Source organism: Zosterops lateralis, assembly GCF_965231275.1.
Source record: "Zosterops lateralis genome assembly, chromosome: 16".
NCBI lineage: Eukaryota > Metazoa > Chordata > Aves > Passeriformes > Zosteropidae > Zosterops > Zosterops lateralis.
Window position 1 is genome coordinate 13,433,568 of NC_139776.1, and position 72,089 is coordinate 13,505,656.

The window sequence follows — 72,089 nt, forward strand, 5'->3', positions numbered from 1 at the left end:
CCAGCAGAAAGCTGTTACTTGAACAGAAGCTAGGAGAAATAATACAGAGTATTCTTTGATGCTACTATCTACATTTCACAACTACTTTAAGAGGTTTTCCCATGTCCATGAGAAAGAATTTCTTTTTTCACAATTTGATTAAAAACAGGTCTTTAATAAAGATATTAGAAGACAGATGTTATTAAACTAACTAGAATTTTATTTACCCTGCTATTCTTATTTTTCCTGAAGTTCATTAAACTTACTTTAGAAGCTTTTTCATTTATTTTTTTACTAAAAACCTTTCTAATAAATTATTAGAAGCTTAATAACTTATTAAATTTCCAGTAAGTTATCAAACATCTCATAATTTATTAATATTATAAGCTCTTATTAAAAATAATAGGAATACTGCTGGCTAAATAAATAACCCAAATAAAAAATGAACTAAATAAACTTCCAGTGAGTTTAACTTATTAGAACTTTATTTATTTTCCCCCTGCCATTCTTATCATTTCTGAAGTTCAATTCCTTGAGTTCAGCCAGAATTTTCTACAGAAAACAACAGATTTTGTTTCACCAGAAATATAAATATATGACACATTTCTGTTCTTTTTTCTTTTTTGTGTATTATTTCAGTATTTCTTCACAGACAATTCTGCATAATAAATACTTAAAGAACAGATGCAATAAATGAAATTAGTGTTATTTCTAAATGGCAGTGTTTACTATTCTTAAATATACAGCTGGTTGTCCTATATTTAGGGAAACACTGCAACCTCTCAATTTGTCATTTTGAAAAGTTTTAATTGTGAATATTTAGGCGTAAACCCAAGTCATTATTTCATATAATCAAAGTTTTATTTATGCAAACAAGGAGAAGAAAATTCTGAAGGCTGCTGAGTCCCAACAGCCTCTTTGAATCAATCCAACATGGGGAAACATCTCCAGATATTTTTGATATTTTGCTGTCTCTCCTCTTGCTTTGGGAGCTGAAAAGAATTGGTTTTATGCAGTCTGAGAGAAGTCAAAGACAACTTCCTTCCAAAAAAAATTAATATTTGAAGTATTTACCAGATAAAAGGTGTTGCACTGAAACACACCCAGAGCAAGTCAAAGTGATTGCCCAGGAAATCATTACCTGTTTGTGGACCCTTTAGGAAAGGAGACGTTACTGACTGGACCAGGTCCTAAAAACAAATGTTGGCTTTTGTGTAGATGATCTCAAAATCCCATTTCTAGAATCTTTTAAAGATTCCAGAGCCCAGCTTTTAACTTTCTCTTCCCACCCTCAAGCCCATACAAAGACACACAGGCTTGAATCCCATGCCAGGGCTCAAGTGTTCTTTGGTGCCTTTTTTGCTCTGGACACTTTCATCTCTTTCCAAGCATCATTCTGGGATTTCTCTCCTGTGAGCACTGTCAGACTTCCCCTTGTACTGCTCATTCCCTGGAGGTCTGAGCAAAGTTGGTCAAGAGATCAGTTTTCCTCTCTGACATCCATCATGACAACTCGCAGTTATTCTTCCTAATTTCCAACTTTGTTATTGCGCTCACCTTGGAATGGAGAACACAGAGAGCAGGCAGGGGCAAAGCCTGGGCAGCCCTTGGAAAAGTTGTCCTGCTTGGATGTGTCCCAGTGGCATGATTTGAGCACAAAGGAGCTGTCAGAGAACACCTGAGGCCCAGGAGGAGGTGTCAGGTCCCTGTGGGCTTCACCCTGAGCAGGGTTGAGCAAGGGAGGATTTATTCCTCTGATTTCCTCTAAGGGTCTTTGGCACAGGTTGTTCTCCTTGATACTAAAGTTATGAACCACAACAACTTCAAAGGCATGAAGGCTGGGAAAACAGGAATGTAAATTAAATTCCATAATCAGAATAACTGTGACCAGAACAAACTGAAAACATATTTTAATCAGCTTTCTGCACTATTTTACAAGCAGCTCTATCTAGAGAGAGGAGTGAAAGAGAGAAATGCAAAACAAACCCACTGATTTAGAAACACAGACTTAGTTCTTCAGCTGCTGCTCTAATTTTGTTGACAATTTTTTAAGCTCCTTGAATTATTTTTCAGCCTGCACTGCATAGCAATCTTCCTTAGGTCTGTGCTGACAGCCTCTCTGGATGGCACTTCTGGCCTCCTTCTTTCTTGGTTTTCTTTTCCATTTCAAGTAAAGTTTTTGTGGCTGAAGAATATTTGCTCTTGCCAGATCAATACACTTAAGCTGGAACAGGAATTTGCAAGCCTCTTTCTCTCCCTGCATGAAGGCTACACTAGCAAATCATACCAAGGCCTGTATGTCAGTGATGCTCCTTCATCCAGCTGAACACTGAAAACAAAATTGGGTATTGGTCTATGGTCTTTAAATTCACATTTTTACAAAAGACAGAGGGAAAAGTCACAAACCTCCATATTTCTAACAAAAGCAGAAACATACAGAATCACAAAATCATAGAATCATAGAATGGTTTAGGTTGGAAGGACCTTAAATCCCATCCATGGGACCTTAAACCCCTGCCATGGGCAGGAACACCTTCCACTGTCCCAGGCTGCTCCAAGCCCTGTCCAGCCTGGCCTTGGACACTTCCAGGGATCCAGGGGCAGCCACAGCTTCTCTGGGCACCCTGTGCCAGGGCCTCCCCACCCTCACAGGGAGGATTTCATATTCCCCACTGAGGATGCCTTTAAATAGCCAGAGCTGACAGGAGCAGAAGGGACCTTACCTGGTCATTCAGTCTCGTTTTGACCTGCTGGTCAGGTCAGGGTAATATTATTATGCACTATTAATTTGGTTGAATTAATTTGAGGCAGCCACACACAAATAATTAATAGAGACTCAGGTGTGGGAAATAGGAATCAGGAAATTGATGTACGTGGGTAAGGGAAGAGCAGAGGACACTGACTGTCACAACATCCTTCTGTCCAGATGAGCACATGAGAGCACACGAGTGGTGCTGGGCCCCATGTGCTCTTTATTGTGAGTCAGGATTCCCCTCAGTTCATTGCCCTTCCTTTGGAAAACCTACACCCATTTGGAGCAAGAGACACAACCTACACAAAGCACTGCAGCATTGCACAAAACTGAGCCCTTATGGGAGGATAAATGAGAAAAAAAATGTGTCACTTATTAGAGAACAACAATAAAGCGTTGACCTCTGCTCTGCAAAAAATCAAGATACAAGAACAAAGAACATTCTTAATATGGGAATTATTTCTCCAGGACTTCCCAGACTTATGCCTTAAACCTTCCCTCAGCCCCAAAGACTATTATTTCAAACTGACTATTTCAAGGAGGTGCCGCCAACTGAAAGAAAAACCGTATGGAACATCTGGAGGGGAATGTGACCTTCCCACTGCAGGATTTCAAACACCAGAATTGATCTATCCTAGTTTTAAGAGGATATCAAGGCCAGATGCTGCTATGGATAGTCAGCCTTAAGTGGTGATAGTGTTTTCCTTCCATTGCCCTTTTCAAGCACTCAGATCTTTAACCTTGATAAATCAAGCCTTTCAAAACCTGATTCAAACAGATGAATATTGTTTTCATTTTAAGGATTAAAAAATGGGGCAAATCTTATTCTGAATCCTAGAAAACCTGCAGAATCAAGAAATGGCATGGTAATTACATGCTTGCTAAATGTGTTCCAACAAACCCACTGTTCTGTGCCTGGAGACTCAGCCTTTGAAGTTTTTCTTCAATTCACTCACTATCTACATTGTCAGATACTCAAAGTTTGAGTTTTTACAAGTTTTATGACTTTCACAGAAAGCCCATAAGCACAGATGCCCCCCTACACAATAGGTCATTTACTAGATGTTGTCCAAAAGAACCAGATTAAACAGTACAACTGCTTATTGCTCAATGTCTGCCTAACAGAAAATTCCTCCTAGTCTTGTTCATTGTTGCTTCATTAGTGAATACACTTCCACTTAGGCTTCCCAAAACGTTTAGTGGCAAAACACAACTTTGTGATTTGTTAATGCCTTCATCACTCACTAGTCTTGGAGGTTCCCAAGTTTCTTTGAGGAAAAGATAGTCTAAATGCACCATTTTCTGTCTTTGCACAATAAAAGTGGAATCCTTCCATTAGACCAAGCTGGTCCAAGCCCCATCCCTTGAACACTTTGTAGGATGGGGCAGCCACAGCTCCTCTGGGCAACAGAAAAATAGCACCAAGATATAAGTTATATCCCTAAGAAGTCATCTATATTTTAGCATTTTTTCACTGTTCTTTGTTCTTTAGCAGACACTTTGAATACAGTATAATGCTGAACATAATTGCTATAACTGAAAGTACAGTAAAATATGTCTATTCTCTGACTAGCATGAGGCAACTAAAATTACCTGAGTCTCTGGCACAGGTAAGTCACACTGCAGTATAGAAATGCCACAGCATTCTCTAGGCATGTGACAGATGGAGCATTGCAGCTGAGAGCAGCAAGTTTGTGCTTTAAAACTGCACTTGGAGCAAAACAAAACTTCTAGTGAAAATACCAGGTCCAGCGGAACTTCTGCTAAGTAATGTATTTTTTTCAGGTCTGTGGGGCTGCACACAACCTATTTTTCCACTGCAGGCTGAGTTCAGGTGGAAGATAAGGAAGAGATATTGAAAAAATTGGGTGTTTTCCATGGATTTCCCAGAGCTGGCCATCTCCTCAGCGCAGTAACTGTGCTCCCGTCTGCCCCCTCTGCAGCCAGGGAGATGCTGAGCCTGTGCCATCCATCGACAGCAAAATGAAGATGTTGTGTGCTGCTCAGGAATGTGTTTGTGGTGCAGCACTGGCAGGGACAGAATGTCTCAGGCACCAGCAGTTCAGCTGAAGCTGGAGCAGTGTCGCGGCTCAGATGCCAAAACCCGGCAGAGCCCTGCCCACGCTAGCTCTGCTCAAGCCTCCTACTCCCTCCGTGTTGCCCCTGGATTTCTGTCCAGGATTTATGGACAGGAATACAGATACCCTGTCCTAAACAAAAAGAGAAGTGTAGCTTTAGGCTGTCCACTCAGCAAAACTGAGAAACCTCCCTTCAATTAAATATTATTATTGTAGCATTTCTGTCCATTCACAGAAAGGCAAGCTGTGCTCCACAGCTGAGAGACATGTCCCAGCCTAGGTTGAAGCTTTTGCTCTTCCTAGTTGCCAGAAAAGCACCAAGGGGGGACCTGCCACCAGCCGTATAAGCATCATCTTAGCAATGATTAACAATTATTCCATAGGCACAAAAGAAGCCAAGCATCCCTTTCTCTTTATGTATAACCTTTTATTAAATGCAGTTTGACTTTATAGATGACAATGGTTATAAATAAGACGGGCAACCCTGGCAATGATATGGAGGTTTGGAGTAGTATATCCCACTCAGAGCACTTCTGGGAACATCTCTTACTCTGGAGTCGAAGAGGAGCATGTTTAGCTAAAGCCACACAACTCACTTCCTTAGAACTCTTCTTAGAAGAGTTGGATGGCAAATAGGAGAGATAAGTGTGGAAACACTTCAGGGAGATGTTTTGTGCCAGCTCTTTCTGGGAGATACATCTGTGTGAGTCCCACAGAGGTAAAGGGTGATCCCTCCTGTGTGCCAGCACCACCAGGTGATGCAGAATCAGCCAAGTTTCTTGTGCTCTGCAAGCACCACCATGGTCATCACTTCTGGGCTCCCCCAGCCTCACGGCCACACTGGAGTGCGGATTCCCCAAAATGTGGCTCTTCTGCTTCAGTCTTCACTGTCCCACCAGTTCCAGCCCTACACAGGGGTGGGGGACAGGCAGGACAGAGCTGTCACAGGCACCTCCATGGGTGTGGAGTTAACTAGGCCATGCTGAGAAAAGACATGATTTTCCTTGATTCAAAATTAGTTTTTTGTTGCAAAGTTGGTCCTTTGTGCCTATTTGCATAGGCTTCTCAAACTGGTATGACTGGGAGTTTCTACACTGGGTACACAGAACTATGAGTCAAGATTTACAGATGGTTTAAAATGACCAACCAAACTCCACTCGACCTGTTGACTTCAATCACCTCAAGATTTGGTTCTCATTCTGAAACATATTTACTCAGTGCTGAATTTTATTACCTCTATGTTGATGGAAAAAGTTACATGATAAAATTGTGTTGCTTGAAGGGGGATGGTAGAAATATATATAGATTGAGAGAGAAGAGACTGCATCCCATATAATATTATATTATTTTAGATCTTATTGCATCTTCATTTAGAATTATAACACTTTTAGGAAAAACCAGAAGATTTTTTAAAAATAGCTTCACTTTCTCAGCTAAATTTTCAACTACTATGCACCTGAAGTGGCATGTTTGATGAATATACAACCAAATTCCACGGGGGAAATTCCCTGTGTAATCACTGTCATAGGAACCTGAAAGAATCAGAACTTTTGTGTAGAAGGCTCCAGCTTTTTCTGGCAAGGCTATTTGCTAATCATATATAAAGCCAGACTCAGCCTGATGCAAATGAAAGAAATTTGAACAACAGAAAAATCTAGTGAAAATACTGAAAAGGAAATAAAATTATACAGTTTCTCCTTAAAAATTAAATACAGATTTTCTGTGGTTACATCTTGAAATGAAGTACCATTCAAGTTATGAAAGATTAACTGTTCTTGGTGTTCTGTCTTGACTGCATACAACAAAAGTCACTACAAAACAATTTCATAACCAGATAAGAGACAATATTTTCATGTACTGAAAGCCTCACTCTCAGCTATAGATCATCATTCATCCAAGGGCCTGCATTGCCCTAAAACTTGTGAAAAAGACCCTTGAGTCTTCTTCTCACTGAAATAATGCCTGAGACATTATTTCACCATCTTTTCTATGGTTCCAATATTTATGCTTTTATCTGCTTCAAGGGGTTCTGTGTTCTTATTGCCTTCTTGGAAAAACTGGAGGGAGTAGATTGCTTACATGTGTAGCTCCAGTGCCCATCCTCAGCGCTGACCAACACAGGCTCTCCCAGCCTGTGTGTGGCTCAGCTGGGGCTGTGACAAAGCACAGCTCTCCTTGTGCAATGCTTTCAGCCCAGCACTGCTGTCATGCCGCTAGCAAAAATAAATATTCACAAGAGTTGCCTGCAGTAAATAGAAGGAGAAGGTTTTTAAGGTTTCACAATGCTTATTCATGTGTATTTATTGCTTAATAAAAATTTCCATTCAAGTAAAATGCCCTTAGACTTCAGAAAGGCAAAGCTAAGAAAATGAAATTGAAAAGAATCCACTCCAGGCCCTGGTGGCAGAGGTGATGATGGTCAAGTAGGTCTTGCAGGAGCAGGACTCACTTCACCAAAGTGCCCTGCCCAGGCACCAGGGAAGCAGGAATTGGTTTGGATGCTGTAGCTCCAGATTTCTTCCTCTCCCTTTGTCCTGGTGTCATCCCCTTGAGTGTCACCAATTCAAGGCCCATTTGGTGGCTATGAAGAGCAGCCTCTCCTGCCAGTCCTTGACTCACACAAAGGAGGTGATGACCAAGGGCAAGACAGAGGTAGAGAAGAGTTCTGGTTGTCACGGTCAGTGTCCTCTCAACCTGCCTCGGCCAGCCCTGGCACTGGTGACAAGCAAGGTACAGCTCAGTGTGGGGACACACCTTGCTGATCCTGTGGATCCTTGGGTAAGTGGCTAAGCGTGATCACAATGAGGAAGAAAGGAGGACTCTGTTGAGGGGTCTGCCACAGAAGTTTACTGGTGCTCGGTAGGGAGCAACCTCCACCTCAGGGAGTCTGCCTCAGCAGAGCACAGGCTGCCTCTCAGGTTGGGTTCCTCACCCGAGATTCAGGTTGTTAAAAGTCCTTGGCCCTCTAAAAGCCCCGAGCCGCATCGCAAGAAAAAAGCGGAGTCCTCAAGGCCTTGTTTTCAGGTTTCTTGTGTTGTTTGTTATTTGGTATCTCAAAATTTTCTCAGCACCCAGCCGAGGTCCAGACAGCGGCTGAGACATGAGGCGACTGCCCATCGATGGGGTGTTGCTTTGCTTTTATACAGATAACTACATGTCTGTTATTTACAATTTCATACCAATGCCTAGTACCTATACTAGACGGGTCATTTCTACTTTGACCCAATTCTCTCAAACTACTTTGTGTCATCACCACCTCAGAAGATGGAGGATGATGAAAGAAAGGAACTCAAGGCACCACCCTAATTCCTCCATTTTTGTCCCCCACTTACCTCTATTCTATAAACCCCAAAACTACTGAATTTTTCATATTGTGCTGTGCTAAACTACTGTTTTCACACCTTTGTGGTTTGTAATTCCTCTCTCAGTGTTGGAAGGACTAAACTCAAACCCAGTGTCTTCCTGGGCTCTGTGCCAAGGTCTACAACCCCCCTGGACCGGCTCCACACCCCCCTGTCCAGGGTTCAAACTCTCTTCCTCGGGTCTCACGTCATCCAATAGGATGCCCTGGACTCCAACAACTGCCCTGTGACAACAGCTTTTATTGGGGGGAGGAATAAGGGGAAGGAGTAGGGAAAGGACCAATCAGGGATAACCAGGGAATGGTCTCAGGGATGAAGGACTCCCCAAGGGACCAGTCCTAGGGGGGAAGGAGGGAACTTCTTGAATCCTGAGCAACCACACGACGACCTCACTGGAACTTTCTAGACCCAGGGAGAGGCCTTGATGTGACTGGCAGGACCCAGGGGTTACATAACAAATGACTGACAAATAACTGCAACAGGGAACAAACAATATGGGGATAAACTTAGGGGGTACATAGAACAAACCATTTATAACATACATTAAACAAATGAAACTGAAAAACGCGCCACTACATCTGGTGTTATCTGCACCTTTCTCTTCTGTGAGTGTGGCTCATACAAGTGGAACATTTCATCGTTAGAGCACCTCTCCTATAAGGCAATACTGAGGGAATTGGGATTGTTCAACCTGGAGAAGGCTCTGGGGAGGTGTTATTGCAAGCTTCCAGTGCCTGAGTTGCTCTGAGAGAGCTGGAGAGAGACTTTGGACAAGGGCCTAAAGTGCCAGGACACAGGGAATGGCTTCCCACTGCCAGAGGGTAGGGATAGATGGGATATTGGGAAGGAATTGTTCCCTGGGAGGGTGGGGAGGCCCTGGCACAGGGTGCCCAGAGAAGCTGTGGCTGCCCCTGGATCCCTGGAAGTGTCCAAGGCCAGGCTGGACAAGGCTTGGAGCAGCCTGGGATAGTGGAAGGTGTCCCTGCCCATGACAGGATGAGATTTAAGGTTCTTCAAACACAAAGGGTTCCAAGGGTACATGAGTCAGGCTGTACAAAGTGCTGTGGACTCTTCCACGTGCTGCCCAACAGCCGAGGCTTTTGGTCACCTCCCTGAAGTCAGCAGTGCCCTGGCAGAGTCTTGACTCAGGTCACTGCTGTTGGACAGCATCCAACCCACACTCTCCCAATGTCATGATGGATGACACCAACACCACAGCACCAGCATTGCTGGCCATGCACTCCAACCCAAACACCTACAAATGTTCATTGTGGCAGCTTTATGCCTCAGCCTCCTGCCCTGTGTGGCCAAGTCAGACTCTGTTCTGCAATACTTGACCCCTGACTTGCTGTGTCCCTGCCCCATCTGGTGTCTCCAGGCCATGACAGTCCTACAGTGTGTCCCTTCTTTCCTCCAGGAGTGGGAAAAGAGGAGTCAGTGCCAGCCTGCACCTCCCCTTGGTGACCACTAGTCCTTCTCCATCTCCTGAGCAGGTTGCTGGAGCAGTGCTGTGGCATTCTGGGATCAGTGAGTGTCCTGAGGGTGGGAGAGAAGGAAATGCTCTTCTGTTGTGGAAGGAAGAGATTTCCCACTGGAGAAGGGGGAAAAAGAGCAGCAGCCCCAAGTCCTCATCTGCACACTGTTCTACAAACCAACATCTTCCTTGGCAGAAGAGGCCAGGGTCTAATCAGAACTTCTTGGCAAAGGATGAACAAGACAGCAAGACAAAGAACCCAACAAGCTTCTTTGCCTTCCCTACAGACTGAAAAACTCAGTGGCCTTTTCTAATTCCCCACAAATTATTCAGAAACTCAGCACTTAGTGGCTTGATTTTAGCATTGGATGCTCAAATGTTGCTGTTGCCCAGCATGACTGAGGTGGAAAGATGACTGGAGGCCATGAGACCTCATGCCCATGGAGCAGGTGAAAGTGCCTGGTAGGCAAAGCCTAATTTTTTTTTGGGGGGGGGAGGGGTGGGGGTGGGTTTTTTTCTTAAAACCCCATTAGACCATTCTGCTTCTCTGAGGAAGAAAGTAGCTTCTTTGAGAAGAGACACTTCAGGATGACCTAACTGTGGCCTTCCAGTACCTGAAGAAGCTGACAAGAAAGATGGAGAGATACTATTTACAAAAGCCTGGAGTGACAGGACAAAGGAAATGGCTTCCCACTGATGGGAGCAGGGTGAATGCTAGGATATTGGGAAGGAATTGTTCCCTGGGAGGGTGGGCAGGCCCTGGCACAGGGTGCCCAGAGAAGCTGTGGCTGCCCCTGGATCCCTGGCAGTGTCTCAGGCCAGGTTGGACAGGGCTTGGAGCAGCCTGGGAAAATGGAAGGTGTCCCTGCCCACAGAATGTGGTCCCTTTCAACCCAGGCCATTTATCACTTTGTAATTCATGGAAGGAGGGTGCCAAACCAATAGACTTCTTTTTATGATGGGGCTTTGCCTTCAACCTGTGATAGCTGCCAACACCAAAGGCACAAAACAAGCAGCACAACCCACAAAGCAGAACAAAGTCAGAAGTTTCTTGCTTCTCCAGAAGTGCCCGTGGGTGGGTGTCCTGCGCCCTACATACCTGATGTACAAACCTCTATTGTGTAAATAAAGGATGGGATGAGCTTACAGCAGAATTCCCAACTGACATCGGGTTGGAGAGGGAGGAAAGAAATTATAAACCTCCCAAATTACAGCCCCGCCAACGCATTTCGGATTTTCATTATAAGCAAGACCACTCACATCCTTCCTTCACTTCACATCTGATTCACCAAACCAGGAAGCCAGACTAAGATGTTCTAGCTGCAGCCAGAGGAAGGCCCATGAGAAAGGTATGTGATAAATCCACTTGGAGGTTCATCTCTAATGCAGCTAAACAAGATGTACTGAGCATATCCTGCTGTGCCTCTCTCCCCTGCGCTGACACCGCAGTGCCAGGAGCCCTCACGCTCCCAGAGCTCTTCCCTTCCCTCCTTTGCTCCGGTGGCTCCTTTCCAGGAAAAATAAACCTAGACAGAGGCCTTAAAAGCTGAGTTACCCAAGAAGCTCTAGATAAATCAAAGGATTTATTAGGATTAGTTTCACCTGACTTGCAGTGGAATTTCTTGTCATGAGAAAAGCCAGAACTGCCAGTCAATGTACAGCACTTTTATGACATTCCAGTCTGGCTGGAAGTAGTTTCCTCAGCTACATTCCCGAGGTGAGTAAATTCTTTATGGTGTAAGTGGATGTTTTGCTTTTATTTATAAGTTATTAATGATTTTATACTTTTTGTTATTGTTTTAAATTACAACAAAATATTTTCAGAACATACAGCTCCAGCAAGAAGTCTAGATGTGATATGGATTGTTTAACAAGCTGAAGCAAAAATACGGGGACCAGAAAAATCTATATTTTAAATAATCTGCTTATATGTAGGCATAAATAGATACATATGTTTTACTTTTAAAATAGCTGCACACTTTGGTTGAAGCTTGAAGATTACAACTACTCACCATTTTTTGTGAAATATAAACTGAATGTATTAAAAATGGAGACAAGTTTTCATTAAATTAAAATATTAATTTCTTCAATTGTCATTTATGGGCAAGACAGTGTTTACTTTCTGCTTTTTAAATTATAAGCTTGCCTTTAGATATTGGACAGCTAAAGTTTATGAACATCTTTTCGTATGAAACATAGTTTTACTTCTTACAGAGTTTTGTCACACACCAGCCTCAAATTCCTTATATTATGGGGGTAGAATAAGTAGGTTCTTCCTTGTTGAGGGTTTAGTTTTCTGTTTAAGGAGAGATTTCATTGAATGTTGAGCTGAGTTGTTTTAAACCACTTCCAAAATTTTGTTACTGTACCAGCAACTCTTAATAAATCCATTAAGATGCTGCAGCATCATATATGTTCAGATTTATACAAGATGTTTTTATAATCTACAAAGAATTCTGAAACCTCTAAACACACTAATAGCATTAACAAGGATCAGATGTCCACTGCTTTTCTGATATAGAAAATAAAAAGGTGGAAGTTGTGAATATTTGAAGAATTCAGTACCTCGGTCTCTAAATCCGCTAACAGGTTTCGCGTCCACGCCATTTGTGGCTCTTGCACGAGCGCTGAGCAAGTTTTGCACTTACAGATTAATTCTAGCAAGTTTCTGAGACCTTTTTCTCCTTTGGTGAGGGAGGATGGCAAGCCCAGATAATTTTTTTGTAGGGTAATTAGAGCACAGATCTTCGTTTCCAGTATCTTAATTTTTAAATGGTAGGAAAGTAAAAACCAAAATAATTGTTAAAATAAAAATGGGTTGCAATGCTGGTTTTGTAGTGGATTTTTCCCCCCTCCATTTCAAACTCCATTGCAACAAAAAAAATTGTAGTGGTTTATCTCAAAACACACAGCAGTACTACTGAGAAATTTTTGATGCTGAAGAAATGGCAATCATTACTGAATATTACAGGATACTTAAAATCCTTTTCTGTGATTAGTTAGAATACGGCTGTAGCAGAACAATTAAATTTGATTTAGGATATTCCAAGATCCCAACAGTACTGCCTGATTTAGTGTTCAGATACATCCTTTACAGCACAGTAACTCACTAAGATATGAAAAAGGTTATGAACATAACATGAATTAACAGAGCTATGTATGCTGGATGTAAATTAGCTATTTAATGGAAATGTTGGGATTTTTTAATTGAGTTGGTCATGACAACCATTACAGCCTGCTCATTAGAGCAAAGAATAGAAGAATTTCACATAAAATACTGAAGCACTTAGCAAACCTCATTTTCTATCTATAGAATATACATACATAGTGAAGACATTTGACATTTTGAGCCAGAGTGATGCACTAGGTTTTGCAGTAATCAGAAATACAGCAGGTACTTCACAGAGTAATAGAAATTCCTTCCCTAAAAACATTTACAATTTAAAGTCCTGAAAACATTACTGACAATAAAAAGTACATTTTCCACCTTTCAGTTCACTTTTCCATTGCCCCTCTCTTCCCTTCATTGTTCCTAATGCTCTACTCTTGCTGCCTTTATTCTTCAGGCAAGTGAATAAACTTTGAACTAAGAACACATCCTCTACAGTTTTTCCTTTTTTTTTTTTTTTCCTGAAAGCAGGATCAAGCCAGACAAGTTTATAACACAAATTTGAAACATTCAGCCTTCTGCTAAAACTCTTACTGATCAAGTATGAAAGTGAAAGGGAAGGTTAGGATTAACTGTTCATGGGCAGTTGTCATTATTAAATTACTTCCATTGTCAAATAATGAAAGGCATTATGGATAAAGCTTTTCAATAAATACTTTACCTATAATTGTTCCAACCCAAAAGCTCTGAAATTTTCAATATTTCCATCATCAATACACTCTCTCTATTTCTTTTCTTAAGGATTTAAAGTATTTTAATTGCAAAACAAAATCTTATCTCATATTGATCATAAGGTTCTAAAAATGAGGGTGACGGGGTAAAGAAATTAAGCCAAATCTGGTTGAAATATTTTAGATCATCATGAGACTGAAAGACAATTTACATTGAAAAGGAATGGAAGAAGATGGGGAAAGAGTAACCAGAAAATATCAACAGGGAGTGGGAGGTTGGGAGGTTTTATGTGCATAAACCCAGCAGTAAATCCAGTACCAACCTGTAGCCATGTGGATTTCAGACCTTTTAACTGCTTCTAGTGAAACAGCATCCTTTGATTTCACAGACTTTCAGAGCAACCATTGGACACCAGACCTCTTGAGCCTAAAGGTAAGACATTCTCCTGAATTACACCAAAATGCAATGCAACAATTCACAATATTTCACTCAAAAGCATAAATCGGTTTGGTTTCACTTTCACTTCATGTGTCACTTCTCCCACTGCCAACATTGAGGTTTCTCTAAATGGTCTCCAAACATGCCCATCTTCTCTGTTACTTATCACAGGGAAAAAATAAAAATTATAGCAGTGCAACTCTGCAGAACCAGCAGCAAGAGATGTGCCACTGGAATAACAAAGGTCTTAAACTGCTTTTTGCTGACCCTTGCAAAGACAGATGTACATAATCAAATATCCCAAATTTCTGGGATATTTGTTACATCTACTCCCATGCAAAAGTAAGAACCAATCAGATATAACCTGTTTAACTAAGTTGGCTTCTTTCAAGAGGGATGAGGAGCTCAGATGTAAGAGGATGGGAGACCTCACTGAGTGCTGGTAGCCCTTCTGCAAAGGAACTCTCATGACTCATTGTATTGTGCAAACCTCATCCTGTCATGATGCTTCAGACCCTTCATTCCACTATTTTTGGTTGTTGTTATCAATTTTCACACTTACGGATAAGGATTTTCTTGACAGTGATAATTTGCTCTCTTTAAAATATTAGGTGTAAAATCTGCAAATTTCTATTCTGATGTTCCTTCAACTGAAATGCTTTTGCTGTTTGGTAGCTATTTCACATTTGCCTTCCCAAGTCTCTAATGAATGTCTGATTTGACACAGCACTGGCTTCAGCTGATTCTCAGGGCACTAGGACCCCCTTGGTCAGTCATTCTTGTTGAAGGTGGAGGCAAAGAATGGATGATGGACTAGGGGGTCTCAGGGTCCTCTGCTGGAGGACCATGATTGTGAGAGTGATCAAATCCCAGTTGATCCTGAAATTGTGCGGAGCTGCTGTCCCAGCTTGGTCCCTAAAAATCAACATGGCCTGATGGGATTTGTCAAAAAATCTTCAAAGAGCTGTTAATGTCATTGTAAAGCCTCTCTTGATGATTTTTGAGTGATTTTGGGAATCCAGAGAGGTCCTGGCCAACTGGAAGTTGGCAGATGTTGTCCTGATTTTCAAGAAGGGCAAGAAGGTGGACCCTGGAAACTTTGGGCCTGCCAGTGTGCCCTCAATGCCAAGTACAATCATGGGAAAAGGTTATTCTGGGAAGTATTAAAAAACAGCTGGAGAACAATGCAGCCATTGGTCACAGCCAGCATGGCTTCATGAAGGGAAAGTCCTGCTTGTCCAACCTGATTTACTTCTATGCAAGTATGGAACAACACCCAGTTAATCTAGGGAAGCCAGTAGATGTAATTCTTTAGGACTTCAGCAAAGCTTTCCATACTGTCTCTCATAGGATTCTTTTGGGCAAAATGTCCATCCCACCACTGGACAAACACATCACAGGGGGGGGGGCGGGGGGCGGTGAGCAATTGGTTCATGGGTTGGGCACAAAGGGTGACAGTGACTGGGGTGACATCAGCCTGGCACAGGTCACTTGTGAGGTTCCAGAGGGCTCCATCCTCATCCCTGTGCTCTTCAACACCTTCATAAATGACCTGGATGCACGGCTGGAAGGGAAACTGAGCAAGATAACAGATGATGAAAACTGGAAGGAGCTGTTGACTCCTTTAAAGAAAAGGGAGGCCCTTCAGGGAGACCTCAACAAGTGAGAGAACACGTAAAGCTCAACAAGGGGAAGTGGCCAGTTCTGCACCTGGCATGGGGTAACCCTGGGTGTGTGCACAAACTGGGCAATGAGATGCTGGAAAAATCAGCTGCAGGAAGAACTCCTGGTCAATGGCAAATTGGATGTGAGTCAGCAGTGCCCTGACAGCCAGGAGAGACACCCCTGTCCTGGAGGGCATCAGGCCCAGCATCTCCAGCCAGGCAAAGGACGGGATTGTCTTGCTCTGCTCTGCAGAGGCTTCATCTCCAGTCCTGAGGTCAGTTTGCACACCACAATATAAAAAAAGACATTAAGCCCTTAGAGAGCATCCAAAGGAGATCATAAAGATGGGGAAGGGTCTGGAGGAGTTGTATGAGAAGTGGCTGAGGGTACTTGTTCTGTTCAGCTGGAGAAGAAGAGCCTGATTGGGGTTTTCAACATCCTCATGAGATGCAGCCGAGGGGCAGCTCTGATCTCTGCTCTGTGTCAGTGAGAGGACCCAGGGAATGCTTGGAGCTGTGTCAGGGGCATTCAGGCTGGATTTCAGGGAAAGGCTCTTCCCCCAGAGGGTGCTGGCACTGCCCAGGCTCCCCAGGGAATGGGCACGGCCCCGAGGCTGCCGGAGCTCCAGGAGGGTTTGGACAGCTCTTCCAGGGATGCCCAGGGTGGGGTTGTTGGGTTGTCTGTGCAGGGACAGGAGCTGGGCTGGATGATCCTTGTGAGTCCTTTCCCAGCTCTGGATATTCTGTGATTCTGTTCTATGGCTCTATACACAAATATTTTAAGTGGAGGACTTGCATCGCACCTGGGTCTAGAGCACAGCGCTCTATGTGTTCTTATATAGATTTTATCTTTGTCTAGAAACCTTGTGTAAAATAAGATAATAATCCCTGGCCTGCTTATTTTCTTCTACTATGTGATCCCTGGCTTAGACTGAACTGTTTCAGAGATGTGTTTGATCTCCATTACAGTGGTTGAGAATCTTGAAAGCCACCAGCACAAAATCATCTCTTAAATTACTCACAGGTCTTGTTGCTTCTGTCCTGCTTTGACTAGCAAGCCCTTCTCAGATGGGGCTGATTGAGAAAATAGGAAGCAGCTTCACAGCACGAATTATTAATTGTCTCAAGAAGCATAGGTGATCTTTGGGGGTGCTGAACCAAATTATCCATACCTTCTTTGGATAATATTTCAAGCCAATTACCCAGAGTTTTCACCAATCTGGGTATCAATTTCATCTAGTTCTAATCAATTAGAACTTTTGCTCTTTGGCTTTGTTTATTTCAACTGTAGTGAATTTCATATCTGAGTTAGTGCTGGGTTTATTTACATCACAGCAGGCTCACTGGATGACCAGGACAAAATGCTTCGTAACTTGATATTGCACATTATTAATGCTGTCATTCGATATTAGAGGATGAAAGAAAGTGGTTACTAAGTATAGAGGTTTGAGAGCTTGTTTTTCTATGAGAAGATTTCAGCTTAGATTTAAAAAAACACACAAAACCAAATCTCAAAGCATGAAAATGCTGAAATTTGACTTTGCTCTGCCAGGGTTTCCCATCCTTGCACTGTTCTGCTGCCCAAAGACTTACATTCTTTTTCCTCTTAGGACTGAGCAGCAAATCATGTGAAATCTGTAACTGTCCCTTCAGATGGTCCTTCCATTAAATACTTTTAGATCATCTGCTGATATTGGCATGTCACAGAAGCAGAGAACCTTCTGCCTACTGAAACCTGTAGCAGACTTATAAACAACAGTATTTTTAACTTTCTTATTTATATATTAGAAAAAAACACCTTTTAAGCCAAGATGGGAAAGTTTTCAGAATAGCAATGTTTTCCCAATTAAAGCATTTACAACTGAGATTAAAGTTTAAAAATTATTAATAAATTAGATTCTTGCACTGTATACAAATGCAGCAAAGGACGGCCCAGCTGCTTTCTGTCACAGGAACATGATTCCAAAAATCAGAGAGGTTGCTGAAAGAAGTCAGATCTCATATATCCATGAAAAACATTAAATCCTTCTACAAGACAGTACAAGGTCATTAAACACATGATCTATAACAATGTGCCGACTATTCAAAGGGCTTTGCAGATGAAGGGTGCACACTCACTCTGGTGTGACTCAAACACACCCTATATGTACCCAGATCCTTGTGGGGACTCTTCTTTCTCAACCCATTCCCAATGCCAATAACTGCATCTGCAGGGAGGAGGTGGCACGAAGGAGTCAGAGAACAAAGAGTGGTGGGAGGGCGTGGTGAGGGAGCCACAAGAAACTATGAGAAGATGGAGAGGTTGACAAAATGGGGGGAATTGAGAGAGATCAAAAAGCATGGATATCAGGAAAAATGAGGTGGATAAAGGAAGGACAGATAAAGACAGGTGGATAAAAGAGAGTGTAAAAACACATCAGAGATGAAAGGAGACTTGGATGGAAAAATGGGGGAAAACAAATACCACAAAGGAAAATATTCATGTACTGAAGAGGAGGAAGAAAAGCCCAGATGTGCTAACTATGGAATAAGGGGAATAAGAAAAAGCAAAATACATTGATTTTGTTGTCATGCAAAAAAATGGAAAATAAAAAGAACCAAATAGGGAGAAAATTAAACACTGACTGAGATAAAGCCAAGAAAAGAGGCCCAAATGTGCTCACACCCCAAATTTTTACAAGACTGGTAGAGTAAATGCAAACCAGGTGTTGTGCATCATGTATGACCCAAAACACAGTCTACTGTGACAGTGGAGTTTCTTTACAAAGCAGCACAGAACAAATCCCTGGGATTTCTTTCTCTTTTAAATGAAAAAATTAATTGCATCCCATAAACTGCAATATAATGAGATGTAAATTCAGGGCCTCAAAGCTGGAAGGTAAGCTAAGAACAGAATTTGGCCCTAATTTAGATAGCAGCAATGTCTGAAAAGTAGGGAGTTTTTAATGGGAAATTTAGACTAAGCTTTTAACTGGTATTAAAAAACCCCAAACATTTTCAACATGAACTGTGAAATTGCACTTTCAAAAGGAAGGCTGCTAATGCTGTAAATTCCCCTGCAGGTATCAGCAGGTAATTCTGTACTTGAAATGCTTTCAGATGAAGGATTTGGTTGCTGTTAAAGCTTTTCATGTGATAAATGCCAGTTTCAGAAACTAACATCCCAAGCCTCTGAAATTCAGCTAGTCCTACCAACGTACCCCATTTCAAACCCATCACCCTACAAAAGTGTAGCAGAGAACAAGGGAAAATCATCTCTCAAGAACCTCAGAAATTCCGTATGTTCATGCAGGTCTGTGTCCCCCTGCTGTTCCAGGTGTCTTCACACAGCTCCTCTGAGAAGCTGCTCCCAGCACCACTCAGGTATTTTTCCTCATCAGCTTCGTCTCCACCTGGTCTCTCAAACGTTGCTTCTCAAGCACTCACAGAAGTCCCCTTTTGTCCCCAGTATTTCTGGTGGCTGCACACATCTTTCCTTCATGCAGGAACTCCATTGGTGGGTAATCCCTAAGTAACACAGGATCCAGGTTAACATTGTGGATGCTTTTTAGAAAAAAACACTGTGTATCTCCTTTAGCAGATGTTCTGCACTCTAAAACATTGCAACATCGTAAACTGCTATTACCTTCAATCAGAAGTAGTAAAAAAGAAAATAAACAACTTTAGATATTTACAGAACTATCCAGTCTGGGGGATTGTAAGAACTGGTTCCTGCTCCAAGGCAGCAATTCCCATGGCCCTATGTTTCTTTGCAAATTTTTCAAGTCTTGTAAAGTCAGCTCGTGTTACCTTTCTATCACCTTTCTCACCTAAACTGCCGCAGTGTGGGAGGCTGAATGAGAGAAACAAAAAAAGTAATAAAAAGACCTTCCAAAGAGGCATTTTTCCTACCCCAGAATACTCTCAACGAGATCCTCAGCACTAAAAAATACAGACTTGCTAATAAGACAGAGAAATGCAAGGGGGCTGCAGTTTTATTTCATATCAGAGCTTCAACCCTTCAATCAACTTTTATTATACAACCACTCTTGTGTTACCCCTTTACTTAGAGAGGCTGTTATGTTGCAACGTGGGTGTGGACTCTCACAGAGGACAAGCAGGCAGCAGCAGGGTCAAACATGGAAAGCTTCTTTATTTTTCTGATTTTATTACTTATATACACTTTTTACAGAGGGCCAGAATTGGCCCAAGGAGGTTACAACCTCCTGACTCCATTGGTCACTGTGACCATCAGTCAAATTCTCCTCTCAGAGAACAACTATGCAAAACACAAGATAAATTCTAAAAATACATATTGTTTACATTAAAGCAGTGTGAGAATCAGGCTGCAAAGATTCAAACACTTGAAAGCAAGAAAATCAGGGGCGACACTCTTGAGGCTGTTAAATCAAACTTAATCATTCATCATCATTCCTCTTCCAAAAAACCCCATTGCTGTTTTGTCATTCCTTCCAGTCTGAAGCTCTTGGTGCCGCAGGCTGCAAACACGAGCAGTGCTGTCAGCAGCTAAAGGAGCTCAACCCTTCCTTGTTTCTATCTCTCCCCTCACAGAGAACTCACCCAAAGTAGGCATAAAAAGCCCCAAAAGCTCGACCCTCATGGCACACATGACATGCACATGGCTGCAAAATGGCCAACAAAAAGTATTAATATACTATGGAGATGTATAATGTAACCCTTGAAATTATAGAGGGACATTCGATTGGGTTTGAACAGCTGCGCCCACATTCGGGTAAACTCATCTGGTCTTTGTACATGCCTTTATCAAGCTTGAGGAAAAAAACAAAAAAGCTTTTCCTCCGTGGCATTTTGACATTTAGACTCCACAGAACTGTCTCAGTGGAGTGGAGTTATTCAGTGAAAAGCTCCCCTCTCTCTGGCCCGGGAATGGCTGAGGAGCTGTTGGCGCCCAGCGCTTACAGAGCCTCAGGGGCGAGCGGGCCAGGCAGGGAATCCCGCAGCGAGGAGCACAGCAGATGGGCTTTTATCAGCAGGCCTTTCCCTTCCCCTGCTATCTGTCCTTTTCTACCTGAGTACACAGGAAAACCTCAGCTGGAATCGCCTCCGCCTGGAGATGGCGGGACCGAGTCTGTCCTGGTGGGTTTCAAATGGGAGGAAAAAGGAGGGGCTGAGGGTCAACTTTCCACTAGATTTCTTTTTATTTTTTTCCATGAGACAGCAAAGAGAGAAGGAGGGAGGGGGAAAAGGGGGGGGGTGGGCGAGGGGGAACTGAGAAAAAGCAGAAATTGAGGCAGGATAGAGTGACCATCGGCGCTGCCGGGCCGGGCGGGAGCGGCGCGGGGCAGCGGAACTGCCGGGGCGGCCCCGAGGAGCCGCGGGACGGGGACAGCAGCACCTGCCCGGGCCGGGCCCATGAACGGGACACCTCCTGCTTCGGTAGGAACAAACCCCCGTGGCTCCGACACGGGGCACTTTCCTGGCCCTCCGCTCCCCGGGCTGAGGCGGTCCCATTTCCCTGCCGCACGGCGCCGGAGAGATTTGCCTTCCCTCACCTCACACCAGTCCTGCAGATCTCCCTCACGGGCCTGGCAAGCTGTAAAGTTTTAAATCTCTCTTAACTCTGTTATTTTGCCATTTTGCTCTTCTGCGTTTATTTGCTCGACTTTTCTGTTCTACTCCAAAACCTTCTTTTCCAGGCAGTGCCTGCGATTTGGATTATTTGGATTCTGTTTGATGTTTCTGCCTCTTCATTTTTTTTTTTTTTTTTTTTTTTAATTTTGCTTTCTCGTTTAAGCTACTTCTTTTCTTCCTGAAATTATTTTAGATGTTATGTCTCTTCACTCTTTTATTACATGATTTTAAAATTAACAATGTACATTTCCTAAGCTCTATTTTTACACTCTTCTGATCAATTAGTGACATTATTTTATTCCCCTAAATGCAGTAAATAAAATTATGATATAATGTTAAAATAAATATTTTTTCCCCTGAAGCTTTCATAACTCTAGAAAGATAAAGGATTGGATTTTATCTATTTTAGGAGTGATACTATTTTTCTTTGAGCATCAGACTGTAATTATTTTTCTGACTTGCCCTGTCAGCTTTCTGTGTAGCACCTCACAAAAACTAATCTTACACTACACATATCCCATTGTTCAGTCTTCCATTAGTATTCTTAATATTCTTTAATTTTGTGTGAGTTCAGCAAGCAGTGATTGCTTTACACAGTTAACAAGATACAAAATGGAGAGGTCATTTCTGATTGTTGTTGGCAGCACCAGAATTTTTCTTTCAACATCAATTTCTATACAATTTTATAGTCCCTATCAATCCTATCTATTCTATCAATTTTATAGTCCTTGCAATCACAGGAAAATGAACAATTTAATGGTAATTTTATTACAGTTGTTATCTTCCAAAAAGGATTAATTTCTTTCTGTTGTCCAGATTTTTGTCTACTTTTTCCTGCTTTATTTCTCCATCTATACTTTACAGCTCTCTCTTTCTGCTGCCTTTCAGCCACAGCACGAAGGCAAAGGAGCACTCACTGCGTTCTAAAGTGCCTTTGGTGCTGTGCCTGGAAATTTGGGAGGTTCTGGGCATCTTCTTAATGTGAGAAATGCTCTGACCAAGCCAGGGAGAGCCCTGCAGAGGCAATACTGGAGTGTCCCCCCTGCCTGCCCCTTTAAAATTCCAGGCATTTTCCTCGGATAGTCTGAACTCTCTCATTTTAGACAGTTTAATCAATGTCTCTCAGAAGGATCTTTTGATGCTTCTTAGGGCTTAAGGGGGATTTTTGTAGCTTGGTTTTGGTGGTGGTTTGGAGCCTTTTTTGTTGTTGTCTTTAGTAGGGTTTAGTTTTTCTTTCATTATTTGTTCCTGTTTGGGTTTTTTTCCCCCAAGAACATCCCACGTTTACTTTACAAATATCAGTTTCACTTCCCAATGCATTTCTCACTTCACAGAATAATTATATTTTTCCCCACTGAAGCAGGCTCAGAAAGCTTTCACAGCATTCTATTCCAAATGCAGAAACACACAAATAATAGTATTTTCCCTAATTATCATCTCTTTTTCTTGTACATAAAAAGCCCCCAATTCACTGAAAACTGAAGGATTTTGCCAGCTTAAAAATAGGCTTTTTCTTTATTATTCCTTTCAATGTGTTACACACAGACAGAAGCCGAGATACACATGAATCACTCCTCAGTATTTTCCAGACTGAACACCTACTAAAAGCCTTGGCTAAATAATTAATATCTTCTTCATTAAGTGCTCCTAGAGGATATTTGCTTAGAAAAAATATTAACTTTATTTTTTTTTAATATTAATAACATTCCTTTAAAAAGCAAATTGAATGGAAAAAACCCCACCCAACCTAAGTGGAATAGTAATCTTATTTTTTTTCTTTCAAATCAGACAACTTCTTTTAAAATTTCTTTGCTCATATGGATAAACTTTTATTTAATTTACAATCGGTATATTGAATTTGAGTGATTAGGAAACAGAAGGCAGCACTCTCTGCAGGGAACACTCACTACACCTTTTCCATTTGCTTCTCTCTGCATCTTGAAATGCTCATGCCATTACAAAAACAACCTGGGATAATGAGAAAAACATTACAGCACAAATAGTATTGAATTGAGTATTTTGAATCTGTTCAACATAATAACTTTAATTGTTTAGCAAAACACAAAGTATGGGTTTTGTCCTGACAATAGAAATATCTCAGTTAAAAATGTCTGGGTGTGCACATCAGCCTCTTATCTCCCTGCAGAGCAAAATTTGACATTAATTTTGCAATGAATTTTCAGAAGTTCCCATAACTGAGGCATTTCCTGTGCCAGTGGAAAGCAACCCTGGAAGGGGAGCTGTGCTCGGGGCAGCTGCAGGTCCCAGATCTAACTGCTGATGGCAGCAGGGACGTTCTTTTGGGGGAACCCTCTGGGGAGGCACAACTGACAGAGGCATCCATGCTTTTTGTGGGTGGAAATGTATTTGCTTAAAAGAAAAATTCAGAAAATGGGCAGAAAAATTCAGAAAATGGTTCCTGGTGTGGAACCATCCAGTGGCCCATAGTGAATCATCAGATGTAACATATGTTACCACATATCAGATATATATATAAATAATGTCTATGTATCTATTATTTAAGATTCACTCTGAGCTTTACAATAATTTATCTGTTGAATTTCAAAGCTTGTTCTTTCAGAATATTCCTAAGGTTTTGAAATGGGCTGCTTCAATGGGTCTGATTCAATACCTGACACTCCAGAGGTAACTTTTATTTTCCATGACCTAAAGTGGTTTCAGAGATATCAAAATGTAAGAAAAAAAAATTAAAATAAACTCCAAAGCAAATCAAACAAAACAAACCTAAAAAGAATATAAAAATTAAAAGAAAACACTTGCAAATAAATAAATAGAGAGGTAGGTCAAGTTGGTAGGAAAACTGTGATGCCATAAGTGTAAAAACAACATCTTTGTCTCCATGATTGTATGAGTCCCCAAAATTCCAGAGTTGAAATGAACATCCATGCTCCTGGCACAGCTTCAGAGACTGGTAAGATCATAAATTAAACTGAAGTTCTAGTCATTAGTTAGCCCATAACAAAAACAATGATGCAATTTCCAGTAGTTTTGCTTAGAAGCTGTATTTCTTAGAAAAAAAAAATTAAAACTCAAGTTTCTGTAGTAGAAAAGCCAAAAGCAGAAGTTCTAAAATATAATTGTTACTGAACAAGAATGGTCCAAATCCTGAAAATGTTTTGGGCCTGGCTTGTACTTCTGGCAGCTTCATCTCATTAGAGCTTTGTCATCTTGCTTGAAAACTCATTTTTCATCTATTCTCATTCCAAACCTGCCAAGCACACGCAGGAACTGAGACATTCTCCATTTTCCCTTTGGAATTCCAGGGATTGAGCTTTGAGGCTCTTTTTAGACACACTTTTCAATTTCTTTGGTTTATCCAAACTTTTCCAATAAATTACTGGTGTTCTTGGAGTGCCTTCCAGACACAGCTACACCGAGCTCAAACAAATATCCCCCCTCCTACTGAAGCTGCTCCAATTTCCCATTTGAGAGTTCCATTTGCACTTTGACAGCAGTGCTACACTGCAAGCTCAGTTCCACCTCAATCCCAAACTCTTTTACATTCCTGCTTCCAAGAGCAGCATTTCTCAGCCCAAATGCACAGCACACGTTTTTTTCTTGGATATTTGTCCGTGGTGACTTTTTTCTTAGAATGTTTGTTTTTTTTTTTTTTCCTGTGTTAGTCCATTAATATGGCACTTCCAGAAATTTGTCTTCATCCTTACTTCCACTTATGGGCTACACATGGATTTCCCTCCTTCCCTGGAAAAGCTGACGGCGCTTTGTAGAGAGAGTCCACAGCTCTCACTGATCTTGCACAGATACCCAAGACTGCTCCAATCTCTTCCTTCCATATGGGACATGACATCTGAGTCCCTGATCCCAGGATTTTCCACACACAGACAAGAGCAACGCAAAGTACTTTATTCTTCTTTTCTTTTTCCTCATTTCTAGCGGGGACACGTGAGTACAGCAGATAAAGTTTGCAGCTGCTTCATGTGAATCCAATAGCTCCAAGTGCTCTTAAATGTCTGTGCCACAGTCAGGATAACACAACCTTGCCAGGATGTGGAAGGAATGTCCAGAAACCTCCTTTTCTCCCCATCAGCAGCCAGGAAGGTCTCCCCTCCCTGCCACTCAGCACTCTCAGCTGGGACAGGCCAACATGTGTCACCAATATGCAAGTGCTGCCCTCAAGAAGAAATTGTGTTTACAAACCAAGATTAATTTGAGTCAGACCCTCTCAGTGAGGATGTCAAGGGCACAGGCAGAAAAAATGATAGGATATTTAGAAACCGCATTATACATGGAACACAAATTAAAGACTTCTAGTATTCTCTTTTAAATTTAACCCCTTAGTCATAGCCCCTTCAAGATTCCCTTCAGTAAGTGTGTCTGCCACCAGCCAAGCAGGAATTCCTCTCTTCTCCAAGGCATCCAAGGGAAGCAGGGAGTGCCTGGGAGGCACCTCCCAGGTCTGCCCCAGCATCCTCATCCCAGGGTACAGCTGGGCTGTATCAGAGCCAGCCCCATCACCTGGAGCAGGGAAGAAACACCCAGGGCCCCACCAAGTCTGGGATGCATCATCCTGGATTGATCACCAGGAGCAGCACAACTGCACCCTATCTCCAGGGCATGTACTGCACAGTGGGAACCCCTGCCAAAACCACAGCTCCTCTTCCTCACTCTGCTTCCCACCTTCAAACAAGTACCACATGGACCTCAGCACCTCTGTCCTCTCACTGTCAAGCAAATTGCTTAAAACTGATCAGCAGGAAAATCCAGACAGCAAATTAATTTTGTTTTTACCACCAGATATAAACTGACCGTTGTTCTTAGTTATCATATTACCCCATGGCCAGAAGGATTGCTGTTGCCCAGAGGATTTCAGCGGTAAATCCACCATTAGTCTCCACCAGTAAGAGACCAAATATTCTATTTTAAAAAACCGACTTCACATTCTAGATGTCTTGATTGTTACAAAAGCCAATTTGTTTCCAAATGTACAAATAGAACAAACCCAAACCAAAAAAGGCTTCAAAGGGAATACCAACAGGAAATCTCACATGTCCATGCCTGTTGTTACAAATGCAATGGCAAATATCGGATTAATAAAAGACAATTTATTAATAACAATATCGAACACCAGAAAGATGAGAAAACCACAAAAATAGGAAAATGTCAGCGCCGCGCTGGGTGGATAGGGGTCCGCACCGATGTACAAGACGCCTTATAGGATTTTTCTGCCCTTAGGCAGTCCAGGTGTCGAGGATGGGCTTAATAGTCCGAATTTCTTTTCGATGGCCTTCCCGGATCTTGTCAAGTCCCGTTCTTTCATTCCGGGAAAGCTCTTTTCTTATGTCAATTTCACGGGTCAGTCTTATGCTGATTTCATTTTGCTTGTTGCGCCAGAGAGTTGATGAGATTGGCATCGTCGTCAAGAAGGAATTTCTCCTTGCATTGGCGAGGAAGTGATTCTTATCAAGGTTGGCCAGTGTCTTTGTCTAGTCTGATGATTCTTGTCCTGTCTTTGCAACTGAGATTGGCAGGCTGGGGGAGAACGATTAGCCTTCTACTGGATTTCACAATTTTTATTAACATCATTCTCATTACACATCGGATTATTATTTCATACGCGAATTTTTACCCTAAATTTATCACACCTGTAAAGCCTGTGTCTAATCATGAATTGGAAGAGAGGCGATGGATGTGTAAAAAAAGTAATGCCTTAAAAGACAAGGCATGCTCTTACAACATAGCAAAGGGATGAGTATTTAAAATAGGGGTTTTTCTAGAAAGTGAAAATGGAGCAGCAATAGCTTGAAAGCTTCCTCTTTTGTACAGTATTCAAAGGCACTTCCTTGGCTTCTCTTCTTACGTGGTCATACTTCTAGAGACAGTTCCCTAGAGCTGGAAATCATATCTTAGATTTCCCCCAAATGAGCCAGAAAGACTTAAACATGCAGAAAATGAGGAATAGGAGAGAAGATTTAAAGAATGTTTTTTTAAAAATCCCCTAAATCTCAGTATGAAGGCATGAGTACATTTTCAAACAATCATAGAGTCCTGTCCTTCAGCTCCTGGGACCAGGAACACATGTCATTTTAAATGGACAAAATACTATAAGATGTTGATGGTATTAAAACAGAATGTTAGAATTACTTAAAAACAGGAAACAAAATTATAGTCTTCAGAGACAGCTTAAATTCCAAGCTGCACCTTGAAGGAAGGCTGAATAGCCATCTCAGATTAGGTGCTAATTGTTAAACTGGTGAAGCCGGTGAGAAACTTGTTTTCAGTAAGAGGGAATAGCCAGGTAATTATCACTGACTTTTTGGCTCTGTGGATAATTAAGCCACGTGGATCCAAGCCCTCTGGATAATTAAGCTGTTGTGTGGGCTCAAATCTTAGCAAAATTTTGAAGTAGAATGCAGAGAACTTGATTAAAGATGACTAGAGTGAAGTAAGGAGATTATTTGGCCCAGTCAAGGTCACTACCTCTGCTTGTAATGAAAAATTAGCAAGCTGAATAGGAGAGCCATGTGGATAACCAAAGAACTGGAAGAGAAGTCATTTATATTTAGCAATTCTACAGGCTTAACCTGTTCACCTTAGCTGGGAGATTATTAGGAAGTCACTTCCTCATCCAAGCACCTCTCATGAGGGGAAAAAGAAAGTAAGTGCATTTGCCACAATGAAGAAGGTTTAGAAGGATTCTGTTCCTAGAAATTGAAATAAAACAAATTTAGAGCAATGAATTACCAGAGATGTTATCACTTCATTCAATTAAGCCTGAAATACTGAAATCTAGGCAGGGTCTCCAGCCTGTCCTAGAAGAAATCAGGCCATGTGATCCCAGTGGTTTCGTTTGTTTTTGCAAGCTGTAGCTTCATTACAGCTTTTCCCCCTCCTAGGTATTTAGCAGCACTTTGTTTATCCAGTCCTGTTCTGGGGATTTCAGACTATTTTCTCAAGGTTCCTCTAAATTATGGGTCCAGTAGTCACGTCTAAATCCATTGCAAACACAGTAATGAGCACAATAGCTCTGGTACAGACCACATCCCTGAAACCATTTACAAGAGCCACATCATTCATCTCCATCCCTGCAAACAGGCTTTAGAATTCCTGTATTCCCTGGGCCTTTTCCACCTGGGTAGAACACAGCTGGTATCAGAGTTACTTCTTTAAATGTTAGTTCTGTCTAAGTATTTCTGTTACTAATCTATTTCTAGTTTTAAAATTCACTCCATCCCCAATTGTGGCATCTGACATCTGTATGGAAAGTGAGACAGGGATCCAGCCCTTGCTGATGCTTTATAGGCACCATCACACTAAATAGTTCCTGGGAGGATGCAGCTTTGTCTGGTTTGGGGGTTCTTTTTGAATCTGTATTAGTTTTGAATATGAGAAATGTCAGAGCAGACTAACTGACAGACATCCAATTAATTCCTAAATCTCCCTGACTTTGGAGAATAAATAATTATCTCCAGGCAAGGATTGCAGTGCTTCCCTACCCTGCACGTGGCAAAAGTTTTCCTTATGTCTCCTCTGAACTTTTTCTCCTGTAATTCAAACCAAAGAACAGAGCATCTGAGCAGGGATGGCTCCAAACAGGCAGTGGGAGAGAGGAGAACAAACAGAGTCATTTATCCTGAGTTGTACAGGGTGCGATGGACAAGTTTTTCTTCTAAGAGGACTCTTCCTTTTCAGTCTTACCACAGTTGTCTCTAAAAGCCAGTGAGTCTTGGCCCCTCACTGCCATAAAGTGTGATTCCCACCTTTTTTACCTGGAATTTGAGCTATGATGGCACAGAGAACTCAGCTGAAGATCCTTCAGAGGGAAATTTGTTTTCCTCATTTCCAAGCTCAAGTGGTTTTGGTCTAAACAGTATGTCATATGTCTAATTACAGGGGGCTTGATAAACCAGCATAACTGTGAGAGAAAATACACACAGAGTGGTTTCAAAGAGCCTGTGCTGAGCTGTCCCCTCCCTCACATGCACACAGAGTTTAAAATGGTTACGTTTGTATTTATGTGCACAATAATGTATACAGCATCTGTAAAATACATGCAAGCCCAATTATTCCTGTCAGTGCATATTCCTGCACATGGCAATTATTTTCATATTTATATAAGATATAAATATACTGTATTAATATCTGACCTTCCTGACTGCTCTGTAGGCAGATCAAGGAGCCCCAAATATCTGGAGATCATAGGAAGGATTGATGCAAAAGAGGGAACTTTTGCCAATGGGGTATAAGGAAATTGGGTGTAAAGCACAGGACCTCTGGCAGTATTGCTGGATCACCTTTTATCTCAAGCAATTATTATTCTTTGCTGGCATTCATTCTGACTTACACACATTTTTGCTCCACATGGGCGACCAAAACTGGACATGATTCTCTAAATGAAGACCAGTATGTCCATGAAATATTAAACACTTTCATATTTCAGTTACAAGTTCCTTCTCTAGACACCCTAGAATTCATTTGCCTTTTTATACACAGCTGCATCACATTCTCACTCTTGGTCATGCTGTAAACAATACAGTCGGTTCTTCTTTTATCATTTGAAATCCAGAAGTCATTACCTTTAGAAATTAATGGGAGTTTGCTCTCGAGCTAAAGTGTTTAAATGTGGCCTCTGCACTGTTGCATCTCATCCGGTTTCACAGCTTCATTCCTCAGGATTATCTAGCTGGAGATTCTGAGGACAAAGGTAGGGAAGCAATGAAAGTGTGCAAAGGAAAAAGAACTAAATAAATGGCAGGTGAGAGAAAATTCCCTAAAGGGAATTCTGTCAAAAGTTACAGGCCACAGTGGATGGCTGAAAATGAAAGAACACAGAAAGTAGGACTAGAAAATTGAAATGAAAGGAGCAAGAAGGGTAGATTGAGTTCAGTAAGTTAAAAAAATGTTAACAGTAAAATTGCACAGAAACAGCATATTGCATCAAACACTACAGAATTCTCTCTGGTACACTTCTCTCTCAACAAACATAATTCATTCTAGTGAACTGATTGTGGGATTGGTATAGAGGGACTAGAGAAGAGACAGTGCCTCTTGGACCAGGCCCCTGTACTGGGGAATGACAAAAAAATACACCAAGGACCAGATAGAGTCTGGAAGAAAGAACCAATGGAATGAGAATGAGCTGAGAGAAGGGCTCCAATGCCAATTTGACTTTAGTCAATAGTATATTACAGGCTTTTTTCAATTTAAGAGTGAAAAGGAGCAGAAATCTGGATGTAACACACTGGCATCCCATAGAAATCCCAATCCTAGAAATTCATGTCCTTTTTTTGCTGTTTAAAAACAAGTGAAGGTGACACCATTTTATACAGATGAATAAGGTTTTAAACCTATTTTATTAAGAGGGAAAGTGAGTTCTTTCAGCCACCTGGCCACTGCAAGGAGGAGCTTGGTGTCCTGCCATCCCACCATGCTCCAAGTGAGGGTCTTGCAGGAATGTCCCTGTCTGGCAGCATCTGAGCACACAGATGAAATCCCTCACTGCAAGGGGTGTAAAAACCAAACTTCACTTGCAACTCTGCCTCCAGGGTCATTCCTGGGAAACCTAAGGGAAATTATGTGGGCTGGAGGAGAACATTAGCTGGTGTCTTTAAGTACAGGTATTAGAGGAAAACTAAAAATACCCTCAACTGTTACTCTTAAAAGAAAAGAGTCTTGGACCTAATTTTGCTTGAAAGCCTTAAAAATTTTGATTTTCAGCTACAGAAATGGCTGTCTCCATAGAAAGCACATGGATCAGTTTTAACCACACCAAGTTTATATTTAGACCCAAGCACCACAACTGAATGCATTGCATTTTTTTAAAATGACCCAAAATACCAAGGTAGGACATGAAATAATGAATGAAGTGTGAGACTGGAACACTCTTGGGACCTGCTTTCCACAACCACGGGAAACTTTTTATGAGCAAATCAGAAAAGAGAAATTAGAATGAAAGATGCCCAGAAATAAGTACACAAATGGGACCATCTAATAGTGACATTTTGAATAGCAAAAAACAGATTTGGGGGGTGGCGGGGGGAGGTGGAATCAATGGTCATTGACTGACAAATAGGGAATCATGTTTGGAATAAACACAACATCTTTTGTGGTTTGTGTAAACGCATTTATGCAACGATTACTGCAGTTATGTGTAAAGATTAATCTCAATTCCTGATTCAATGTCAAAACCCAGTGGGATTATCATTGTACTAATACATTGTACCATGTATTCATGGCTTTCAGAACAGCTGAGTTTGGCAGAATTGGGGTAATTATAACCTCAGTGATCTGAACTAATGAAGCACAAGCCCTGCGGAGAGATGTCCATGCAAGCTCTGGAGCTGGCAGTGGCCACAAAGTCTCTCCAAGCAATGTAGTGGTATTTATTATCCTGCATCTCACTGTGATGCAGAAAAGAGGAAAACTGGAAGTATATTGTGGGTTTCCTATTATGATCAGTAGCAGATGGGGATACATGGGATATCTCCCAAAGGGAAAAGCCATGTATATTGAATCTGCACTGAAGGTCAAGTGGAAGGGATGGATGTGCATGCAGAGACCTCTCTTACTGGGAAACAGCCTTCCCCTCTCCTAGCAAAGTCACAGAAGGTGAAAAGATTAGAAAACATTTGAAAACTGGGCTTCCTGAGCAATCCCAGAGAAAGCCATCACCTCATTCTGTGGTCAGGCTGTATAAAACTGCCTGTTTGGGTCCTCCTCCAAGAACAGGAATGGTGGTGATTTATTACAAAACTATGGATATTGATCTAATACCAATATCCAACTATGACGGACAAAGACTCTCTAACAATTTAAAGTTAGAAAGTGTATGTTTATTACGACGCCGGGCAGCGTGCGGGATAGCTCCCAGAAACACACGCGCAACAATTTACAGATCATCACAGGGTCTTTTATGTACAGGAGTATTGAATACCCAAAACACAAATGCATATTCATAACTTTGGTACATCCCATTTCCCGCTTTGTATGGTAATTAGCCCAAAAAGCCATCAAGCATGCGTAGTTTGTTCTTTAAAATGGGTGGGTGGTCTTTTCTATAGGGTGGGGTCTCAAAATGATGAAGTAAGATCATCCTCCTTTGACTTTTTAATCTTTAGTGTTCGTGACAGCTAAATCTTGTTTTTTTCCGGGACTGTTTGATTTATGATTGTATTGTATTCATGGGGTCTATTGATTATTCAGGATGCAAAAGCCTAGTTTGACAGCTTCCCTGATTTATCAGTTCCTTCCAAGATTTATCAGTTCCTTCAGTCTGGCTTCTGTTAGCAAAAGGGAAGTCCTAGCTACATTATCTCAGCACTATTTATTTTGACTACAGTCTTTAATTCTTTTAAATCAATGCCTCAGTGGCATAGCTGCCAAGTGGAACTTGAGTAAAACATGAAGAGATCCAAATGCTGAGAAAAACGTTTCCTTGCATAGAATCATAAAATCATGGAATCACAAAATGATTGGGTGGGAAGGGACCTTAGAGATGAGCCAGCTCCATCCCCTGTCATGGACAGGGACGCTTCCCACTAGGTCAGGTTGCTCCAAGCCCTGTCCAGCCTGGCCTTGGACACTTCCAGGGATGGGGCACCCATGTACCTGAAAAATTAGAAATTCCTTTCATTTTTGTTCTTTTGGATGTGCTCAAGAATTTGCCTTTTGCAATTGGATTTGAAGAGCATAAAAATTTAATTCCCAAATGGTCTAAGAGTTAAGACCAGAACATGACAGGGCAACAGAAACATGCTGGTTTTTTCCTTCTCATGCTTCCAAAGATCCACTTCAACTCATGGAGAGAAAGCCCCACCCTAACCCAGCTGGAACTAAGCATGTGTTGAGTGTATTTCCAATCTGCAGGTTCACAATTCCACATTAAGGTCGCACTCAACTTTCCTCTTATTTTAATAGTGTGAAAAGCAAAGGCAGATGTGCTGGCTGTGGATGGCAAAAAGCTGTCCAGGGAGAACATGGGGAGAGGATTGAGGAGTTCTGGTGTCCACCCAAACACCAAAACCTATCTGCAAGCTCTGGCCCTGTCACTGTTCTCTGAGAGGTGTGCGGAAGGCCTGTGCCAAAAAGGGGCACTGAGATTATCACCCAGTCCCCCAGCAGTGAGTGAAACAACTGAAATTCAGTGAGATTCAGGTCAGAACCCAAACTGAGCCACCAGGTTGTTCTGTTACAACACAGTTTCAATCAATTTCAATTGCATAATTTGCATCAATCTCAAATTATTTTGTGGTTCAAACAGGAGTAGCAGCTATTCCTTTGGTTTCCTCTTTGGTTTCCTTCACATCTTTACAGTCCTGAAAAAGCACCTATTTTTCTGTGCATTCTGTGCAGTCAATCCTAAGATGTAGGAAACTTAAAGGGCAGAGGAAGCCCTGGCTGAGCCAGCAGAGCTCTGCCTGGGGCACTGGTGATTCCCATTTGTCTCAGGGGGATCCATTCCTTTCACTCCAAGTGCTCCTTAGCACCATTTCCCTTTTTACTGCTACTCCTTTGCTGAAACCTGATGGTTGAGGTGGGATTGCCCTGCAGACTGGCTAGGACAGTTCTAGGTGACCATGGAATTCCCTCAGGGGATCCCCAGTCATCCCTTCAACTTCCATGTTTCATTTTCAAAATTTTTCAGTCTCTCACCCTCTAAAAATCTCAACACTTTTCAAGGCAGCCACTAATTCTTGGTTTTTCTCCTTGCATTCCCTTTTTTTCCTGTCCTCTCCTATGGTGTAGTGGGCATGGTGGTGTTTGTTCAAAGGTTGGACTTGGTGATCTTGGAGCTCTTTCCCAGCCTTAATGATTCCAGGATCCTTTTCAAAGCAGAAGCTCAGCAGCTCAGTGTAGGTGAAGATTTACTGAATGCTGTAAAATGGTTTTCTGTATTTTATAGGTCTTTGTTCACCTACTTTAACATCTCATTTCCCCAAGCAGATGTTTTCAGCTCTTTATAAAGATGCTGATTAATTTGTTAGTCAATCTGAAGTTGTCAGAAAATCTGTCTAAGAAAATTTCAACTTGTCCCTTCCAGTGTTCATAGCAGACTTTTTGCATGAATGTCTCACACTCATCACTCTGTTGTAGATTAAGATAAATCTCTGAAGAGAGTGAAGCTGTGACAAGAAATGAGTTCTCCTCAAAAGTGTTGAATATACCGGGGTGTTTCCAAGCAAACCAAATTTTCATGAAGTCTTTTAATATGACACCACAAAAAATTGGCTAAAAAGAAAAAAAAGTTGTTTCCCATCATCTGTCATTTTCCAAATTCACATTCAGGAAAAATGCTTGTGAAATACAATAATTGGGATAAAGATTAAAATGCTTTATTTACATATTGAATATCATAATCCAAAGCAGAGAGGGAATGGCACAGAAAAGGGTATTGTGATCTCTGACAACTGGCAACAAACTTTCAAATGTCTGAATTTGTTTTAGTTCTAAATAAAATTCTGTAATTCCCTTAACAATCAAGACCACTGCAACATGTTGACTACATCCTTACATAGTTTGTTAAACTGCAGCCAACGTTCACTGCTTAAATTTCACCGCTGGGCAAGACTAAGTCTTCAGAACCAAAAATTTAAAAATCATATGCTAAAGTTCTCCTCACACATTTTAGCAACATTAGGGAAATCAGAACTCTCCTCTCAAGATTCCACTATTAAAGCTATTTAATTCTAAATTGTAAGGGGCTCAAAAGGAAAATAAACTTAAATTTAAGTGCTCAGAAATAAACACATGTGAATATAGCCAGAGGTAAGGAAAATAGTTTGATTGCTTTAATTAGCCTTTGATGAGTCCCAGAAGGAAAATAATGGGCAAGATGGAAAAGTAAATCTCTCTCTAATGCCAGAAAAAGAAAACAAACTTAGGGAAGAGTTTTGCAATACCATGCAAATAAGGAAACCCAAGATTAATCATAGAATCATGGAATATCCTGAGGTTAGAAGGACCCACAAGGAATATCAATTTCAACTTCTGGCCCTGCACCGACACCCCAACAATCCACCCTGTGCCTGAGAGCACTGCCCAAACACTCTTTGAGCTCTGGCAGGTTTGGGGCCAAGAACACTTTTTTAATTCACTTCTGATTCCACTTTCCTTCTCCTTCATCCCTCCATGAACTTGACCGTTCACACCTTGCAGACTCTGCTGCTCCAGGGAGCATTGCTTTTCCAGCCAATGGACAGAATTTTGCAGAGCAAATGCATATTCCCTAAATATGTGTGATTTCCAGGTTCAATACTTGCCCCAGGGCTGCACAATCCCTAGCACCCAAGTGCTTGTGACTAAAACCCCTCATGTGCACCAGGGATCAAACCAAGCCAGGTTTGCATTTCCATCCCACCCACCATTCAGGAGTCGCTGTTTGAAGTGAGCAGATGTCAGCTGTAAAATTTTACTGTTTGCTCAAACAAAATCACATCCACTGGTAGTTTTGCTAAGATAAAGACAAGGAAATACAACAGAAGCAACATTTTGGGGTGGAAGCTTGTTTAAACAGTACATTGGGGGCAGGCCAACGTGGTGTCCATCAGGCACCTTTGTGCCAGCCAACATTCCAGGTGGGCAGCACACACTGACCTGAACACCACAGGTATCCTACAGAGCATATCCTGCAACGAGGCTAAAAAGTTGCTTTAAAAACCAAAATCTGCTGCATGAACATCACTGTGTGCAAAGCAAAACAGCTTCCAGCTCACAGCTTGCTCTCTTCACCTCAGCTGAGGGCAAGGAAAGAATTAGACCCCAAATATCTCCATCCACCTGCCACAGACAAGCCCTGTGTCATGGAATCATGGAATAGATTGGGTTGGAAGTGACCTTTAAAGGTAATTTAATCCAACTACCCTGCCATGAGCAGGGACATCTTCATCTAAATTAGGTTGCTCAAAGACCCTCTAACATGACCTTAAATGTTTTCTGGGATGGGGCATGACCACCTTCCTAGATAACTTGTGCTAGTGTTTTATCACCCTCACCATAAAATTTTTTTCTTCCCTTTAAGCCTCGATCTGAAAAATCAGGAAACTTTAATGTTTAGCATGCTAATATTTTTAGGCAATGTATTGTATTTGACCAGCTGTATATTTGGAAAACATAGACAAGCTTTTGGGCACAAAAGTCATTATTTAGTTCTTGTACGAATTGTAAACATCTACCTAGAATATGAACATCACCAGGGATACTCAGGTTTGTAAAATCAGTTACATGAAAAGAAGTTCCAGTTGTGACCCGAATGGTTGTGACCTAATGGTTATTTACACATGAAGGTTTGTGTTAGAGCAGTCTTTAGGAAGCATCAAGAAATCCCAGTGAGGTTTGGACATCTTTTGTGAAAAGAGATGGGGAAAAGCCAATAAAAGGGAAATTCTTCTGAAGATAAGAAAAGTATGAGGGTAGGATCCTGACCTAGCAAATATTTTCACATATAACCATTATAAATGGGCAATTGCCATGGGTGAGGGCTGAGCTTCTGTACAAGAGTTTGCAAGATCAGAGTAGGTAAAGAATTTACACAGAGGTGTCACCCTGTTACTTTACTAAACTGCAGTTACTGAAAATTCAAGCCCATGATTTTACCATGACAACAAAAAATTCTCATAGCAAGACTTTTTCCTTTGGGTTAGTGGAACTTTTAGTCTTCTAAACAAGATGCACCTTCTCTCAGAGGTGATTCAAGATCAAATCAAAGGCTCTTCACATCTGGTATGATGAAATTTGAATCAACTCATTCAAAGGAAACTCCTACCCACAACCATGACTCTGATCAGCTGGGGTCTGAACTTTCAGATCTGCTTTGTATGACTCCAGCTGTGCAGCAGTTCAAGTGCAGACACAGCAGCACTGCCTCCCCAGAGGTTACTCCTCCCCTGTAAAATGCCAGGTTCAGATACATCTCTTTCAGTTGCAGCTCCTGCAGATGTATAAAAAACAAAGGATCCAGCATGTGCATCCCTGCAAATGCCAATGGAGCCCAGACAGATGCAGGAGTGAATTATGAACTGTCAGAATGGTTTGGGTTGGGAGAAACCTTAAAGCCCCTCCAGTTCCAACATGGGCAGGGACACCTTCCACTGTCCCAGGCTGCTCCAAGCCCCATCCAACCTGGCCTTTAACACTTCCAGGGATCCAGGGGCAGCCACAGCTTCTCTGGGCACCCTGTGCCTAAATCTCTCTCTTTTAGTTTAAAACCATTTGGCCTTGTCCTATCACTCTCTGTCTGGATAAAAAGTTGCTCTCCCTCTTTTTGATAAGGGCTGAAGGGGTTCTCCTGTCTCCCTGGAGCCTTGTCTTTGCCAGGCTGAACCAGCTCCCAGCCTGGCTCCAGAGCAGAGGTGAGCATCCTCGTGGCATAGCTACAGCCACCAGTGGAAGCAGCCTCGATGCCCCCAGCACTGATTTGTTACATGAGCATTGTAGAAGCATCCATGACTTACAGGGACAAGGTATTCTGCAAACCTGAGATATTCTAGAATATGTGGTTTTATTGCAAGGGTCGTGGGTAGAAAGGGCCTTCCCTTCAGCCACCAGCCTCGGCTGAAGGGAAGTCCCAGAGAGAGAACGAGAGAGAGAGCAAGAGGGTAAGCTGGCAAGAACAGGGGAGAGAGCTAAAGAGACGTGGCAGGGGTCAGAGTGCAGGGGGAAGAGAGAAGAGAAGAGGGGACAGGGCGAAGAGGAAAACCAAGAGAGCGAGGTCCAGGTTACAATACATTATATCTCCTTTTGTGATGAATATTCTAATTTTCAGTGACCAACCAATACAAGACACAAAATCCTATAGAATCTACATACAGCCTATAAGAACTACTACATTACCATGTGTTATATTTTAAACTCTAAAAACTACTCTTTAGACTTTTCTGTTTTGCTACATTGACCTTTGGATCCCTTAGCCAGCAGAAGGGGATTGTTCAATCCAAAGGGATTCTCCTTCAGCTGGCTAGGCTATTGTCTTTAGGTTATATAGTAACTAAGACTTGGTATCCTACAACTCAAAGTACGCTTCCATTTCGATTACAGGTTTCATATTTTCAGAATCTTTTGCTAAACAATCATATTTATAAGGTTTCCCTGATTCATCTTTCCCAACAAGCATGGCCTGCAGAACAGACAATTCTAGAACTGATCCCAAGCACTTGGAATCGAAGCGTGATACTGACCATCTCTCAGGGAAGGGTAGTCAGTGGAGCTATAAAAGCAGGTGTAGAACAGATTTGGTGTAGCAGTAGTGACCTGATTGAAGCCCTCCCAATGCAGAAATGTTGCATCTTTTAACTCCCTAGTAATGAAGTCATTACAACCAGAAGAATGGCCCAAAACATTTGGTTTCACTCACTCTCTTTACTGCGTCCAGTAGCTTTTCACAGACACAAAACCACCCATAAATCTGGAGACTGGCAGTGCCTCTGGGGGAACAAGGCTCCCATAACCCCGACACTGCAGAAAACTGATGCACATGGAAATAAAAATCAGCTTTGAGAAACAAGAAAGTACAAGAAAAGGAGTCCAGGCTGGTGACACAGTCTGTGTACCCTGCAGGGACTGTCAGCTCAGGTGAATGGCCAGGCTCCACAGCTCAGGTGCCTCCATAAGCATCCCCAAATCCCCGACTTTGCCACATCTTGGAAGTTATTCAGTGCCCAACCCCAAGGCACATAAACACTTACAGCACTGGCCTTTTATAATGCACATGAGTTACGGCTGTGATTTATATGGGATTAGAGCAACCACTTGGAGGTGTAATAAAACAAGATATCACTTCATGATTTATTTTTAAGACCACAATTTGTGTGTGGAGGGGGAGAGGGTTTAAATTGTTATTATTTTTCTATGTTTTCTAGCACAAATTTGTAGACATGATTTTCTGGGCAAAATTTGATGTTGTGGTTGAGTTTCTGCCCTTGGTCATATAATAACCATTGTAAAGCTCAGTTGGGAGGACCCTCACATCTTACGGGAAATAAACCTTTTGAGAAAAGAATCAGGAAAAAAGACCATCTTGGGGAGTTGTATTTAAGATAGCATTTTTCCACTCTTACAACTACAATCTTAAGTATTCCAGTATCAGACTCAAGATACTGGAAATAAAACCATTGTCAGAGATTTGTGTTAATGCTGCACAACATGACAGAAAACCATTGCTGAGATTCATATCCCTGTATCACTTCTATAGGTTTTGACCAACTTTGGTTTTCATGACAATGGCATTTTTGATCCCCACAATGGCAAGAAAGAACCTCTTCCTCAGCCTCCTGCTCTGCTACAGCCTGTTCAGAGCTGCTGATTCCCACTTGGTCATTGAGGAGAAGACAGAATGCAACCTGTCCAGGAGGAGCAAAATGGACTTCTCAGATCTTCCACCCATTTCCATAGCAGGTGAGTAAAACCTGCCCTTCAGTGCCAAATTAACGAGATTTGCAGAAACCACTGCTGTTGATTATTCTGGATTATTTGGATAATTTTGCTCAGCTTCATAGGGCGCAGAACTGTGGTGGCTACAGCCCCCAAGAATGACAATGTGATAAACCTCAGTTTAGAGGGGGAAAAAAATTATACCATTTATTTTAGTTTTACAGGTTTCACTTCAGCTCGTATCACACTTTAAGCCTTTTCGTATTGCAGAGAAGTGGTTTCGTGCTAATATGGGAAATAACCTTCCTTTGAAAATCTTATGCACGTGAGAAAAAAGGAACATAATGTCAGGGTTTTAAGGGTCTGCTCTTGTGGTAGAAAAGTCAACAGCATTAATAGGTATTAATATAACCTCAGTTCACCTGGCCATTAAGCAGGGGAAGAAAAGAGTACTGCAAGGGAGAGCCAGGGGTCATTTATTTATCTATCCAAGACAGGACCAGCTCTATCCCTACAGTTACCTGTCCTGTTTGGGAAGAGCCTCTTTAGGGTGACACTTAACTCTTTTCTTCACAAAATTATTTCCTTACATCTGCCTTAACTATTTCCATGTAATTTACACCAACTTCTTCTCTCAAGAAACTCATGGGTGTTTGGAGATAATCAGTTACAGAACATTCATAACTGTGCCAAAATGCTAATAATTTAAAAAATAAATCTTCTCCTGTTTAGCTCCTTTCTGCAGTTTTTTAGGGCTTTAGTTTAAAGCACTCTGGTTCTTACCTTGTTTCCTGTATTTTCTCCATGCTCTTGCTCAGGACAACATATTTTTAAGGAGAAACAGTTGTCCCACACGTGCATTTCCAAAGAAATCTGAACCTCTGAATCCTGAGTTAAATCAGTGTTAACTGAGACCTTAGCAAAGCTTGTGCTGTTCTGCAGCCTCCCAAGCTGTACCATTTCATGGTCCTTGTGATCCTTGATGCCTTCACTCTCACAATTCCAATAACCTTTTTACCCCAATTAAAATCAGAGATATAAAATACAATCCCTTCAGCTGATTTCTCCATCTTCTCACAGAAGTCAGCCCATGCCTTAGACATGGAAGATGGGCTGAGCTGTGACATATTTCTCCCCACTGCTTCTTAGAAATGCATAACCCTAACTTATAAAGATACAAGATAAATAAATGAATCCCCCCAAACCAGCTCAAACTATTTATTCTTCATTCTGCAACTCTGTAAATCCTAGCAATTAGTAAATATGCAAAAATATATTGATAGAGCATCCTGTAATAGATAAGGAGCCTCCATTTACCAGTGGGGATATGGATGGTTTTTATCTCAATCATCCATTACATAAAGATACTGTTTATTATAAAACTCACACACCCAGAATAAAGGTATCAAAAATACCACAATAGCTTGATGAGCTGGGAAGAGTCTCACACTTCTAACAGTCTTGCTGTGTTAGAGCTCAAATCAAACCCCAGTCATGGAATTTACACAGTTATAATATCTAAAATTAGGTATGGTGACAAATATAGAGAGAGCAAAGTTACAGGATGAAACACCTGTGCAAGTAACATTATGTAAAATGAGGTTGTCGGGGGGAGAAGGAACAAAGAACTGCGGAATGAAAAGTGGCATCATAGATGCAGAGTTTATGCCAAATCAGCAGAGTTTTGTTTGTGGAAAGCAGCATACACTTGTTAATTCCTTCCAAAATTATGCATGTAGCACCACATTTTAACAGAAAAAATTATGGAATTGTAAAGATTTCTCCTATTTTTGTGACTACTGTGCACGAGCACCCCAATCTTTTTCACCAGAGACCTTTAATTTTATTTCTCTGAAATAATTAACTGTTTGCATCTACCAAACAATGTGTAAAAAATCCCTTCTGGAATACAAATAGCAGTTGCTCTTCTGCTTCACACAAGCAGCAGTGAAAGAGTTCAGACACTCTGAATTGAGATGAACATCACTGCAAAGTTGCAGCAATGAGGTGCCAATACAGGTTATCTGCTTCCTCTCACACAAAAATAGGATTATCTCATTGAAATAACATTCTGTAAAATTGATTCCACATTTTGCTGTGCTATTCTCATTGAAGATTTAACTAGAAAATCCCAGAAAGTCAGCAGAAAAGAGGCAGAGAACAAGAAAGCTTCCAAGGTAGGTGGTTGTTCAGAAAACTTTGTTCAATTAGAACAGTTTGTTACTTCTACAGTTTCCCTCATGCATTCATTTGCAAGGCTTTTACTGTCATTCTGTCAGTCCCTGATTTAAATAATTTACATACACTTTAAAGCTCTAAATCTTGTAAATATAGATGTGAAACAATAATGGTGGAAAGAAAATTTGAAACTGTGGCTGCCCCTCGATCCCTGGCAGTGTCCAAGGCCAGGTTCACAGGGCTTGCAGCAATCTGGGATAGCATAAGGTGTCCCTGCCCATGGCAAGGGATGGGATGAGATGGGCTTTAAAATCCCTTCCCATCCAAAGAATTCCATAACTCTGAGTTTCCAAAGTGCACAGGGTGCCTGCAGCCGCTGGGCTCCAGAGATCCCTCCCAGGTCCCAGGCTCATGCTGAGCAAACCCAAATTTTCCACTTTTCCAAGTTGCCAGTTCCAAGCTGCACTCCTGGGGGAGATGAGAGGTCCTTCTCCACTCCCTGAACTGTGTGTGCAGGTGGGGATTCCCTCAGATGGAGGGTCACTGGGCTCATGAGGTGGAGAATTGTGAAGTCACTCCCCTGCTCCCTCAGTGTCACAGCTCAGCAAACAAGAGACTGACAGGGAGTTTTTACTCATCTGAAAAGCTGGGAGATCCAAACCTAACATCTTAATTGGTTCTATTGATAACTTCACCAGCTGAGTACATTTTTGCACCCCTTTCTTCACTGCTGGCCACGCTCTTTCCTACAGACCCTTTCCAAAGCTCCATCCAGTCACGGTCAAAATGAGGTTTGTCATTTTGCTCAGAAGGTTGGTCTCAAGCCACCCTTTCCCATTTCCCAGCCCTATCATGCCTCTGCATTGCTAGCACAGCTCCTACTGCCACAGCCACCTGCTCATTCCCCCAGAACCTCCCACTGTTCCCCACCCTCATTTCACCTGTCTATGAATTCTCGTGTTTTTGTCTTCCAGAAAAATGCTAAACGCAAGATCTCTCCAAAGCCAAGGCCCTCACCTGCTGCTAACTGTGTGCCAACCTTCAAAACCTGCAAACCACACTTGAATTCCTGCTGTCACTACTGTGCTTTGTGCAAATGTCGAATTTTCCAGACGATCTGCCAGTGCCTGATGTTAAACCCCAAGTGCTAAGCCAAGTCAGAAACACAACAAGCCTTCTGTCTTTCATTAGCTTCTCAAGTGGATATTTCAAATTGCCCCATGTGTATAGTAATCAAAATGGAGAGCTCTGAAGCTTGAATTTGCCCCTCTTAAAATTTAATGGACAGTCTTTATTATGGGGTGGGTAAATGTTTTCACAACCTGGATGTTATTTCAGGGAGCAGACAACCAGGGAGATGGGCATTGATTAGGCGTTTTTAGGATAAGAACTGTGTTTTATGATGAATTCTGTATTCCTGTAGGTTTGGGAGATTTATTTGAAGGGTCATATTAATGCCAGTCTGCAGAATTGTGTAACCAGTACCACAAAACCTGCCTCCATGGCACCCAAATGGTCACTAAAACAGGACTGGTTGGGCCAGTGAGGGACTGGAGCTTGGCTCTGCCCACAGGGACATCACCAGCTTTCAGCTCAGCCAAAGTATCAGGCTGAAAATGCAGGGTTTGGGGTTAACTCCATTTTCACATATTCAACAAAAATCAAGACAGGAATTTCTATAGGTTATTCCACCTGAAAAGATGGACCCAAGGCTATAAGGACATTTTCTAGTCATCCTCAGCTAAGCATCCACCTTCTGGGGTTTTGGTCATTCTGCCACCAGGCAGTACCTCCCAGGGGTATGACATACATATATACTTGAAACCTAAATGCATCCGTGCCTTGGAATATAAAAATCAGATTTTTTTTTTTCCCCCAACCATATCTGTAGGAATCAACTCAGTCAGCCCTTCTTCGCCTGCTCCAAGGACACTGAATGTACAGAGCCCAAAAGCAGGAAGACATATCTGGGACTTTGAGGAAGAAAGGAAAGATCAGCAAAAGATGAATGTATATCCCACATGTACATCTTGAAGCAAACCATTCCAACAATCAATCCCTTTCTTTGCCCCTTCTTGCTGCAGGAGCTCCCAGAACCATCTCCAAGGGTGAATTCAGGTGGGAATGTCCAAGTGCTACAGCAGCCAGGGAAAAATAATACATCACATGCTGTATCAACACTTAAAGGCTTAGAAAGAGATGGCTGAAGCTCAAGGCAACAGAAGATTTCTTTCTCTTGTTCTTGAAGCTCTTTGCCTTGCACTTGAAGTATCCAGGATGCCACAGGAGGAAAACCCTTCTTAGTTAAGCTCCCAGGAGAGCAAGGAGGGAGCAGATGCAGAAAACGTCTCTGGCACTGAAGACTTTTTATCTGCCAGACCCCAGCTCTTGCTTTTTACCTCTTCTGTTCTGTACTTACAGTGTCACTCCCCTGCTCCCCTACACTCTTTTTCCTTCTGTGCTACTTGCTTGTTTTTAGCATTTTCCCTTTATCCAACTGCTATTCTTCATTACCACAGGAGCACTCCAGGGCTAACCCACATCTCCCATGTTCTCTCCACCTGCCTGCACCACGGTACCTTCCGGGGCTCTTTAGCTTTCACAATCAGATTTTTTCTAGCCATGAATTTCTAATCCCAATCAAGAATTTTCTAATCTCCTGTGTAGGTCTAATTGAGAAGACAGTTGTTTACTGATATATTTTTTATCACAGCTGAGGGCTACAAAAATCTTCCAGGCAGGAAAAGATGATACAGATGTCACTCCAAAGGGGCTGAAGCCATATAAAGAATTTTTTTTAAAAATTCTAATAATCAGTTTAAAGCCCAGAATTCAAAACTAAGGTCAGATATTGTCAAAAATTTTTGTTCATACTATATATATATATATATAATTGCCAGATTAATCTAAGAAGGAGCCCTAATGATGAAAGAATGTCATCGTGTTCCTTATCTCCTCCTAATAAGGCACATCAATTGACTCGTGTGATATAAACTTGAATTTTTGTAAATATATGTAAGTGTGCCTTTTAGCCAAATTTCTTGGCTCAGGAATCTGCAAACCACTAAGTTATTATGAAGAAGGAGATGAGAAGGAAGAACAATGCATTATAGTGGATTTCAGAATGTGGCTCCTTCTTTTACTAGGTAAATATTTATGTTCCATCAAATTGTTTCAAAATTCTTATAAACTAAAAAATCTGCTGTTGATTGATACTAAAAACTTACCAATAATCACACTACTTCTTATGTTGAAACAAGATCATTCTCATACCAGGAAGTCCAGCTGGTCGGAAAAATTATATTTTACAATCGTCAAGGGGAATGGGAACAGAGGGAAGGGAAGGAAGGAGAGCCAGAAATCCAACAAAGTGCAGCTCCCACTCCAGCTTTGCAGAACCTCCAAATAGTTGAGGTCAGCAGGAACCATGTGGTTCTGCTTGCCCAGGACCATGTCCAGGCAGCTTTTGAACATCTCCAAGGAGGGAAACTCCACCACCTCCCTGGGCAACCTGTCCTGGTGCTCAGTCACCCTCACTCACCATTAAAACCAGGAAAAGAAATGTTTCCTGATGTTTGACTCTCTCCAGTATGTTCCTGTCTGTCTCTCCCTGGGGAGCCCAAACTGGACACAGCAGCCCAGGATGAGCTCCACAGTGATGAGCAAGGAGGGATCCCCTCCTTGACCTGCTGGTGACAGCGCTCCCAACACGGCCCAGGGCACACACCACCAACAAGGTGACTCTTGTTCAGCTTGCTGCTCATCAGGTGCCCCAGGGCCTTTTCTAGTCCTACTGGGTATCCTCCAGAAAATCCTGGGCCTGTTCCTCCCCAGGGACAGGACCTTGTGCTCCTTCTTGTTGAGCTGGACAGCCTGGCTGGGTCCCTCTGGACAGCAGCACATTCCTCTGGCACATTAGCCACTCCTGCCAGGCCTGTGTGCCCCTGTGTGCTCCCTCTGCCCCATCACTGATGGAGATGTAGCACAACTTGGGGCTCTCAGACAAGGAAATCAAAGTGCCAAGACCCACCCAAGGACCCACAGACATGGCAGCTGACCAAGACAAGACAGGATGGCATATGTAGGCAACGAAGGAAAAGGAAAAAAGCTGTCAGTGACAGTAAAGGGATTTGTTTTTCAACATGTATGCACATACTTTTTAATATAGCATCTATCTGTAGTGTATTTTAAAATCTGATCTATTAATAAGACTTCTTTGTAACTGGAATTGATTAGAAAAAGGCTTTGCTTTCTTTGCTGTTTATCTATCACACCAGAGAATACATATAATCAAGTACTCTGAAATTGTTATTAGCCTTAGTGACTTGACTTTTCTGGGTAAAGATCACATTGCATGAGGTGTTGACACAGGATGCAAAAATCAGCAAAATATGTACATCAAATATTGGCTTCAATGTATTTAGTTTGAGCAGTTATTTATACTGAGGGGGTGTTTGTCAGTGCAGGAGTTCCCCCGGGTCCCATCTGAAATGTCATCAGCACACAGATGATAAAACAAACACATGACAAAGATGGAGTATGTAATTTTTACCTGTCACACACCAAAATGTCTCCACTGAAAACTTACTGGAATTCAAGTGTAGAGACAGTCCCAGGAATGCTCTGTGGCAGAGTCATTGTCCTTCTAGAGACTAATGGAAATTTTACCCCAATTACAGGTTAGTAGGATGAAACACAAATAAAACACTGTTGGCTTTTCCACATATCACCTGCCTTGTGTAAATTTAAAACAGATACTGTATTTTCCTGATTTGATTACTTATTATCACACTCAAAGCCCATAAAGTCCAAGTTTACCCTGATGGATAAAACAAGTGGCAGAATTAACACCTGAATGACTATACCTAACTACCTCTAAACACGTCATTTTCCAAGCTAATCACTCAAATTCTTTGGAAGACAGCAAAAGGAAACCAACCAAAGCCTTTAGGAATTGCTGAGAGAAGGGAAGATTTGATGGAAGGTAAAATGACTTTTTCCAAGTTCTCTAGAAGAGTCATCAGTATCTGTGATGCTGCTTTTGCTGAGGGTGGTAAAAGACTGCATGAGGCCCCTTTGAGATGAGGACAGCATTAAACACATGATGAAAAGAATTATTGGAGCAGCAGATTTGTATAACCAAACCAAGGGGCAGAGGAAGAACTGTGTGACATGCTGAGCTGTGACTCTGTGGGAGCTCTGTTTTACAGGGCACAAACGACATCCAACCCAGTGCTACAGCAAAGAGGTCTCTGTGGGACACACTCCTCATGAGGTACTGCAGCCTCCAGCTCACTCCCTGGGTGGGTGTAGACACTAAATGGTACTCAAGGGCAATGCAAAAACTCATTAAACCATAATATACTTCAGCAGAGCATTTTAAGATGTATTAGACCACTCTATGGGCAGAAGGGACTCTAAAAACACACTAAACAGACCAATTCAACACTTGTCCACATCCAGTGATCTATTTAACCCCAAGACATGCCTCTGAGTTGCACACTAAGACTGAGAAAAGAAAATAATTGACAATGGGTTCCCCTAACAAACCCAGGAACATTTTTTTTCTGTCTGCTCCTGAGCTCCAACCTGCTGCTCTTCTGGACAGTGCTCCCCACACAGTGATCTCCAGAACCCAGCAGGAAACACATGAGATGGCCTGCTGTGGTTACTGCACTCCAAAATCCCAGTTAGCCCAGTAATATGTGTAGCACATTTGCCACAGGCACCTCATTTCCAAAACCAAGAATGCACAGCAAGCAGCTATTCATTGCCAAGCAGAAATAAATTCTTATGTTTTTGTAGTACATTAATAGTTGGAAAGAAATAATTGCTTTCTGGGTCAGCTGCAAACCATTTAAAGCACCATGTACTTTTCTAACTGTGGGGATGAGAAAGTCACCATTCACTTTTGAGAAAGTCGATTTTGGCAAGGTCTGGCCAAAGGCAATGAGTGAAGTCCCCAGCCTCATAAAGGCAATGGTTGGCAGGTCACAATGTAGTCCTAAAAACCAGCTGGGGACATCACAGGTGGGCACACATATGGGCAGTGCTGAATCTTGGCACTCCATGAACAATTCTCTCCTCTCTTTGTACTACCTCCACTCTTTCAGCTTTCATTTTGCTGGTGGCCAGATTCCAACAGGCATTTTCCAAAGGCATCAGCAGCTCCTGGGACAGTGCAAAGAACAGGAATACACACAACAGTCCCACAGTGCATTTCCTCACTCTTAGAATCACAGAAAGGTTTGGGATAGAAGGGACCTTAAAACCTAAACAGTTCCACTCCCTGCCATGGGCAGGGACACCTTCCACTGTCCCAGGTTGCTTCAAGCCCTGTCCACCCTGGTCCTGGCCTTGGACATTTCCAGGGATCCAGGGGCAGCCACAGCTTCTCTGGGCACCCTGTGCCAGGGCCTCCCCAGCCTCAGCATTGTGGGAAATCAAGGGACAGAAAATTCTCAAAACATTGTGCCTACAGGCCCAGACCTAGAAATGAATGCAGGTTTCAATCTGAGACCTTGGAAAAGGCTTCCAGATTTAGAGACCAGAAGCAAGGATATGGATTTGTAGTTTAAGCAGAAACATGTTAAGCTAAGTAGTGGAAAGTTTTAGAGTTTAAAGTTTAAGATATAGAAGTAGTTATAAAGGCAATAAGAAGTTTTAAGGTGTAGTACTGTAAGTTTGTGTGTCGTTACATGATTGGTTAAGAAAGTCCATACTGTGGCAAAAATGTGTAAAACAACATAATTAATGATTGGGTTTAAGACAAACATTCTTTGTAGGAGTAGTTTATTGGCTAAAAAGTCTTTAAAAAGGCATTTTAACTAGAGATCTTGTGACCTCTGACTTATCTGGTGAAGCCATTCTCACCCTTCATGAGACTGTAGAAGATAAGAGCAATAAATTGTGCTTTAACACATCTCTCACTGGTCCCATCTCTCGTGCAATCCCGATAAGCATAAAAAGCAAAAATATTTTCATGTAGTTTAGATCTACATTCTTTCAGTTTACAACCACCACCCCTTCTCCTGCCACAACAGGCCTTGCTAAAAAGTCTGACCCCATCTTTCCTATAGGTCTCCTTCAAGTGCTAAAAAGCCACAATTTGGTCTCCCCAGAGCCTTCTCTTCTCCAAGCTGAGCACCTCCAGCTCTCCCAACTCACTGTTGTGGCCTCCTCCACTCCAACATCTCCATGTCCTTCTCTTGCTGTGGCCCCAGAGCTGCAGGCAGCCCTGGGTGTGCTGACAGGAGACAAGAGTGGCAGGGTCCCCTCGTGCCCTCGCTGCAGGGTGAGCCTGGCACACAGGGGTCTGGGCTGCCCAATGCATGTGGCCACTCACTATAATAGCTCTTAGACCTGTAAAACGGAGTTTCACAGCTAGAAAGGGGTTTGGTGGGATATTCTTCCCCTTCACCAGCAAATCACCCCTGATCTGGGGATAAACTGACCCCAATGTCAGTCTGGCATGATGGGCTAGGTCAGGTTTTTCTGGTCCTTCAGAATCAACCAAAGTATTTTCTGCCTCTTGCATAGTCACAGCAGAGGGTTGGAAGAGAGAAATGAAATCCTGCCCCTTGCCTGACTTCCACGAGGGGCCCAGTGCTGTGTCTCCACACCAGGAGCACCCAGGCAGGGCTGGCAGACATGACGTGGGGCCTGAGGGACACTGTTCCCTCCCTGAGGAGCAAGGAGCAGCACCAGGCTGGGGACACACCTGAAAGCTCCATCACCCTCTCTCCAAAGTGCCCCTCTGAAACCTGTGGGGCCTGCAGACTGCTTCCTGAGCAAATACTGAGATTTTATTGGCAAGCTTCTCAGATGATGTGCAGATGGCCAACATATGGTCAAGTCACTCTCCCAGAAGAAAAAGGAGGTCATAGTCATTTCTGAAAGGTGGGGTTTTTTTGGTTTTTTTTTTTTTTTTTTTTTTTTTTTTTCAGTGAAATGAGAAACTATTTCAATTGCTGCATGGCATATGCACATATCTTTCCATCCAGGAAATCCTTTAAGATTAAATCCTGCCTGAAATATGGGAGCCCTAAAATGGTCGTATTAGTGTCATAACACAATTCACATGTGGCTTTCATTTAATACAGATAAAGGCAGGAAAGGACTAAAATATACCATTCCCTGGTGATCCACTGCAGACCCCTCTGAATCAGTAGAAAACATCTATTGACTTCAACATACTCTAATATACTTTAGTAACACCTTCATCACTCACTCTCTACATTTTAGCTAATCTGTTAGATTTACCTAACAGTGCTCTTGTGGTACCTTTGCCATTTTGGGCAGTTTCCTCAGATAAAATACATATATGGAAACTCATATGGGCTCCCTTTCATTGTGCACAAATAGATGAACAACAGTATTATGTGACTTGCAACAGTAATAGACAGAAATGAACCATGAGAATACACAGCCTCACTATTCCTTGTGTTCCTTAACAAATCAGAGTGGCATTTTATATATATATATATATATATATATATATATATATAAAATATATACATAAATTCATTGTAAGTCTTCTAAAGCGGAAATAGGAGCATTCAAAGTAATTCTACAGCCAGAGATCCTTCATCATCTGAAAAGACCTCAGAAACACCTGACAGAGCCAAACTACTTTAAACACAAAGGTTTTAGTATTTCAAAGATTTCCTTGCTATAAAGGTGTGATTCAATTAGTATTAATTTCTCAGTTTGGGAAGTAAATATTTGGAGCACTAAATGAGCAGAGTGGGTGATTTGCTTCTCTATATTCCCTTCAACATTCTCCATCACTGCTCCTTTCCTCTAAGTCAGGAGTGTGATCAGAGACATTGATATTTATGTCTAAAATGACATCTCAGTGGCATGACAGACACCCAAAAAGGGTCAAAGGAGTCTGGAGCCAGTTGTTAATGAAATACACAGAGGACATAAGTTTTGGAGAGGAGGAAGAACAGGACCACCAAGTGTTTGTTCTTAGTGGAAACAAGTTAATAAAGATGCTGACATTAAGCCCTGGCTCAACCCAAACCCTCATGTCCAATTAACTAAGCATTTAAGTTTAGTTCCAAATCTATTCAGTTTACTTCCAAAATGCTGCTGCTCCATCAAGGACAAGGAGCACACACCTATGACTGTGGCCCATTGAATATTCCCTTACAGAAATGATTTTCCAGTTAATGAAATCAAAACCAGGGTGCTACAGAAAAGTACCAGGTTTGCTGAAAAGTGTCTCTGGAATCTGCAGATGGAACAAGAAGTGAAAACATTACTACAAACTTTTTAAGTATCTTAAAGAATTTAATATTTCTGCTTTGCAGTTTCAGGGAATTAGACAAGAAGTTGGGGTGTCCCCATCCCATAAAAAGGATGCTGCAGAACCTTCCCACTCACTTCGGGAAGTATTTTTTTCACGGGGTTGGGTTTTTTTATTATTATTCTGTCAGTCTATTGTTTGTTTTTGTTTTCCCGAACTGGCGTGCAAACCACAGGCATGAAGGGGATTTTAAAAGAGAAGGAAAATAATTCTAATTGTTACAGTGGTGCAAAGCTGTCCAGTGGCAAACAATGCTACTGCAGACTGCTGAGGCTTCCCAGGCTACATTTACTACATTTGATTTGTCTTAGCAAAAAGCCCCACAGGCTAAAAAAAACACAATTAGCTTCTGAGAAGCTTCATATCATCTGCAGGAAGAACCATTGCTATGAAAACAAGCTCAGTCACGAATCTTAGAATCATCAGTGCAGCATCCATTCAGCCATGTCTGGCTCTCCTCTGCACTGATCTGTATTTCCCAAGGCAACCTGTGCAGCGCCATCAATCTCTATTTCATAGAACTCCAGCCTTGCAAAAAAGTAAAGAGCAGGGCCTAGGAAAACTATATTGCAAATTTAAAAATCACAGAGTCTGGAATTTCTGGTTGAGATAAATAGAAAAAAAATGTACAGCCTGAGCTCTCTTATCACTTCTGATTCAACAGTAGAGGGAAAACGGGCAGGAGGTGCTTTATTTGCCTTGTTTCACTGGTAACAGTAAGGAAAGCATTAACAGAATGTTAGTCTGACAGACATTTGAGAAATACTTGATTACTTTTGGCCAAATCAGAGCTGTCTGAAGACCAGGAGTACAATCTTTCATCATTAATTTCATTTGATCACCAGGTTCCATCAATTTGCAGGGACAGATTTCCCAGGATGACAGTGCTTGTTACTACCCAGAACAACCCAACCTCACCGAAGGTAATGGGACAGTGAATACCACTTGAAGGTGCTAAATAACAACCTGAAATTGGACACAGCATGAAATGAAAATTCCTCCCAGTGTGGAAACAGATCTGGTTTAACACTACTTTACTATTGAGGATTTTTTCCTAATCAAGTACGAAGAAACAGTAGGAAAAGCTCTGCTATATTAAAAGCCAGGAAAAGCTAAATTTAAGGAACAGCTATAAACTAGAGCAGACTTACTATTTTCCAGTTCTCAGCCAGTGTTGCTGGTATAGGGGAGATAAGGGGTGAGAGGAAGCTGCAAATCTGAGCCAGTTATTGTATTAAAGAGCACACACCAGCTCTGCTCATTCCTCACCCAGTGCCCACACCTTCCCAAACTGCATCTCCTTCGGGCACACATGGAAATCTCACTTCTTGAATTTTTGTCCCTCAAAAAGATCCTGCAAACAAGGCTGGGGGAAGAGGCTGCTGAACTGAAGGTAGGGCTGCTTTGGGACTTTGTCCATTTGCTCAGCCTGGTTGGAACAGTGGCCTGAGGGCTGCTCCAGGACAGCCTCTCACAACACCTTCCACAGGGAACAAATGCACTGTTCTGTGCATCCATTGCCCCTGCTCATCAGACCTGCCAAGCTTCACCAGAGACTGAATCTCACCTTTGCTCCCCTCTCTCTGTGCACTCTGTGCTTGCAGTGACCCAGCTCCTCCTCTCTGGGATCCCCCCACCGGATCCAGGGAGCCCGTGGCTCACATCTTACCCCAGTGCTGGGACATCTGCTGTGCAGAGACCCAAAAGTGAGAAAAGCTGGAGCCTGTCACTGTCCTCTGACTCACCAGCCAGATGTGAGATGCCAGAGGAGCCCATTTGAGGGGTTTTGGTGCTGGGGAGGGGACACTCCCCAGCCTGGGCACCTACAGACGCCAGTCTCTCCTCAGTGCAATTCTTCATTCATTAGCTCCTGCTAAAACCATTGTAAAGCAGCCACAATGGGTCTGGCAGTCTGTATTTAGGCAATCTAGATGCTCAACCTCAGGCTAGAGTGAACTCTTAATTAATAGCATGTGGATTGAAAACAAAGTGAAAAGAGTGAAGAAAAAATAGTTGCAGATTGATTTAACAAAACGCTGATATCAGAAGTGCCCTTGCCAATAAAGAGCAAGCAAGCAGTAAGGCTGAGTGATTTCAGTGGCATTGAGGTTGGAAAAGACCTTTAACACCACAGAGTCCAAACACTGCCCCAGAACCTCCAAGTTTGCCACTAACCCACGACCCCAAGTGCCACACCCACCAGCTTTTGAATCCCTCCAGGGGCAGAGATCCACCACTGCCCCGGGTAGATGTGCCAATGCCTGGCAACCCTTTCCTTGAAGGGATTTTCTCCAATATCCAACCTGACCCTCCCCTGGAATAACTCAAGGCTATGTCTTCTTGTCCCATCCCTGTTCCCTGGGAGCAGAGCCCGACCCCCTCGGCTGTCCCCTGCTGGCAGGGACTTGTGCAGAGCCACAAGGTCCCCCCTAAGCTCCTTTTCTCCAGGCTGAGCCCCTTTCCCAGCTCCTTCAGCCTCTCCTGGAGCACCACCTCCCTCCCCAGCTCCATTCCCTTCCCTGGACATGCTCCAGCCCTCAATGTCTTTCTTGTGAGGGGCCCCAAAACTGCCCCCAGGATTTGGGGTGGGGCCTCAGCAGTTCCCAGAACAGGGGGCAGCCACTGCCCTGGTCCTGCTGGACACACCAGCCCTGGTAGTGCCCAAGTGCCCTTGGCCTCCCTGCCCACCTGGGCACACTTCTGGTGTCATGTGGATTGCACACCTTAAGAAACCAGCAGGGAGTCACAACATGGAATAACAACGTGTATTTTTTAAAGCAAATCGGCTGCTACACGAGGTCCAAAGGTCAGGTTTCTGAGTCTTCCATTCATCCTGGAAAGCTTCTGAAATGGAAGAGAAATCTGTGTATTTTACTGTAAAGATTATTCAAAATTGCCTTCAAGAAATTTCAAACAGCTCATACCACACTGGGAACTAAGATGACTCCACTGAGGCTGAACAGCAGTACCTAAAGAATGTCAAGTGAACAAAAAAAGGTTGAACAAAAATATTCAATATGCTTCTGCTGCAGTTCCAGTTTCCAAACCACTCTGTTGACAGGTACTGACCATAGCCATGCTGCAGCTACCAAACCACAACTGCACTGGAAGGGAGGCACAAATTCTGCCAGTGGTTCTATTAGGGCCCATGTTTGATCTAGTCCTCTTCAAAAGCAGAAAATAAATACAAGACCTAATAAATATATTCCAAATATAAATTCTGCATTTATCAAATCAAACCATCATAATCCCACATTGCAAACTTGTTCACAATAGTGGATTTTCAACAGCAAATCAGATTTTCATTAGTTTGGTTAATGAATATGCTAGGAAGGACTTCCTATGTGCAAGGAAGTCACTGGACAGTTCTCGTTGTCACGGTGGTACTTTAATGCCTTGGCCCAGGGCCTTGCAAAGAAAATGAGGTTTTTTTAGAGCTGGTCTACACACTTCCCTGATTCGTCTCTAGAATCATGAATGTAGTTAAGATGGAACTAGGCCTGTCCCAGAGGTGCAGAGGGAAAAAATGAAGCAGCCAGCACAGGCTATAACACAGGAAATTCCAGTTAAATATACAGACAAATACTTTCACCAGAGGGCAGTCACATTCTGGGAGAGAAGCCTAAGGAGATGATGTGATCTGTCCCAAGACAACTGAAACTCTCCTGGGCAAGTTCATCTCAGCATGGCCCTGGTATGAGGACAGGGATGAACCAGATACCTCCAGGTGGCCGTTCCTAATTGAATTTTAGGAACCGATGATGCAAGAGCAGAATGACAGCCTTGCACTTCAGCATAGCAGATTTCAGATGTGAAACAGGTTGAGAAGCCAAAGCAGTGGAAACAAAGGAATGAGGATACCAGAAGTTATTTTCCTACTGCATTTGTTTTACCCCAGTGACATTTTCCACCACTGTTACTCTGCCACAAGCACAAGGAGCATATCACCTACATTTAGATGTGTACTCAACTGCTGTGTGTTCTCTTAAAGGATAAATCACCATTAATGATTATGGAGTCATTCATGGTGCCCCTGTGGGACCCAAATTCAGTTCAAACTGGTGCTTTTTCAGAGGTCAATGCAAAATAAAACCATGAAAGAAGCTGAACACTGAGCAACATCTTGTTTACCCATCCCTTTTTCTTCCTCCATTTCATACTCTACACCTTCTGTTCCAACTGGTGACTGAGGTTTGGGCATGAATTTGAGAATTTCAAGCACTTTGTAACATCATTCCAAACCTTTTATCATCTTACATCCAAAACCAGAGGTGGTCTGCAGTACAATGCTGACTAAATAGGACAGTGGCAAAAAAGTGCTTCCATGGCACAGGGAGATGATTCTGTGTGGGCGATAAGATTCAGCCCTTCAAGTATTTCCTGAGGAGCAGCTTTTCCCAGCCCCAGCACAAGATGCAGAGCAGCCACAGCACTCACTGGCTTTTGCCTTGAAGACGCCCCACGTGGGTACATTAAATACTTGCAGTAGCTTTAAGATCATACAAAGGTAAACTCATTGCAAACCCCAAAACATCTCACTGCACAAAACAAGTCAGGCCACAGTCAGATCTTTTAATAAAAGCACTTGAAGTCAGTGACAAACATGATACAGCAGACATGACAACTCAGAGAAAGCAAGTTGGGGGTAGCAGTGTGCTGCTGGTGTCTGCAGAGGACTGAACAAGGTCCCTAAAAAACCCAGCCATCTCCTCAGTGACTCAGCTGCTCACAACACACTTGAAGGCTCTTTAAAGTCTCTCTTGCCTCACCCCTGCTCAAGCTGGTATGGGAGAAGCACAAAATGGTCTTTGTTCTGACAAAAGGAGTAAATTAACCCAGGAAAAAGCTCCAGCTCTAATCTCTGAATAGGAGGCTGAGTTGATTTTAAAGCACAAAGACCAAGCAACCCATATCCTCTCTATTTCCTCCAGTTTCACAATATGCACTTTACCAGGGCACTGTTGTGGAGAGGGCCTGACACTGCCAGTCTCCTAATGAGATTCACCTGATTGAAGCAGGGCATGGCAAAAGCATCTCCCTGCAGAAACCGTTCCTCACTTCCCTGGTGAGTCTGTTCAAAGACTACACATTCTCATTTAGCCACCTTCTGTCCTGCTCCCCTTATTGGAGCCTTACAAGCCAATAAAAGGTGCATAGGATCCTTTTCACTGTGACATTAGCTAAGTAACCAATTCTAATTCCAGGAGTCAGTGATTCTCTTCTACTGACAGGGCCCTGAAGGTTCCCTAGTAAGGGGAGGGGTTGTGCAGCACTGAGAGGAAAATGGCAAAAGGCTTGTCCTCAGAAGCCCAGCACACACAAGAGCTTTGGAAGGTTGTATCCCTGCACTTTGGTCTTTGGGTAGTGCCATCTGCTCAGTATCTGTAGTGATCTGGCTTGAACGGCCCATCTCTGGACAAGCCCAAGTATTTGGCCTGTTTGTCACTCAGCTTTGTCAGCTTCACACTCAGCTTGTCCAGATGAGCAGCAGCCACAGCTTCATCCAGCTGGAAAACAAAACATTGAGACAAGAACATTAGAACAGAGTTCTATTAGTTAAGAAAGTCACAGTCCAGAGGGAGAAATGAGTATGTGGAAACCAACAGCAGCGCCAAGGGGGACTTACATTGACACAGCTTTTTTACTGCCAACATCCCTCACCTGTCTGAGCACAGACCTGCACTCACCTGGAAGAGGCTTGTGCTTTTGAGAGAGTCAGGTTAAGGTGAGACAAAATTTCATATAATCAAACCCATTTCAATCTCATTTACACATTCACATCCATCCAGCAAGCAAAGAGCAGAGATCAAACTCTTCAGATATAATATCCAGTTTGGTAGAATGATAAAGCCCCAGTTTCCACTACAAAGACACCTAGACATACTACACTGTCATCCTGAAATATTATGTAAGTCCTAACACTGGAAAGAAATTCCTGCCCTCTCTGATATATCATCTTAGGGGCACATGAATAATGAAATCCATTCCAGAATCTCCAATTCAGCAAGACTACTTGTATCTACTGGCACTGTCTTCATGAAGAATAAAAGCAAGGTGGGCTGTAGGACACAAGCACAGAGAGGTTGATTTAATTTCTGCCCCAGAGGTGTCAGGCAGATATGTAATCTCAAGAATCTGAAAAATGTAGTAAGTTAGAAGGCAGTTGAGTGCTCCAGGAGCAGGTACAGGAGAGTCAGAAAAGAGACAGGAGGATGGTGAACAAGCTGCTGTGTCAGAGGGGGATGTACAACCACAGGGGATATTCAGAGGTAGAAAGGACAGCACAAGCAGGGATCAAGGACAAGTCTGACCATTTGTAATTCCTGCAAAAACCAGGCAATCATTGCAAAGGAAACTGATACAAGGTAAGTCAAAACCCCAGCAGCACAGAGAAGACCAGCAGTATTTCCCTCATATTAGTTAAGTAGACATGAAAGGCTGCAATATAACTGAAGAGCAACAAATCAACGAAACAATCAAGGGCCAAACCTGCAGCTTGTGTGAACAAGCAGGGCCTGAATGATTCAGAAACTAGCCCTAGATTTCCCCCTCCAAGGGCCTGTGGTAACAAAGCCACTACTCTGAAGTAATCCCATACCATGAACCAGGTAAAAAAGCTCCATCTGCACAGAGCATAACTCACTGCAGCTCAGCCTGTTCACAGTGACCACTGTGGACCTGCCTCTTGTACAGCCAAAGGTGACAAGACAAAATCAGAAACCTAAGGGGAAATGGTTGAAACGGTGGCAGTGAACCATGAAATCCAAGAAAGAGTCAGGTAAACCATGAATGAAAGTACTAAGGGGAAGGTCTGTGTTTAGAAAGGAAACAAGTTTTTAGGCCTAGTACATCCTGTCAGGATGCCATGAAACAAAAAAAGGAGGGTCAGAAATTGTATTATTATCTAGTTGATTAGACTGAGGTATGAAGCTCTCACAAGTGTATTTCCAGTGAATTTAAGACCGATTCCGCCCACTTAAAAAGGAAGTGAGTGCCTGACAATTCCCAGACGCAGTTTTCAAGTGGGAGCAGGGGATCAATTGTTTCACAGCTGCTTCAGCTTGGGGACTTCAAGACTTAGACATAAGAGACACACAAATTTAGATGAAGGTAAGCAGACATTCTCATCTTAAAATCAAAGCTGAGCAGGACAGATTTGGTGCCAAGAACACAGAGACAAGAGTTTTCCTAGATTTCCAGGAACACATGTTACAGAAATGTGGGCACGTTTGTAATGGCTGATCAAAGCAATATTCTTGCAGTCAAAGAAAGTGTAGTGTAAGGTACTTGGTAATTGTTAAGTCTTACATTTGGACCTCAAACCAATTGCACAGAACAAGGAAAGACACTAACCCAGAAAATTATCAGAGAAAGCTGTTTTGTTGGTTCTGACAAGGTGACTGCTTTATTCTTTGAATAATGCCCTCTGTGAGGCACAGAAGGTCAGATGGGTTTTGTCACAGTGGATGAACCTGAGGAGATCACTGCCATTCATTCCCTAACCAACAACTTCATGTTTAACTGCTCTGGGCATTACTTCTCATTTCTATGTATTTCTAGTTCAAATAAGTTTACTACACTTTAGTACGCTTGGCTTGATCCTTAACTGATGATTTGGCAAACTTAAGTTCTTCAGGAACCACCTCATTAGTAAGGCCAAACATACACATTCTACTTCCCAAATGGAATGTATTTTCCCATTTACTCTCACACCTGGTTGTGCTCCAAAGGCAATGAGATTTAACTCCAGCATCTTTTTCCAAGAACCATCTCAAATTCTCAGGCTTGTTTCAGAAAATTAAAACCATGTTACGTTTTCTAAAAGGAACTTTCAAGCTGTGACATGATCCAGACTTTTCCAAGAACAAAGAATGCAGAGATAAGTTTAAAGCAAAATCCGAGGAAGTCTGTCATTAATATTTTGTGAAGTTATTAGGACCAGATTGTGATAAGCTCTCTCAGGTGCAAATGGGATCAGGACTCTTATCAATCACAATAAAGGGGATTCAGTTTCACTCCAGCTTCAACACTGCCCACTATATTTTGCTGCTGGACAGGTTTGTAGAAGGAACAAGCTGGTTTGGAAGAAACTTTCCAGCTACCCTGATGCAGCACAGGGCTTGCCAGCACCTCAGAGAAGTCAAAAAGTGCCTGGATGTTCTGTCACAGGACAGGCCAATCCCAGTTCTGCACACAAAAAACCAGCACATTCACACCCAGCATGTCCAAAGCTAAACATCCTCTGAAGGACAGAACCACTTAACAACAAAAACCTTCAGTAGGAAAATCAGTTCAAGCACAAAGTTGGCCTGAAGTTGGCTTCCTAGCCAGCACCTTTGCATGGCTGTCACTCACCTTCTTTGGCAGGAAGTGGACCCCCACGGCGTATTTGTCACTGTGGGTCCAGAGCTCGATCTGTGCCAGGACCTGGTTGGTGAAGGAGTTGCTCATGACGAAGCTGGGGTGGCCCATGGCACAGCCCAGGTTGACCAGGCGGCCCTCGGCCAGCAGGATGATGTGGCGGCCGTTGCGCAGCGTGTAGCGATCCACCTGCGGGAGCAGCAGGGCCACAGCCACATCAGACACGGGGCCTCCTCCCATCAGCAATTCAGCACTTTATTGTAACAGAGACACCCTCCCTCTGTCCCAGGTGTTTGCAAAGCCTGCAGCAACCCTGGGCTTCACAGCACACTCCTCTTGGCATCTGCTCCATATTTAACCAAATCCCCAATTTATTTAACCAGATCCCCAGTTTATTTAACCAGATCCCACAGTTTATTTAACCAGATTCCCCATTCTCCTGGCTTTTCCACATGCGTGTAGCCCCAGCCAGCTGTGATGGGAATGTGCTGTTAGCAGTAAATCCCAGTTCACAACTGGCGTGTAGTGACACAGAAGAGGGAACATCTCTGCATGCAGCAGTCCAGAGCCTTGGCATCTAACACAGAGTAACAGCCAGAGCCCTCAGCCTGCTGAAGATCCTCTGGAATATTCCCCACCTCTGCAAGGCCAATACATACAATAACCAGCTGTCCTGGCTCTTGGTGTACCCTGCTTTGCTCTTGGGGGATCACAAGTATGATCCTCCCCAAGGTATCCCATGGACAGCAGGACTCTGCACACAGAATCTAGGCTCAGATGGGCTAAGGAGACTGGGCCTCAGCTGTGAGAGTCCCATATAACTCAGGGGACAGATAATGTCACTGTCCCACATAACTCAGGAGATAATGTCACTTAGCATGTGCCCCAACTGCCTGGACCAGACTGGACTCCTGCAATGTTAATCTCAACCCTGCTTCTCCTTTCTACCTCTCATTAGCTCCTCTCTGCCCTGCCTTCACCCTGGAGGAGGTTACAGTATTAAAGCAATAATGAAATACCAACATAGCCCATAAGTCACAAGAATATTCAGTACTAACTGGTATTTATTGCTCATGTCATACCAAGCATTTGAGAGTAGAGCACTTTGGAAATACTTAAAACATAATCAGCAACCAGCTTCGACAAAACCTAATGCTTCAGGCCATTTATCTTCTACTAGTACTGCAGAGCAACTGTGGCAGACGTAAAAGGGTCCCTCCCCACAGCTGTATTTAAACTTTAGAAGCCAGAAGTTATTTAATATTAAGTAAAATACATAATTTTTAATTTTGTTCTTAAAGCTTTGGCCTGTAAGTTAAAAGCCACATGTGACGAAGCTGTAACTGTAGCAATACCCTCTCCTGAAAAAACATCCTTGTGCAGGATTTTAACAGAGATGCCAAGAGCAAACCAACACAAACCATGTTTCCTATAAGTTATTTTGCCTTCAGAGCAGGTCTGTGCCTCCACCTGCCTTCCTCAGCTATGCTTCAATTGAGCAGTTTTCTGCTTCTCATGACATGAGGTTCCCATGACAGTTTGTGATTTCAGCACAATACATGTAGGCAGTAACCACCTTAAAGAGCAGCCCTAAATCAGCCTTGATTTTTTCTGCCCAAAAGCACTCAGAAGGTGTGATACCTGAAGAGGCTACCTGGAACAGAGGCCAGACAGAGTTAAAGGAATAAAGTCAGTATTTATTAAAAGGCCTTCAAAGGATACACCTTGGGCACTGCAAGAGCCTGGCCATGGGCTACCCAAGATGGATCACGAGTCACAAGTTTTCACACTTTGATAAATTTTGATCCACTTATATATATATATATTGGGGTTAATTGTCCAATGACAGCTTCAGGTTATGAAGTCCCATCCTCCCAGGTTGCTCTCCTCTGTTTGCTGTTGTTTGTACTTTTTGGGCCTGAAGCTGCAACGGTGACCCTGGTTCTGGGGCTGGAAAAGGATTGTTTTACTTAACTAAACTGTGAAGAGAACTTGCTAACACTTCATATAAAGTTCAGAGTTATATACTAATGCAGTACAGGATCTGTAAAATATGAAAGCTAAAACTTAAGGCATAAGAATGACTCCTCCTGAGCATCTGCAGTTATTTTGCATGCCGATTCTCCATTGTGGACCACCAGTGACAGTGCTCAGTCCACGCAAAAAACACCATATGAGCCATCATGAGATTACAGGAGGAAGTAACAAAACAAAGAAGGAACTAGATGGGAAGCAGAACATGAAAAATCCTGAGAACAGTTACAGTTTTACCTATAACAAACACTGAATACACAGACTGAACTACTAAAAGATAGTTGAGCAGTTAACATAGCATTTCAGTTTTGAAGTCTGAATTGGGTGGTGTAGGTGTCAAAGCCTTATATCCTTACATAATATCCAAACAACTTGCCCTTGGACAGCTCCTGGCTTGTGCATAGAGCCCCACACCTTCAGCAACCTGTGCTGACAGGAGTCATTCACACAGAAACATAGAAAATGTAAAATTAATGCACAGAAATAAATACATATACAGGCAGATAAACAACCTGATTCATAAGCTCAAGAAATTGCTCCAGAAGTAGAATTCAAATTATCCAAGCAACGAGCTCCTCTCCACACTTCAACAAATGCCTCCTCTCCTTTTCCCCATTGGAATTTACTTGGCTCTGGACTTTCTGGCTGCTTTGCACTCCCCTTCACACTACACAGGAATAGTATACGAGCCAAAGTTCATTGACCTTGACCTTTCCTTGCCCTCTCAAGTTGAGTTTGTGCTGCAGGTCAGTCTCTGATATCCAAACATAGCTGAGCAGGGCAGCAGTGCAAAGCCAGAGCGAAACCAACCTGCCAGCTTTTCAGTAATAAACTTTTTTCCTCCTTACCTGTCCTCTGAAAGCAACACATCAGTCACAATGGCACAGTAAGATGTTTTCTTATTAAAGTATTAAGCATCTCTTCCATCAGTCCAGCACTGGTATACTGAAACTTTCATGCTGGACACGGTCTCAATTACTTTGTACCTCCAGCTGACCACCCTCAGCCCTGGCATTAATCCTCTCATCAAGAGAGAGATATCCTCATACAAAGACAGGGAGTTTTGCTCTTGTACTATATTCCCCCTCTCTGGTTCAGGATACAGAAAAGAAGCTGCCAGGTTTCAGTAGAAGTCTGAATATTTAGAAAGTTAGATTTCTTCACCATTAATCCATATGGACAACCCTGATCCCAATTTCATCCTTTCAAAAGGTAATTTGATTTCTTTTTAAAAAGAGAAACTTGTTACAGTTTTCATACTTGGGACCACACTGCACCTTACTGCATTCTGTCATCAATGCCAGACTGGCTCCTCAAAGCAAAGCATATAAAAAGGGATTTACTACCTCTGTGAAGTTTGTGTGGTCCCATATTAGCAACCAATTAAACCTTCAACAGTGTTTACTCTTCAAACAGTCCACGATCTAATTTTAAAACAGCCTGAGCTAGCAGAAAGCAGGGCAGGTACCTGTGGGCTGAGCAGAGTCAGGTCCACCAAGGCCATGAGCAAGAACAAACTTTTCTAGTGGGAACACAGTGAGAACTTGAGGGTGTAACTCCAGACCTGGTTAGTGCAAAGTGTCCCAACATACCTCTTACAAGTGCTTAGTAAGACTTTGATGTGGTGGCCAATAAGCCACAGGGGAGCTGTGAAAATTGGAAGTGCAAATGGAGATCTGAGAGGTATGTTTGGGTGCGGTGTTATTAAAAAGTACAAAACCTGTCCCTGAATTCTGCTATCAGCAAGGACACTCCCTCTTCAAAAGGTAACCACAAGCCCACACCAAGTCAGATAAAGCCTGACTTGCATTATGTGATGTTCTCCCTCAGTGCTGGTGTGACAAGAATTTTGATCTTGTTCAGTTTCATTTTTCTGCTTTAAGACACAGTTGAAAAGCTGAAATTTTCAGATTCTGATTTCCCTTGTGTAGCTACAGGCATAGCTAAAAGCAAATACATGGTGGGCATGCAAGCTGAGGGTAAAACATCCTGCCTGGTCTGCCCACACAGGTTTCTAAAATGAAGCCACCAAGTCTGGAAGAGAAACGCAAGTTTGGCAGAGCTCCAGATAGCCTTTCCTGAGGCTTCAATCTTAGAGTAGATTAAAAATGCACACCCCACTGAAAACAAAGAGGTGTGAATTTTTTCAAACCTTGACAGAATCTCAAAAGAGATTCCACTGAGATTCCCTTAGGACCATGACTGTTCTGCTGCAGAGCAGTCCATGAGCAAATAGCTCCACAAGAGGAAATTCAGGTCAGGCACCAGGCAATTTATAGGCTCTGCTCTTAAGTTGTATAGGGTCTCTAATAGTCTGCTCTGTATTCCTCATCTAACTTGCTTTCTGAAGCTGAGCTATGGCACTGTTTTCAGCTCAGAGCTATTGAAGCTAGGACATTTGCTAACCCCCTGCTCATGCCCCAGACATCAAAGCTGAATGGACTTGATGCAATTAATTGTCCCTACAATCAGCACTAAGGGTAGGCTCCTGTGTCTCAAGGAAGTGTGAACACATGGAGAAAGATGTACCCATACCAGGCATCTCTCCCCAGAGATCACCCTGAGGGACTTGGGCACTGGCTGGAAACTTGCTTTAATGCCAAACCAGGAGTATCACGTGCAGGTTGTTCCAGGTTAGCAGAATCTGCATTCTGACCAGAGCAACAGTGGCTTCTAACACAGCTAGAAACACCAGAGAACCTGAAGATGCTCTCTAGAAATAGAGTAGCTACTGCCTTTTTTCCAGCAGGAGAGCCTGTGGAAAGGCTGCCTTACCTGAGGTTTGACATTCACTGCCTCCACTGCATTGTCATTCAGCCACTTGGCATCAACTTCCACATCAAAATGGCCAATATTACACACTATGGCATCATCCTTCATCTGCTCAAAGTGCCTGCAGAAGAAAAAAAGTGGTATCAAAAGTTAATCCACACAGTTTTCTCCCCCAGTAGATGCTCCAATCCACAGCCCTGACAAGTGCCCAGCTCCCTAACTGCATTGACTAACATGAGGTGTGTGGGGCTGTAACCCCTCCAGGCATGGGAAGTCTACTGGAAAAGACTTAAAAGCTTCTACAGAAAGACATTTCCCAAGGATATAAGAACTTACTGTAGAGAAAGTGTTTTCCCAGTATGGAAAATAATAAAATTTTGTTTGATTTGTCAAAACAAATACCTGCAGTTATTCTCCTTCTTATACAGAAGAAATAATTTTTTTTTGTGACTTTGAAGTTCCCAGCAGTTTTACATCTCTAGACACTAATGGCCTGATCTCCTCCCACCTAATCTGATCTTCCATTACATGTACAGTCATCATGGCAAAGAAAGGAAGGAGTCTGTGTGGAGCTGGGGCTATAAACTGAGATCTGTGAAGCAGTAACCACACACTGCAGGCAGTTCATTGAGAACAGGCTGATTTCAGCTGCTATATGCACCCACAGATGGAATCACATTCAACCTTTACCTGCCTCCTCTTCTGTTCACATTTGTCTGGCCTAACACAGAATTCAGCCCTGATGCCCTCATTCTCCAAAAGTCAATCTACCCCTCTGCAGCTTTTGTTTCTCCACCATTACATTCTACAAGCCAGGAACAATTGCAATGTGGCAAGATCCAACAAAACTGACCAAAGACATAATTTCTCACAAAATTCATGCTAAATTCTGATGTCGAGAAGTCAGACTGTGTGCTAACCCTAACCACAGTGCTGGCAGATTATGATTGTATTTAAAAAACAGAAATCTAACTGTAGCAGTATGCTTTCAATAAAGCAAGTGGCTCGGCCATACCTGCCTTGCACAATGTCAGTGCAGCCAGTGGTGGTGACAAAGATGTTGCCCTCTTTGCAGGCTTCCTCCATGGTTGTAACTTCATAACCTGAAAAGAGAAAAAGCTGCTTCTCAACACAACCATCAACATTTATTAACAAGTGGGACACAATACTAGAAGTAGAAACATACAGAGAAAGAATGAATTGAATGTTTCTGCCAACATCTGGCATAGGGATGACGCAAGGTAGTGGGATACTGGACTTGCTAAACACCAACATGGCACAAAAACCATCCATCCCTCACTCTTTTCAAATCTGTGGATCTATGCATTCAATGCCCAGAGGTATAGTTTGACACAGCACTCAGACTGGATTCAGGGGGTCTAATTTGCAAAAGAAGTCCCCCCCTAACACCTGCAGTTCTAGGCAGGTGTGAACAGAAATGGGATAAACTGGTACATGAGGCACCCACAGAAGAGAACAGCTCCAGAGCATGCCGAGCTCAGCTGGAAAGACAGAGTATGGCATTGCTCTTCAAAAAAACCTATCAAGAGTAAGGCCTGGTGTTTTCTAATGTTTTAATTCCAGTCAAACCTTATCCCACACTGGAGATTAGAACTGCACAACTTGAGGACAATCCCTCAGCCTTACCCCACTACAGTCTCTGAATCCTTGACTCCAAACACACCTTCAAGGCCTCTAGTAATAAACTCCTTCCCTAACTGCAAGGAAAGAATTCCTACAGTTAAACTGGATTCAGCTGTACCTCGGCAGGGACAGGGCTAAAACCCACTGAACCTCTCTTGGCCAGCTCTCATTTACTGCTCTACACTGACATGCAGAGACCCTGTCAGACACCCAAATTCCTGCTCTGCTTCACCTCCCACCTTCCATGGCTGCCTGGAGCGCGTTGATGGGATCAATTTCGGTGATGATGACTCTGGCTCCGAAGCTCCGCAGGGCCTGGGCGCAGCCCTTGCCCACGTCCCCGTATCCTGCCACCACTGCCACCTTCCCAGCAATCATGACATCTGTGGCACGCTTGATGCCATCGATGAGGGACTCTCTGCAGCCATAAAGGTTATCAAACTTGCTCTGATAGGAGAAAAGAACAGATGAAATCCACTCATGTGAAATTTCCTTAGAGAAAGAAAATGGACTTATGCGCAAGTACTTCAAGAGTCACTTAAATACTTTAACCACCACAAGAATTAGGAAGACAACCTGCTTGATAGTTTTATTTATCCAGTTTCAATCTATAGAGTTTTATCAGACACAGGCTTCAACGTGGTGAGAAGCATTTCCTAAATACATTGATTGTGTCTACTGACAGGGCTTGGACTTGCTAGAAACTTATTAAAGGTAACCTGAATTTATCAAGTGTACACCAATGTACATCTGAATTCCTAAACCAGATGTTCACCATTTCCCCGCTGCTGTTAATCAATGAACTGAACCAACTGCCACAGGAAAGCAGAACACACCAGCAGTACACCATCTTATCTTTGCAAGACATATCCAGCCTCCAGAGCAGCAAGCTGCTCACCTCAACCAGGAGAAACTGGTTCCTGCAAGCCCAGAAGATCAAAACGTCTTCCCCCATGAAGAGTTACCCTAACACCGTCAAGACCTCACTATTGCTCAGATTTGGAAAAATTCAGCAAGTAACCATTCACAATAATGGTCACTGCCAACTAGGAACTCCTGAATTTCATCTCCTAATGCTCCATCACACAACATCCTCCTACTGTATCACTGACATTAACAGCCAGACTCCAATCAAAACAGCCCTGCTAAGTCAGACATCAAATATTACTTCACCCCTTGAACACCTTCCTAAACTCAAACACACCTTGTTGTGCTGATTTTTGTAATGCTCCTTCTCTTGGGGCTTTTTGCTTTGACCAGAAGGAGCAGCTGTACAAACAGACTTGATTTTTAGCAGAGTTACAGAGACCAAGAATTTTTAAAGAATCTGGCTATTAACATTGTGCTGTGCTCCCCAAGGAAGAAATACTAAAAAAAAAATCTCCATTCACAGCAAAATTCTGGTCTCAAACCCTGTCCTGGCTTTTTACAGCCTTAGGGCACCAATCCTTCTTGTTTTCACTGAACACAGCACTGTGTTGCTACAAGAAATCTTACTATGAAGCAGCAATCTGGTCTAGTGGAAGGTGTACTCACAACACCTGCAGTTCTTGTAAGTATGAACAAAAATGGGATAAACTGCCCATGGCAGAAATTGGCCAAAGTGAAAATAATTATACCTCAGATCCAGAAGGTCCTGACTCAGCGCCTATAAACATTATCAGAGGCATAGCTGCCAATAATATATCAGAAAATTGTATTACCAATCCTTCAAATTCTAGAGCTAATGCCAATTGGTATCCCTCTTTCCTAGTCCTGCAGATTTTCCTTGCAGCATGGAGGAAAGCAGCATGGTCAGATTTGATTCCTCATCACCAAATCCCCCAACTGCAATCAAAGCCTTCCATCTGTCTGTGCATTGCCATGCAGGCAAGAGAGCAAAGTATTGGATGCAGACATCTGCCCCACCCAAAATACATCTGAGTGGCAGAGGGGAAGAACAGAGTGGCTGCTGTGCTCGCCTTCTCTCTCTGAAATGTTAGCTTGGGAACCTGGCACCAGCTGGAAATACCAGACTGGGAGAGCAGAATTTGTCAGCTCAGTTGCACATTTTCCCAGAGATCTGTAACTGTGGTTAGTACAAATCTTGTACTGTACAAATACCAAACAGTACTTGAAAACAAGCACTTGCTTGGCACATGAATCCCAAATCCCCTCAAGAAGCTTTGTCAGAAACATCTGAATTTCCAAATCTACCAAACAGTATTAATAACTATTATGCAAGCAGTACAAATCTGGGTGAAAAGGATGTCAAGAACTTCTTCCAACATTAACTGGATTCCAGCCCACACTACCTACGTATAAGTGTCAGGTGCATCTTGGTGAACAGAAAGGAGACAGGAAACTGCAGAGAAGGCAGGCCAAACATGGGAACTCCCAATTCAACAGAATAATGTCTATATGGGAACTTGAAATAGTAACTAGATTTAAAAAAAAAAAAAAAAAAGCATAAACCTTTAGTACACCTTTAATTCCCACTATAATTCATCCGCAGCCAAACACTTTAAACATGATTCCACTTTATTCTCAATTCACCAGGATTTATCTTGAAACCAGTACTAAAGTTAAGCAATGGATAAATATCTCCCTCCTGCCCTCTCCTTTGCAACTGCTGCTCACAGTCATCAGCCACAGGCTGACCAACCAACCTTTACCAGCACAAGCTCAAGGAGGTCACACTCTCTTTTCCAGCTGGTACCTGACACCTGCCTGGGGGCTTTAAGCTACGCAGAGTGAGGAAAGGCTCCTTGATACAGGTATGACTGTGCTGAGGAGTCATACTCTCCAAAAGTGTGTTCACATCATTAAACAGCAGAAGAATGGATGTCCTTACATACAGAAAACCCTTTGATGTCCTGACAATGGGACATTTACAATGACATCAAGTGGAGGAGAATGGATTGTAAGAGAACAGAGATGGTGCTTCAGGCAGCCTCACCCCTGATGAGTTGCAGCTGCACTAATTACCAAAGAGTAGAAGCAGCCTTGCCCTTAATAGGTCGCAGTTGTGTCCAGTAAGGATGTGTGTTATAAAAGAGTGGGTTGGCCAGTTGTGCAGAGAAGGAGTGAGTGTTGCATGATGCTGCCCATGGGCATTCACAGAGAAAGGGTATGACAGTTTTACTTTTATACTTGTTTTTTCTTATTGCTAGGATAATAAACTGCTGACACTTGCCACCATCTTTGATGTCAGTTGTGTGACACTGTCAATCAAGGCCTCACTTATAGAATATGGTGGAAATCTCTGTTCAGAACCAGATCAGGAGAAGCTCAGCAAGAGAAGGAATACTTTCATGGGAATGACGACATCCCAACACCAAGCTGGTCGGAGAGCAGAACACCACAGAAGGTCTCTGTCTATAATACCTTGGTGACAGAGTCATTGACATTGATAGCTGGCACTTTCAGGGTCCCATTGGACTTCATCTTGTACAGGTTGTGAACCCCAGTGGTTGTCTCTTCTGAAATACCTCTGATTCCTGTGGGGAAAGTAAAAGGATTCACCTTAGTTGGAGTCGATGCTGGGCAAACCAGCTCATCCAGGAGCTGGGAGCATCCCCCAGAGGCTTAAGTCAAAAAAAACAGCCTCGGTGAGAGCAAGGAAGAGAGGAAAACCTTCAAACAAGTACAGGAACACCAGAGGATGTACTTCAGAGCCACACATCTCTGCACCTGCCGGTGCTGTGCTCGCCAGGCTGCAGCAGCCCGAATCCCGGGGAAGGCCGGCGGGTGCTTTGCCGCAGCCCCTCGGGGTCGGTTTCCCCGGGGGGCAAAACGGGATCGGCCCCAGCCCCGGCCCGGCCGCGCTCCGCGGCGCCGCAGCGCCCTCTGCTGGCAGCGCGGGGCGCCGCCCAGCCCAGACCCACAGGACCCTCCTGTCCCTGCACAGACACCCCAATAACCCCACTCTGGGCATCCCTGGCAGAGCTGTCCAAAGGCTCCTGGAGCTCCGGCAGCCTCGGGGCCGTGCCCATTCCCTGGGGAGCCTGGGCAGTGCCAGCACTCTCTGGGGAAAGAACCTTTCCCTGAGATCCAGCCTAAAGACCCCTGACACAACTCCAGCCATTCCTTGGGTCCTGTCACAGAGGAGAAATCAGAGTCTTCCCCTTCTCCTCCCCTCACAAGGAAGTTGTAACTGCAATGAGCTCTCCCCTCAGGCTCCTTCAGCTGAACAGGCCAAGTGCCCTCAGCCACATCTCTGGCTTCCCCTCAAGATCCTTCACCATCCTTGTGTCCCTCCTTTGGACACTCTCTAATAGTTTAACATTTTTCTTATATTGCAGTGACCAAAACCACATAATATTCAAGGTGAGGCTGCCCAAGGCCAGAACAGGCAAGACAATCCCCTCCCTTGACCAGCTGGCAATGCTCCCCATGACACGATTGGTCTGCTTGGCTCCAGGGCACTGCTCACTCAGACACCAAATCTGGTCCCAATCCATCCTCACTCCTCAAAAAATGCAGCTGTGAGCTGGTCTAAGCCCAGGTGGGGAACTCTGAATGTAATTCTACATGGTTTTCACAGCAGAACTTGGATAGATTCCCCAGTGGAGCCTGAGACTGAGCCATGAGACCCTCCCACTGCTGCCCAGACCACTCTGTAGCACATAAAGGAGAAGAGACCAACTGCACTAGAAGGGAAAAGGCTGATTAACTGGAGAAGGCTCCAGAGAGAGGTCACTGCAGTTTTTTAATATCTGAAGTGAGCTTACAAGATGTGGACACACTGTTTAGCATGGCTTGTTGCAACAGGACAGGGGATAATGGTTTTAAATTGAAAGAGGGTGATTCAGACTAGATATAAGGCAGCTTTTCTTTACAATGTAGATGGCATAGGATGCCCTGAGAAGTGCTGTCATGCCCCATCTCTGGGAACATAGGGAGTTCATAGCCCTGAGTTTAAAGAGCTCTGAGCAACCCGAGTTGAAGGTGTCCTGCCCATTGCAGGCAGGTTGGACTAGATGGTCTTTAAAAGGTCCCTCCCAAACCATTTTGTGATTCTATGATTAGGCTGACTGTTCCCCCCCCGACTTCTATCTCACCACAGAGTTCTCAATAGCCCCACTCCCCTCCCTGATGGTCACCTGCAGAGGGAATGCATTCAGGCTTTGGCATATTTAGGGCTTGCTTGGAGGAGAGTTTGAAGTTCATGGTGCAGCCTTGTGCACAGTGAAATGGAGGATCTGAAGAGAGACTCCCAAAAGCATCAGTTCTCAGAGCAACTGCCTGGATAATGGACAGTCATCCCCTTGAAGGAAAGCTTTTGGAGGTCATGGCAGGAACCTCCAGTTCAAACCTACCCTCTTCTCTCTTCCTGTATATCTGGCAAATAGGAGACACACTGCTCATCCTTCAAAAGCTCTCCAGATGGGGAGTCCTGAGCTCAGCACATTGTCTTTCCATGGCAGTAAGCAGATCTCATATCCCATATGCCAATAGCTTCCCCTCCCTGAAGGCAACCCAGCACTGCCCCAGTTACCATTTACAGCTGGTCTAAACCACTCTGCATCTGCCCCACGTGCTGCCTACACCTCTCATGGTCAATGCCCAAGTGACTGGAAAGCAGAGAAGGGCCTGCAGTAAGGACAAGTTTGAATTAAATTGACACAGCCTTCCAAAATGCTCAGACCTGCTTTGCCCTTTATTTCCCACCTGAGCAATAAGCAAGTCCAATCAACGAATCTCAAACTAGCCAATCTTCTCCACACAAGAGAAGATTGCACAGATGCAATCTTTTGCACAGATGTCAGAGATCTCCTCTGCACAGATGACTTTCCCCTTTGGTCAGTTCTCTTTTTTCCCCCCCTTTCTTCCTTTATTTATCTTGGTATTAAGGGCATTTGGCTTAATGGAATAAGCCAATAGTACAAAGGCCATTCTGTCCTCTAACTGCAGGCACACTTCAGAAGAGGGGAAGCTTACTGAGCAGTTCCACATACACATCTAACACATCTCCTAGTTGAAGGAATACTACTTTTAACTATTAGCTGCACACTAGGACTGAACTATTCAAATTAGAAGCAGCTGAATCATGGAATACAATCCCTCCTGAAATCAGCCCAGAAAACTTATCCAGCCTTTAAATGTTAAATGGCATTTTCAGCTGCCAAATGCCAAAATGTCTCCTGTGCTCCAGTCTACACACTGTGCATGCTCTGCCAATGTCACTCTTATTCCACCTCCACAGAGGTCAGATATCCCCACAAGCCCTTAGGGTATATTAGCCTCTGTTAGCTATAAGATACCAAAATTGGATGCTACACTG

The 72,089-nt window shown here is 42.9% G+C and overlaps 2 protein-coding genes across 2 annotated transcripts in view; one reads left to right on the plus strand and one right to left on the minus strand.

Annotated features, from left to right (window-relative positions):
- Positions 1-20,796: 20,796 nt before the first annotated feature.
- On the plus strand, positions 20,797-42,851 carry ASIP (agouti signaling protein; the record flags this gene model as incomplete). The annotated part of the gene is made up of 4 exons (XM_083873457.1): positions 20,797-20,985; positions 39,344-39,546; positions 41,638-41,699; positions 42,675-42,851. Exons 2-4 carry the CDS (start codon positions 39,366-39,368, stop codon positions 42,849-42,851), a joined length of 420 nt encoding a protein of 139 aa, XP_083729583.1. The 5' UTR covers positions 20,797-20,985; positions 39,344-39,365.
- A 12,714-nt stretch (positions 42,852-55,565) lies between these two features.
- AHCY (adenosylhomocysteinase) overlaps positions 55,566-72,089 on the minus strand; it is a 24,933-nt gene continuing 8,409 nt past the window's right edge. The window contains exons 5-10 of the mRNA XM_083873081.1: positions 69,191-69,303; positions 66,064-66,271; positions 65,196-65,283; positions 64,184-64,301; positions 59,369-59,563; positions 55,566-56,520 (exon numbers count right to left, since the gene is read on the minus strand). Coding sequence (XP_083729207.1) covers positions 56,389-56,520; positions 59,369-59,563; positions 64,184-64,301; positions 65,196-65,283; positions 66,064-66,271; positions 69,191-69,303 — 854 coding nt within the window. The 3' untranslated portion in view covers positions 55,566-56,388. The remainder of the gene's footprint in view (positions 56,521-59,368; positions 59,564-64,183; positions 64,302-65,195; positions 65,284-66,063; positions 66,272-69,190; positions 69,304-72,089) is intronic.